This window comes from Zootoca vivipara, chromosome 12 (assembly GCF_965207765.1).
Source record: "Zootoca vivipara chromosome 12, rZooViv2.hap1.1, whole genome shotgun sequence".
Classification (NCBI taxonomy): domain Eukaryota; kingdom Metazoa; phylum Chordata; class Lepidosauria; order Squamata; family Lacertidae; genus Zootoca; species Zootoca vivipara.
Window position 1 is genome coordinate 29,104,903 of NC_142595.1, and position 71,717 is coordinate 29,176,619.

Genomic DNA, 71,717 nt, shown 5'->3' on the forward strand with positions numbered 1-71,717 from the left:
TCCCTGAGGATAGGAAAAATATACTACAATATGCATGCGCGGCAGCTCGTATCTTTATAGCCAAAAATTGGAAAGGGGAGAAAGTACCAACAATTGATGAATGGGAAGAAAAATTAGTGGAGTTTATTAATTTGGCAAAGATGACAGCAGCAATCAGAAATATTTCGGTATAAAAAAGCAAGGCAGAATGGAAATATGTAGAAGAATATTTAAGAAAAAAAGATAGATACATATTTGGTGATATGCTTCGATTGAAATACATCTAGAACAAATAATAATTTTTTAATAAATAGATAATGGCTCAACATAGCAGTTAATTTATGTATAGAGATAAGCATATATAGATATATTGGTATATGGCTATTAGAGAAGTATTAAGGTAGACAAATTAGACTAAAATAAGTAAGAAAAAGAAGAGCAGGATAAGTAATAATTGATAACGGAAAGCGATGTTCAAACAATAGGAAGTCTTTTTTTTAAAATAATAATATATATGTATGGTATTTTTTGCGTCTTCTTTCTTTTCTGTATGAGTTTTTCTTTTTTTCTTTTTTCTTTCTCCTTTTATGGGTAAGCATATGTACATATATGTTATACGTTTTACCTTTTCTTCTTCCCTCCCCCCCTTTTTTTCTCTCTTGTATTTTCTCTGTCTTTATTTATGATTTGGAACTGGTTTTTGTAATTTCAATTCATGAGTTTGTGTTTGTAATTTTAAAATATGAAATAAAGTCTTTTTTTAAAAAAGGTTGTGACTTAAAAAATAATCTGCATGAATGAGTTCTGGCAGCATCAATGATAACAATGTGATGGTATTGAACAGGTGATGCCTTTTTTAAAGTGTTGTGCTTTGCTGAGATATAATGTGGCTCTGTACAGTTATAAAACACAATTGGTGATAATCTTAATCCAAATGCATGTACAACTGGATCAGGTTTACTCTTTTATGTTTTTTTTAGGAATTCATACAAGTCATCAGAAGCATTGGTAGATTATTGACCATGAACAATTATGTCACGATAGACTTGTTAATATGTAGAGAGCTGCCTCATTGACCACGTTTTTGGTCAAAAGTGGGGGAAACACAACACAGATTCTTTATTGCATCCTTTTTTTCTCAACATGACCTGTACTCTAGCAATGTGCATGCACTTGGAGGGATAGGGGATCTACGAAGAAGCTGAAAATGGAACAGAATTGTGTCTACACAGTGCTCATTGAAAATTGAGAAATATGGAAGGAACCATGGGAGAATTCTTGAATTTATTGGTTTTATTTCATGGGGGGAAGCCAGTTAATTTAGAACTCCAAATGATCAGAAGGAATTTGGGATAATTTGGCATAACTTTTACCTGTGGAAAGATTATCCTGATCATAATGGCTTTATCTTACTTCCATTGTCACAGACTGCAATCCTCTTTGTGGAGAGAGCTATTGCATTAATGTCCTGTTTGAGGGTTCCTGTAGGCTTCTGTTTTGCCACGGTGAGAATAGGATTATGCACTAGGTAGGATTATGCACTAGATGGGCCTTTTGGATGCTCCAGATGCCTCTACTATAATTACCTGATTTAATTAATGATCTCTATATGTTGTTTCCTTTTCCACACAGGATATCCATTCTATGGAAAAACTAGGTGAGAACCAGACCAATCTGAACGAGTTTATTCTGGAGGGATTTTCATATCTTGCTGAACTGCAAATATTGCTGTTTTTTGTTTTTCTGGTGACATACATAATCACCTTGCTGGGGAACATGCTCATAATTCTGCTTGTAAAACTCAACCCTTCTCTTCAGACTCCCATGTACTTCTTCTTAGTGAACCTATCATTCTTAGAAATGTGTTACACCACTAGTGTGGTGCCCCAGATGCTGGTACATTTGCTAACAGAGCATAAAAGCATATCCCTAGCAAGATGTGCAGCCCAGATGTATGCCTTCACCATCATGGGGCTGACAGAATGTTGCCTCCTGGCAGCTATGGCATATGACCGCTATGTTGCCATATGCCATCCATTGCACTACACAGTAATCATGAATCACCAAGTCTGTACACAGTTGGCAGCCGCAGCATGGATTATTTGCTTCTTGGTACAAGTTGTCCAAATAACATGGATCTTCAGTTTACCCTTCTGTGGTTCGAAACACATCCAGCACTTCTTTTGTGATATCCTACCAGTGATGAAAATGGCATGCATAGACACCTACAAAAATGAGATTGTTGTCATGGCAGTGTCTATTATTTTCATCATGAGTCCTTTCCTGCTGATCATCCTCTCCTACATTCGTATAATTTCAACCATCCTCAAACTTCCTTCTGCTAAGGGAAGGAGAAAAGCCTTCTCCACTTGCTCCTCACACCTCATGGTGGTGACACTATTTTTTGGGACAACCCTCTTCACCTACTTAATACCTAAGTCCAGCTACACTCCACGGAGTGACCAAATGATTTCTCTTGTATACACAGTTGTCAGTCCGTTTTTGAACCCCATAATATATACCCTAAGAAATAAAGAAGTGAAGGGAGCATTTAAAAATACAGTTTCAAGGGTTTTCTCTGTACAGAACCCAACAAGTTGAAAATCTGAACCATTGAGTATGGCCACAAGAAATATCAATAAACACAGAACATATCATTGGTGAGTAAATGACTGTAAGTATATTGTTAAGGTCCAATTTATAACAGATATTACAGAAATGAACCTGATTCCAACCTTGCAACCTAAATCACCTGTACCACAGCGATAATTTTGGAGTGATTCTTTGGTTTAACCAGAAATCTGTACCTTCTTTGATGATTAGATTTCTTATACTGTTTGCTATACCGGAACCTTTACAGCATGATTAGTTTACTCCTACTTGTAGTGTATTTTTCCCCTTTTAAAAAAACTCACACTCAGATGCTTACTGTATGAAATATTTCTTCAGAAATGGTGGACAACTGGGCGCTGCCCAGAAAGATCTACATCAGTAAAGTACCTCCAATGCTACCAATATCAAGAATGCTTTGATGGTGTTTCCTGCTCGGCAGGGTGTTGGACTGCATGGCCCTTGTGGTCTCTTCCAACTATATGATTCTATGATTCTACTATACAGGGTGGAAATATGGGGATGGAACATGAATGTACTCCAGCGTCTGGAGTCTCTGCAAAATCTCCTAGCAAGAAAGATCTTGGGCCTCCCTAATGGGGCCATGGCCCCCCAATTGAGACTAGAATTGGGATTACCCTCTATAGTAGCTAAAGCCCATACCAGGATAATTATCTACTACAAATCCCTTGCAGAAATTCAAAACTCCCGATTAGTTAAACAAGCCTTTACAGCCCTTACCGGCAGCAGTACCTGGTCTAAGGCCATGGAATTCATCTGTGACCGCTACTCCCTTCCAGACTTTGCTGCCCTGACCTCATGGGGCAACGATAAAATCCGCAGTTGGATCCTAGCTAGGGATGAAGCTTTCGATCTAGCACAATCTAAGGCGGCCAAACTCTCCACGTGGCTTCCCCACGTGAAGGCAGCTAGATCTTTGGCCCACTATCTGAGCGAATTGACAAACCCCACGTTAAGAAGGCCCTTCACACTAGCTCGATTCCACATCATCCCCACAGCATTCTTACATGGCGTTTTTTTCCAACACACCATTGAACCTTCAACTCTGTCCATGCAATGAGAGAAAGATTGAGGACTATATACACTTTTTCTTTTACTGTCCTCAGTAAGATCCAGGCCTCTCTCTTTAATCCCGACGACCATCTCACAGGACATTGACCGCATGAACTACTTATTCGTGGACGCCAACTCCTTGGTTTCACGTGATGTGGCCATCTACATTTTACAGGCCCTGAAACTCGGGGCCACCTTTTTGGCTAACTTGCCCAGCCCCAGTCCTATGTAAATTCCTGCTATACTCACAGTCGACACACCTTGCTTTGCCTTTTACCTTACCAGTCGCACTCAGCTGGATTCTATATTTAATGTTATAATTGTATTTGTTGTATTCTATATTGTTGTGTGACAGTTACCTGTTTGATCTTTTACATGTGCTATGGCTATATGGCTAATGCAATAAACTTTTGATTTGAGATTTGTATGAAATTTAAACAGAAAAGGGATTTAATTCACAACAAGAATAATAAACAGAAATAATATGGGAGTTCAAAATCTTCAAAGAAACAGCAAACTATATACACACTGAACTCATCTGATATCACAGGCTTTTCAATAAGTTGGTAAGTGTACAGCTTTGATTTTCTTCAGTTACTTAAACTTATCACAGACATGGTACAGGTTAGGTTTCAATAACTGGGGATTCTGAAACAGGTTGGTACTTTCTGTCAGATGAGTTCTAATCTGCCAATTATCCTTCCCAACTAGAAATCTCTAGAAGTCTTAGTGGCAAGGCACGTGGGTGGTGCTGTGGTCTAAACCACTGAGCCTCTTGGGCTTGTCAATCGGAAGGTCTGCGGTTTGGACTTGGGATATTCTGTGATATCCCACCATTAGTAAAAATGGTGTGCATAGACACCTCCAAATATGAAATTGCTGTCCATTCTTGCTGAACATTGTCTCCTGCATCCATATGATTTGGGCTACCCTTAAATTTCATTCTGCTCCTCACACTTCATGGTAGTGAAATTATTCTATGGGATAGCCTCAAAGAGGTTTTGAGTCCAGCCCCTTTTACCCACAGGAAATTAGATAGGTGAAATTTAGATTGCATTGAAAAGCTGTATTTTCAATTACTTTAAAAATGTGAGGTTTCTGGAAGGAATTGTAATTTCTTGCATCACCCAAGGATTAAATGCATAATTTTTTTTGTTACCCCCATGGAATAGTTAGCAGAATATTCCCAAACGTATTCCTCCAAAATTCAGTTGCATCAAGAATGAGATCACATATATGAAAATATCTTTGTTTGGTGCATCATTGTGCACAGGTCTGAAGCACGAAACAGCAATTACTTCTTTTGCAAAGTAAGATTTTTGGGGGAGTAAGGTATGATTGTTACATCTAAATCAAAGAACTTTTTATTACGATTGACTGTGTTTTAATTCTGGTGTGTGTGTGTGTGTGTGTGTGTGTGTGTGTGTGTGTGTGTGTGTGTGTGTGTGTGTAAGGAAGAGAGACACTTTTATAGCTAGATACTGTTAGGAGAATCTCAACTGTGAAATATTCCACCATCTATCTACCTATCTATCATCTATCTATCTATCTAATCTATCATCATCATCTTCATTTTTATTTTACAACCAAGAAAATTCAAGCCATGAAAGAAATGAAGAAATAAAGAAATATAAATGATTCAAATCAAACTAGAGTGTGTTTTTCAGTGTACCTTACTCTACCTACAAAGCCACAGTAAAGAAAAGTTACAGTGCTCATACCATTCAAGCAATGGGACTTGAGTTTCATTTTCTGATCACATGTGCCCCCCTCCCACAGTGTGCTCCATAAGAGCAAATTTTGAGGGTATGTGGGTGCTTCTAATTTCCTATGCACAAGTGGAATCTCTTCCGTGAGTGGAACAGTAATGTTGAGTACAACCTATTTCATGGCTAATAGGAGGTTGCAATTTGAAGACTGCTTCACCAAACAGATCAGCTGATGCTGAAGCACACTGTAAAATGGGTGGGAGAGCTGTAGGTAGCTGTGGGAGAGCTTGGGTAAAATCCAAGTTCCATTGTCCCTGGCTGCCATGCGAAAGAGTCCACTAACAGTAAGAAAATCGCAAGTTCTTCATTCCAGCCTTAAAAGCTGTGATGCAAGGGGGCAAAGAAATTAAGTTGTGATTTAAAAAATAATCTGCATGAATGAGTTCTGGCAGCATCAATGATAACAATGTGATGGTATTGATGGTGCCTTTTTTAAAGTGTTATGCTTTGCTGAGATATAATGTGCTTTGCTGAGATATAATGAGATATAATGTGGCTCTGTACAGTGATAAAGCACAACTGGTGATAATCTTAATCCAAATGCATGTGCAACTGGATCAGGTTTACTCTTTTATGTTTTTTTTTAGGAATTCATACAAGTCATCAGAAGCATTGGTAGATTATTGACCATAAACAATTATGTCACGATAGACTTGTTAATATGTAGAGAGCTGCCTCATTGACCACGTTTTTGGTCAAAAGTGGGGGAAACACAACACAGATTCTTTATTGCATCCTTTTTTTCTCAACATGACCTGTACTCTAGAATGTGCATGCAATAGGAGGGATAGGGGATCTACGAAGAAGCTGAAAATGGAACAGAATTGTGTCTACACAGTGCTCATTGAAAATTGAGAAATATGGAAGGAACCATGGGAGAATTCTTGAATTTATTGGTTTTATTTCATGGGGGGAAGCCAGTTAATTTAGAACTCCAAATGATCAGAAGGAATTTGGGATAATTTGGCATAACTTTTACCTGTGGAAAGATTATCCTGATGATAATGGCTTTATCTTACTTCCATTGTCACAGACTGCAATCCTCATTGTGGAGAGAGCTATTGCATTAATGTCCTGTTTGAGGGTGCCTGTAGGCTTCTGTTTTGCCACGGTGAGAATAGGATTATGCACTAGGTAGGATTATGCACTAGATGGGCCTTTTGGATGCTCCAGATGCCTCTACTATAATTACCTGATTAATTAATGATCTGTATATGTTGTTTCCTTTTCCACACAGGATATCCATTCTATGGAAAAACTAGGTGAGAACCAGACCAATCTGAATGAGTTCATTCTGGAGGGGTTTTCATACCTTGCTGAACTGCAAATCTTGCTGTTTTTCGTTTTTCTGGTGACATACATAATCACCTTACTGGGGAACATGCTCATAATTCTGCTTGTAAAACTCAACCCTTCTCTTCACACTCCCATGTACTACTTCTTAGTGAACCTATCATTCTTAGAAATGTGTTACACCACTAGTGTGGTGCCCCAGATGCTGGTACATTTGCTAACAGAGCATAAAAGCATATCCCTAGCAAGATGTGCAGCCCAGATGTATGCCTTCACCATCCTGGGGCTGACAGAATGTTGCCTCCTGGCAGCTATGGCATATGACCGCTATGTTGCCATATGCCATCCATTGCAATACACGGTAATCATGAACCACCGAGTATGTGTACAGCTTGCAGCTGCATCATGGATTACTTGCATCTCAGTAGAAATTGCTCAAACAACATGGATCTTCAGTTTACCCTTCTGTGGTTCTAAACACATCCAGCACTTCTTTTGTGATATCCTACCAGTGGTGAAAATGGCATGCACAGACACCTCCAAAAATGAGATTGTTGTCATGGCAGTGTCTACTATTTTCATCATGAGTCCTTTTCTGCTGATCATCCTCTCCTACATCCGTATAATTTCAACCATCCTCAAACTTCCTTCTGCTAAGGGAAGGAGAAAAGCCTTCTCCACTTGCTCTTCACACCTCATGGTGGTGACCCTATTTTTTGGGACAGCCCTCTTCACCTACTTAATACCCAAGTCCAGCTACACTCCGCGGAGTGACCAAATGATTTCTCTTATGTACACAGTTGTCAGTCCATTCTTGAACCCCATAATATATACCCTAAGAAATAAAGAAGTGAAGGGAGCATTTAAGAAGACAGTTTCAAGGTTGTTCTCTGTACAGAACCCAACAAGTTGAAATTCTGTACCATGGACTATGGCAACAAGAAAAATAAACAAACACAGGACATATCATTGGTGATTATGGAGCTGTAAGGTCTAACTCATAACAGTTATTACAAAATTGAGCTTGATTACAACCTAAATCACCTGTACCTCTGTGATAATTTTGGAGTGATTCTTTGGGTTAACCATAAATCTATACCTGCTTTGATGATTAGTTTTCTTATACTGTTTGCTATACCTTTACAGCATGATTTGTAGACTTCTACTTGTAATGTATTTTCCCCTTTTAAAAAAACTCATACTCATAGACTTACTGTATAAATTTTAAACAGAAAAAGTATTTAATTCACAACAATTAAGAACTGTTCCGCCTGGCCTTTGGGTTGGACTTAGTCTGACCCCTGTGTTTTCCTCCCTCATGGCTTGGATTTATGGACTACTTAAAATGAGGCTGCATTTTAAATTTTAATACTGTATTTTAATCTGTATTTTAATTAATTGCTTTTTATTTTTTGTTGTAATTTTATTGGTGTGAGCCGCCCTGAGCCCGGTTTTGACTGGGGAGGGTGGGGTATAAATACATTATTATTGTTGTTGTTGTTGTTGTTGTTGTTGTTGTTGTTGTTAACAAGAATGTTAAACAGAAATAATATGGGAGTTGGAAATCTTCAAAGAAACTCAAACAACGAACTCATCTGATGTCACAGGCTTTTCAATAAGTTGGTAAGTGTACAGCAGGGGTCCCCAGACTACGGCCCGGGGGCCGGATGCGGCCCAATTAGCCTGCCAATCCGGCCCGCGGCGACCCCCGCCGCCCGCCGCTGCCGCCCGCTCTTACGGTGCGCAGCGCGGCAGCGCTCTTCCGGGTTGGGAAAAAAGCGCCGAAAATCCGTTGTGCGCATGCGTATGGGCCTCTCCCGACCCTGAAGAAGTCATTTCTGGTGCACTTCCGGGTCGGGGGAGGCCCACGCGCATGCACACAACGGATTTTCGGCGCTTTTCCCACCCTGGAAGCGCGCCGCCGCGCCAGTAAAGAAAAATGTGCTGAGTAATGAAATGTTTGTTTTTTCGAAGAGAGAACAATAATGGTATGAACAATAAGATCAAGATTCTATGGATATGCAACAAAGCAGTCAATAATAAGTCCTGGAACACAATCATATCCAAATACAGCCATATTTTGCAGGAACCTGCCAGCTATACGTTTGTCTTTTTATATAATTCATGAACGGCCACCATTTACTTGAAACTCATAAAGTTACCTCGAAACTCATAAACTTCCATAAACTCATAAAGTTACCTCAAAACTCATAAAGAATGGATGAGTTTTTTTCAGATAATGAAATAAATGAAACCTTGTTAAAGCAAGTATCAATTGAGGGGGCTGGCTCCATGCAATGTCTTCACGTCATATGCACACGCCACACAGGTTGCCCACATGGCATGAGCATGTCACTGTGGGATATTCAGGGTGCCTGGCCCCCTCCTTTTTTTGGGGGGGGGAGACCCAAGGTCCCTCGGTCCCCACTAGCTGGCACCCCTGAAAAAGGCTGAGTTAGGCCTCCATCTCTGGCTAATGGCTAGTTGAGTGATGGCAAACAAATACATTATAAGGTGTTTACACATAAGGTCTGGATTGAGAGGAAATGCTAAGCCATTAAAGAGTTTAGCTTAGCATAGTGTTGCAGCAGGCAAAACAGTATCAGAGGAGCAAAGTGTCTGCAATTTCCTCCTTGGAATCCTCCACACTTGCACATTCCTGAAATCTTCCATCTCAAGTATCTTCTCGAAGATTAGTCAAATGATATTACCCTGCCCATGGCAAAAAAAATCTCCGCGGCAATAAGAAATAGAAATCAACATGCTCTGGATAAAACATAGTGACTGCCTTGGTATTTTTTTCTTTGTATCTCTGCTGCATTTTGCTTCCGAAAAGCAGGTTCTCCTTCATGGAGAGCCTGGGTTGCGGTGGGGGCTAACAGGACACCCTCCCCTGGGTGGGATTGACTAGATGACCAGGGATGCAATTGATGGATTCTTGTTGTGGGGTAGATTTGGATGTTGCAATTTGGGGACAGCCCACTGGTTTTATATTCCTTGCTTGCAGCCTGGGCTTTCTCTTTCTCTTGCTGCGAGCTTCGGATCACCTGCCTACCCACCCTCCTCTTTATTTAGGCTGTTGCGTTTGACCTCGTTGTGCCTGTCATGGGGTCATCTGCTCTTGAGGCAGGGGCCTGGTAGGAATTTTTCCATTTGGCTGATTGGCTGGTGCCACTTGGTTTTCGCCTACTGCATAGCAATTCGTCACAACTTGTAAGGTTGTGGTTAGGCATTGGTTCATAAATTGGTTGGTGGAGGCTACGCAAGAGCCCCTGGGAACATTTGGCGGAGAGGCGAAGGGCCAGACTTCTGGCTCCATTCTCTCCCCAAAATGCTTTTCCCGCACTGACTCCAGGAAGCGGGTAAGTCAGTTAGTACTGTCTTAGTGACAGATGTATGTATGTGTATGTACGGAACCAATGCCTAAGCAACCACTCACATTTTTGTATTTAAATAAAGTTGTGGCCAAAATTATGCCAAAAACCTTAAACTTAATTTATGTGTGAAGTATGGATTCTATTGGGGGGTGTCCTGGGGACCTCGACACACAATTGTTTTTGTGGGTCTTGGGACTGTAATAAAGAATGTATGTGAGTAACTATACTGTCCTTATTTGATCTAATTAATGCCCAGTTTCAATCTTTTCCTCTTCCATATAGGTTATCCATTCTATGGAAGATTTTGGAGACAACCATACCAGTCCTAATGAATTCATCCTCATAGGGTTTTCAGACCTAGCTGAACTGCAAATCTTGCTGTTTTTCATTTTTTCTGGCAACATACACGGTCACCTTAGTAGGGAACCTGCTCATAATTCTGCTTGTAAAACTCAACCCTTCTCTTCAGACTCCAATGTATTTCTTCCTGGTTAACCTATCATTCTTGGAAATGTGTTACACCACAAGTGTGGTGCCCCAGATGCTGATACATTTGTTAACAAAGCATAAAAGCATTTCTAAAGCTGGATGTGCAGCCCAGATGTATGCCTTCACCATCCTGGGGCTGACAGAATGTTGCCTTCTGGCAGCCATGGCATATGATCGCTACGTTGCCATATCTCATCCTTTGCATTACACAGTCATCATGAACCACCAAGTATGTATAGAGCTGGCAGCCGCATCATGGATTATTGGCATTTCAGTGGAAGTTGCTCAAACAACATGGATCTTCAGCTTACCATTCTGTGGTTCTAAACGCATCCAGCACTTTTTCTGTGATATCCCACCACTGGTGAAAATGGCATGCACAGACACCACAAAAAATGAGATTGTTGTCATGACAGTGTCTGTGCTTTTCATCATGAGTCCATTCCTGCTTATCATTCTCTCCTACATCCGTATAATTTCAACCATTCTCAGACTTCCTTCTGCAGAGGGAAGGAGGAAAGCCTTTTCCACCTGCTCCTCACACCTCACAGTAGTGACATTATTCTATGGGACAGCCCTTTTTGCCTACTTAAGGCCCAAGTCCAGCTACACACCAGAGAGTGACAAAATGATTTCTCTTATGTACACTGTTGTGACACCTGCTTTAAATCCCATAATATATACCCTAAGAAATAAAGAAGTGAAGGGAGCATTTAAGAAGGCAGCTATAAGAATCTTCTCTGCACAAGACTCAACCAATTGAACATTTGGGTAAACACTTTCCCCATTTGTCACAGAATGCCACTCTGATTTTAAAAAGTTGATTTTTTTAAAAGTTGTAACTTGAAAATAAAATATTTGAAAACTCTTGGTAATAAACATTAAGCCTATATACACTCATGGTCTGTGTGTCTGATCAATTTTAGAGGAGTATTAAACTGTTTCTGGATGGCTTTTTTTTTTCATGAAGAAAGCTTCATGCATATAAATCCACTACTAGAGGTATAGAAGAAGTTTAGTTCAGTTGGCAAATAAGGTGTTGAAAAAAAGCAAAGGACTTGGATGGTTGTACTTTTATTGAAAATACAGTGGTTCCTCAGGTTAATAACTTAATTCGTTCTGGAGGTCCGTTCTTAACCTGAAACTGTTCTTAACCTGAGGTGCCACTTTAGCTAATGGGGCCGCCTGCTGCCGCCGTGCCACTGGAGCACGATTTCTGTTCTCATCCTGAAGCAAAGTTCTTAACCCAAGGTACTATTTCTGAGTTAGCGGAGACTGTAACCTGAAGCATCTGTAACCCGAGGTACCACTGTAAAATATTTGAAAACTTTTATTAATAAATATTGAAGATACATTTACTCATAGGCCTAGTTCTGACAGACAGTGTTGTGTGGTGAGCTATTTCTGAATGGCACCATTTCAGATTGGTATAAAGTTTGATGAGCCATACAAATATTACTTGAACATGGGGGGCATTTTTGCTAGGAGGGTACACACCTAACCTTTTCTCAGACATATTCATTATGGAAGGTTTTTTTGGTTTTTTTTGAAGAAGAAGAACCTGCAATCCGTCATCTCTAGCACCACCAGAAGGTAGAAGTGATACAGTCCAGCTAAAGGTTTACTTCCTAATATTCTCTTTGTGAGAACTTGACTACAATTTATGATACATATTCACAGTTATCTATACCTGCATGTTATGACTTTGCTTTGGAAAGCTGCATTGTCCTTCCTGTGATATAGAGTTACACACACACACACACACACACACACACACACACACACACACACCAACATATTATTTTTTTGGCTTGTTGTTTGCTGCCATGAATTCCTCTGAGGGAAAGGGGGGTATAAATGTAATGATAAATAAAAGAAATACATTGTTCTGTTTACTAACGGATGGATGTGCAGAATATTAGATAATGGCTGTGCAATATTGCTTTATAGTTAATCATTCTGGCCCCATAGGAGAAATCCAATTTTCATACCCAAAGCAACAGTTTCAACTTCTCTGGGGACAATGATTTGCTTCAAATAATGATGCCAATGGAATATCATGTCTGCACACTTTAAACTCATTTAAGATGAGAACCAGTCTTTCTCTCTCTCTCTCTCTCTCTCTCTCTCTCTCTCTCTCTCACACACACACACACACACACACACACACACACACACACACACACACAGAGAGAGACACACACACAGACACACACACAGACACACAGACACACACACACCACTTATGGAATTGGACGGCCCTAGCTATTTCATAGCTGCATAAAATAGGATAGACTGACCATATCCTTTACCTACAATGATCAGAAGTCCTCCAAAAGTAAGAGCTTGTTTCTTTCTTTTTGACACCAGAAAAGGATCAGTAGACAATGTTCTTGTTAGATGGACTTCAAGCCTATTAATGCGACTCAGAACAAAGTCCTGTTAAATTCAGTGAGGCCTATTCCAATGTAAAGTGACTATAGAATTGCATTTTTAGCCTGCAATCCTTTATGCACTTACCAGGGGGGTCATTCAGCAACATGGCTACCAACTTGATTAAATATTGAGGGGGCACTCAATCACAAGACACACACACACCATTTGAATGGCAATGCCCATCAACTTGGGGTGTGCATGTGTGTGATTCCCTCAAATATGTTATGGAGAGGGGGATGAAGGGACCTTGGACCCAGGAGTTGGCTGCTGTGTTCAGCAAACTGAAAACAGTGGGACGTAACATCTGACTAGACATGTATAGGATCGCACCATTAATTCATTAGCTTCTGCATTGCAACCACCTTCTGGTGCAGGAGTAGGCTTCCATATGCAGAAGTTGGGAGGAGAAATATAAAATGTGCTGTTTTAATGTATTTTGATGTGTGTTGGAAGCCGCCCAGAGTGGCGGGGGAGACCCGGCCAGATGGGCGGGGTATAAATAATAGGGACTTCTAGGGAAGTTGCCCTTTTTAAAATGCTGAAATCTCTCCAATCAGGTGTTCAACTATGAGATACAGTTTTATGTGCATATTCTGTAGGGAGAGAAATAGAATGAGAGTTACAGTGGTACCTCTACTTACAAATTTAATGCGTTCCAAACGCACATTTGTAAGTAGAAAAAAATTGTAAGTCGAATCCCATAGGAATGCATTGGGAGAAAAAATTTGTAAGTCGAAGCAACCCTATCTAAAAATTCGTAAGTAGAAAAAATCCTATCTAAACCGCATCCAAGATGGCGGACGGAGCTCCATTCGTAAGTAGAAACATTCGTAAGTAGAGGTACCACTGTACTGTATAACATAAAGGTAAAGGTAAAGGGACCCCTGACTATTAGGTCCAGTCGTGACCGACTCTGGGGTTGCGCGCTCATCTCGCATTATTGGCCGAGGGAGCCGGCGTACAGCTTCCGGGTCATGTGGCCAGCATGACAAAGCCGCTTCTGGCACACCAGAGCAGCACATGGAAACGCCGTTTACCTTCCCGCTGTAGCGGTTCCTATTTATCTACTTGCATTTTGACATGCTTTCGAACTGCTAGGTTGGCAGGAGCTAGGATCAAGCAACGGGAGCTCACCCCGTCACAGGGATTCGAACCGCCGACCTTCTGATCAGCAAGCCCTAGGCTCAGTGGTTTAACCACAGCGCCACCTGGGTCCCTACTGTATAACATAGGGGATAACAAATATGATACCCTCCAGATGTTGTGGACACCTTGCATGACCAAGGATTAGGTATGATGATAGCTGTAGTCCAACAAGATCTGGAGGGCACCACTCCATGTATAGCTGAAGCAAAAACAACAACAAAGTCACTCGAAGAAATATTTTTAATCAAGATCAATCCACAAACATTATCAATTGAAAAATCAATTATTATCAATTGGATAATCAATCAGATCAATTTCTAAGTAAAAACCTGCAGGTTGTCAATCTACACAAATAGGCCACAAGTTAGCTCCCTTTAAGAATATATAAATAGTGCAGCTTTATATGTAACACTAAAAATATCTGTATAGAATAAATTTTTGCTGCATGACATTGGAATGACTGAAATATTCTTGCATTTGTAATATTCAGATTAAATACCATGAGGTCAGCTTCCTCTGAGAATGAAACATGCATCTTGGAATTCATACTCCTGGGATTTGTAAATATCACACAAGGAAAGACCTTCCTGGCCATCCTGTTTCTCACTATGTATACTGTCTGCTTCTTGGGAAACTCACTCATACTCACCATGACTGTGTTAAATCGGTCTCTCCAGACCCCCATGTATTTCTTCCTTGGCAGCCTCTCTTTCCTTGACATCTGCTACATCTCTGTGACAGTACCAAAAATGCTAGCAGATCTCTGGGCTGAATCCCCAGTCATTTCCTTCATGGGTTGTGCTGCACAGTTGTATTTCCTTGTTGCCTTGGTGGGCACCGAAGGATTCCTTCTGGCCTCTATGGCTCTGGACCGCTATTTTGCTATATGCCATCCATTGGGCTATACAAAACTAATGAATAAATATATTTGCCTTCAGATGGCTGCTATATCCTGGACTTGTGGCTTCCTCAATGCATCTCTCCACACAACACTCACATTTCGTCTGTCTTTCTGCCAATCTAATGGAATTAGTCATTTCTTCTGTGACATTCCACCATTGTTGAGTATTTGATGCTCTGACATGTCAGTCAATGAGGCTACCCTTACAGTGGGTGTGTTTGTAGGCCTTAGCCCTTTCTTCTTCACCCTGGTTTCGTATGCATTCATCCTTCATGCCATTTTAAGCAGCCGCCAGAAAGGACAGCGCCACAAAGCCATTTCCACCTGTGCTTCCCATCTCACAGTTGTGATTCTGTTCTATGGCTCCAGCATATTTACATATGTCCGTCCTACCTCCAGCTACTCATTGGAAAGAGATCAGCTTGTGGGGGTTTTGTACAGTCTCTTAATACCAACACTCAACCCAATTATTTACAGCCTACGGAACAAGGAAGTGAAGCTGGCAATGAGGAAGTTTCTGCTGAGAATACCTTCCCTTAGAATTTAGATTCTTTAACTGAAACGTCAAGGACCTGAAGATCAATTGAAGAGATCTAGAATTTGCAGTCTTTGCTGCCTCCAGCTGTGGAGGTGGAGCATAGCCATCATGGTTAATAGCCATTGGTAGCTCTCTTTTTCATGAACTGGTCTAATCCACTTTTAAAGCCATCCAAGTTGGTGGTAAGCAGTGCCTCCTGTGGGAGTGAGTTCCATAGTTTAACACACCTACACTGAAAGATCTGTTTTATGTTTTGATATTTGGCAAAGGACCAAAGTCTGAGAACATGGTATATTTGGGAGGTTGTGGACTCTCCTTCCTTGGAGATTTTAAAGCAGAAGCTGGATTGCCATCTGTCATCGATAGGGGTTGGATTAGATGACCCTTGGGGTATCTTGCAACTCTACAATTACATGATCCTATGAAATCTGAAAAGTAGTTTGCAGCACGATTTGGAAGAGAAAATCAGTGGGCTGAGTTGCAGTGCTTAACCGTTCACCATGAAATTCCTCTCCCTGGGCATTTGTTGTGAAATTCTTTTGCAAGCATGAATTATAGGCCTTCTGCAGATGCAATCTCTTCAGGAGGTTCATTTTCCATGATATAGAATCTTTAGGGTGGCAGCACCCACCCTTTGGAACTCTCTCCCATTACATATCAGACAAGAAGCAAGCTTGTTTCCTCCTGCTCTGGAGGGTAGGACTCAAACCAATAGCTTCAAGTTACAAGAATGGAGATTCCAACTAAACAACAGGAATAGCTTTCTGACAGAGCTGTTCAGCAGTGGAAGAGTTTACTTCGGGAAGCTGTGGACTCTCTTTCATTGGAGGTTTTTAAGCAGAAATTGGATCTATCAAGCATGCTTTAGTTGAGATTCCTGCATTGCAGGAAATTGTTCTAGATGTCTCTCAGGATCCCTTCTAACTCTACAATTCTATGATTCTAAGAACCATCTCTATTGCCTTTCTACCATGTACTGAATACCTTCCTTCCTCAATAAGGCCTTTAAGTAGAAATTCTAATCCCAGTCTGTATCTCTATTGTATCTGAAATAGTTTTCATTTTTGATGTTTTGAATGATTTATATTTACTGTTTTTAATTAGGTTTTTAAATTTTGGATTATGCGGAATGCTTTATCTGAGTGGATGTAGCAACCGAGTAATTTCGTTGTTCCCGCAAGGGGACAATGACAATAAAGATATCTTATCTTATCGTATTTTGATTGGTTCAAAATTGGGAAAGGAATACGACAAGGTTGTATATTGTCTCCCTGCTTATTTAACTTATATGCAGAATTCATCATGCGAAAGGCTGGACTAGATGAATCCCAAGCAGGAATTAAGATTGCCGGAAGAAATATCAACAACCTCAGATATGCAGATGACACAACCTTGATGGCAGAAAGTGAGGAGGAATTAAAGAACCTTTTAATGAGGGTGAAAGAGGAGAGCGCAAAATATGGTCTGAAGCTCAACATCAAAAAAACCAAGATCATGGCCACTGGTCCCATCACCTCCTGGCAAATAGAAGGGGAAGAAATGGAGGCAGTGAGAGATTTTACTTTCTTGGGCTCCTTGATCACTGCAGATGGTGACAGCAGTCACGAAATTATAAGACGCCTGCTTCTTGGGAGAAAAGCAATGACAAACCTAGACAGCATCTTAAAAAGCAGAGACATCACCTTGCTGACAAAGGTCCGTATAGTTAAAGCTATGGTTTTCCCAGTAGTGATGTATGGAAGTGAGAGCTGGACCATAAAGAAGGCTGATCGCCGAAGAATTGATGCTTTTGAATTATGGTGCTGGAGGAGACTCTTGAGAGTCCCATGGACTGCTAGAAGATCAAACCTATCAATTCTTAAGGAAATCAGCCCTGAGTGCTCCCTGGAAGGACAGATCGTGAAGCTGAGGCTCCAATACTTTGGCCACCTCATGAGAAGAGAAGAATCCTTGGAAAAGACTCTGATGTTGGGAAAGATTGAGGGCACTAGGAGAAGGGGACGACAGAGGACGAGATGGTTGGACAGTGTTCTCGAAGCTACGAACATGAGTTTGACCAAACTACGGGAGGCAGTGCAAGACAGGAGTGCCTGGCGTGCTATGGTCCATGGGGTCACGAAGAGTCGGACACGACTAAACGACTAAACAACAACAATCTTATCGTATGATGTTTTAATGACATTTTTATTTTTAATGGCTTTGAGATGCTTCATGGAAAGATGCTTCATAGATGAAATGAAAATAAACAAGCAACATCCATACTATTAGTTCATGGTCACTAATGATGTCTGTTAATATGTGAAATATATAAAGATCTGACTACAGTACAATATTTTAGATTCCACTTCATTAATACAGGAATGTTTCCAATGGGAGAGAATTATTAAAACTTTCATATATACCAATGCTACTCTAAATATTACCAGAGGATGAATAATACTTGCTATGTCAACACCACAGGATTCTCTTCAGTTTATTGTAGCAGAACTCATTCCTGGCCATGTCTGGATGCTTTCCAGGAGCATATCTGAAACCACTCTAAGGCAAATGGACATTGAATGCCATTAGTGGTAGAATTAGATAGATACTTTGCTGCCACATCCCTACAACAACAGCTTAGTATTGGGTTGATATTACATAGAATATGCAAGTGAAAACATATTGACCTAAACTGGGCCACATATATCTCAGTGAACCATATCTCACCAATTCACATAATATACAAAACTGCAGTGGTTTCAATCTCAAACAGGTTATAGCAGGGGTCAGCAAACTTTTTCAGCAGGGGGCCAGTCCATTGTCCCTCAGACCTTGTGGAGGGCCGGACTATATTTTGAAAAAAGAAAGAAAGAACGAATTTCGATGCCCCACAAATAACCCAGAGATGCATTTTAAATAAAAGGACACATTCTACTCATGTAAAAACACCAGGCAGGCCCCACAAATAACCCAGAGATGCATTTTAAAGTGAAATCACACATTCTACTCATGTAAAAACATGCTGAATCCCGGACCGTCTGCGGGCCAGATTTAGAAGGTGATTGGGCCGCATCTGGCCCCCGGGCCTTAGTTTGGGGACCCCTGGGTTATAGGCAACTCCCCACCGATCTTCCACTGAGCATCTATAGCAAAAGAAGGATCTGTAAAGTTGGAGAGGATCTCTGAATGGGAACCAAGATGGTGTGGAGCAGATGAGTAGAATTCCTGGGAGCACTAGGAGCCTTGTGTAAGAGCATGGTAATAACTTTAATGGGGGATGAGTAGTAGCAGTTATAATTTCCATAGCAGTCTGGATTTCTCATCAACAGCATGACTTGTGACCCACCAATCTGAAGGCAGCCCATCAGACACACATTTTGTCTTCAAAGGTGCTGGATGCAAGAACACCCCCCACACCCAATAGCAGAAATGCAGCAAAAACTGGAGGTCTAATCACCCAGTAGGTAGTCCCACATATCAAAGACTTCACAGGCCTTTTAGAGCTTCCTCGACATTATGTGTTATATGACCCCTTTAATTTCCAAAAATGAGCCAATAATTTTAAACAGATTTTTTTATTTGAAAAATTAACATAGAGGAGGAATGCAGTAACTATGAATATAGACCGATTAAGCATATAAATTAACTAACAGAAAGTGCCCAGTGTTGCCTGGGAATTCTAAATAGAGGAGGAAAAGAAAACAAACAAACTCAAGATTTCTAAATGGATAGTTTACTTTCTTATTTTTAAGGATGTACACAGCCTTAGATTGCCCAACCAGAGGGAGATTTTGGGGTATCTTTAGTTAACTTCTATAAATTATTAAATCACATTAAAAGCCAAGCTTCTGTTTCTAAAATGTTTGCCTTCCAGGGCAGAATCTCCTAAGCATCATTTTTTTAAAAGCTTTTTTGACATCTTCATTTCTCAAGCTGTAGATGATTGGGTTGAGCATGGGGGTCACCACACTGTAGATAAATGAGACCACCTTGTTAACTTCCATTGAGTTCTGGCCTGTGGGGTTGACATATATGAAGATAACGGTTCCATAGTAGAGTGAAACTACAGTCAAGTGGGCAGTGCAGGTGGAAAAGGCCTTCTGCCGTCCTTTTGCTGAGGACATCCTTAGGAGAGTTGCCAGGATGCAGACATAAGAAAGCATGGTCAACAGAAAAGTTCCTAAAACTATGACAGCTGAACTGATGAAGATGATGGTTCTGCTGATGTAGGTGTTAGTACATGACAGGCTGAGGAGTGGAGGGACATCACAGAAGAAATGGTCAATGATGTTGCCACAGAAGTGCAATCTGCCAACTAAGATGGTAGATGGGAAAGGATTTAGGAATCCAGTCACCCAGGAAGCTAAAGCTAAGTAGATACACATTCTACTGCACATCAGTGTTGAGTATCTCAGTGGGTTGCATATGGCAAGGTAACGGTCATAAGCCATAACAGCAAGTAGGAAGCACTCTGTGGAACCCAGAAAGAAGAAGAAATATGACTGCACAAGGCATGCTGTTAGAGAGATAGCCTTAGATCTTCCTAAGGATATTGCTAGAAGTTTAGGGAGCGTGACTGAGGTGTAACCAATCTCCAGGATAGCAAGATTGCTCAGGAAGAAGTACATTGGTGTATGGAGACTCGATTCTGTCTTTAGTGTGAGAAGCAGGATGATGTTTCCCCAAAGTGTAAGGAGATATATGAGAAGGAATGTGATGAAATATATAACTTGTAACTTCTTAGCACCTGTGAATCCAGCAATAATGAATGTTGTTACTCCTGTGTAATTTAATTGCTCCAAGACTGTGTCATCTTCCATCTAGAAAACAAATGTGAATAAGCAGTCATGGTGATAGTGAGCAATAAATGTTTGCACTGCATTCTCACATTTTAAAGATATGGACAATGTTAGTCAAGTGACATGCTGAGGTGAACTCAGAGGTTTGGTTGAAACATCTGAGAAATTAGGAGATAAGCAAATCAAAACTTTAATAAATTAATCAACTCTCCTCCACCACCAGTGAAGGGTTCATTCTGTAAATGTAGATCCAATATTTGATTGTGCTATCTGAAAGTTTGGTTAGACATAGACCTGCTGTCTGGGTTAAGCCAAACTGAACAGTTTCAATGTGAACTGGTCTGCATTTGTGATTATTCAGAAGCAGCTTTGTCATGCTGGCCACATGACCCGGAAGCTGTCTGCGGACAAACACTGGCTTCCTCGGCCTATAGAGCGAGATGAGCGCCACAACCCCAGAGTCAGACACAATTTGACCTGATGGTCAGGGGCCCCTTTACCTAACTAAATATAGTCACATAAGTACACCTCCAATGACTCACTTTTCATTGTTGCTGTACTTTATAGACTCATCTTAAAAATGTAGGTATATGTAACTGCATTGCTGTCATTTTTTTATACTTAGTATGCTCTGTGTATGGTTCTGTTATGGTTTACAGTCATTCCTCAGTTTAAGTACGCCTTGGTTTGAGTATTTTCAGTTTAAGTACTCCGTGGACCTGCCTGGAACGGATTAATCCACTTTCCATTACTTTCAATGGGAAAGTTCGCTTCAGGTTAAGTACGCTTTAGGTTAAGCAGAGACTTCCGGAACCAATTGTGTTTTTAAACCGAGGTACCACTGTATATGGTTATGTGTTACTTTGTGCATATGTTTATGATAAATCAATAAACATTTAAAAATATTTGGTTATATCAAAATGTAATCTTTTCTCACTGATACAATATTGGCCATATCTGATTTCTTTACATGAAATATTTCAAGTGGCACAATAAGAAATAAATGTTGGCAATGATATCAGACAATGATGAGATCCTTTGAGGTATTGTTAACACCTGGAAATGAGGTGGTTTTTTCCCAAGACTGTGCCATGGCAAAAAAGGAAGCTTCATTTGCTTTCATTTCCTTGTGTTATTTTTATTTAAAAGTAAAATCTACAAGCAAGTTAGCCTGGAACCGATTAATTGAAAACGGCAACTGTTTTATTTTTCCTCCCTGATATTTGGTACAATGTTACTTAAGCTGCCTTTGCATGTGGAAGTTCAGGCTTATTTCTTTTCTCTGTGTGCTCAAGATGCGTAAGCAGGAATTTCTCTCTGTGTGTTCCCCTCCTCCTCCTCCTCCTCCTCCTCCTCCTCCTCCTCCTCCTCCTCCTCCTTTTTTAAATAGCACCCCTCCTTAAACCATGTTGATTAACAATATCCCTAGCAGAAAAATCACCTTAGCCTTTTTCTTTTTACTATCCTATTTCTCCGAAAATAAGACACAGCCATAAAATAAGCCGTAGCAGGATTTTTAAGCATTCAAGGAATATAAGCCATAACCCGAAAATAAGACATAGTGATAGGCGCAGCAGCAATGCCGGCCGCGGCAGGAGAAGGAGGAGGAGGGGGGGGGAATAAGACATCCCCTGAAAATAAGCCATAGTGTGTTTTTTGAGGGAAAAATAAATATAAGACGGTGTCTTATTTTAAGAGAAACACAGGTATGTGGTAGGATGTCACCTGTTGTATGACATCTTGACTTTAACATAGGCTCAGTTAAAGAATATTGACACTAGTTCGGTAATCTCCCAACAACATTGGTCATCCTCAACCCATCTTCCACCTCTTTTGAAAGTCCCAGATTCAGTCTCCAATAGTCAGCATAGACAATACTGAGCTAGCTTGACCAATGGTCTGACATAGCATGCTTCAAAAGAGTGCTCCAAATAATTCACTCCGTTTCCAAAAGGAAACCCAGACAGATGGAAGGGGTATAAACAACAACAACAACAACAACAACAACAACAACAACAACAACAATGAAACAATATATATGTTTGCATTAGGCAAAAGCATAATGTTGACCATTCATACTTTGATATTCAATTTACAGAAGGGAGGCGCAATCCAGAACGGTTATGTTTCCAAAACTGTCTAGATCTCCAGGTTCAAATTTCAGGTCTGAGAGAAAGAAGACTAGTCAATATCATTCAGCCTTCTACCTGTAACAAGATAGAGATACAGCCACTTTGATACTCTGTGAGCATTAATCAAAAAAGTTTCAAAATAGGCAGTGCTGGCTCTAGGATCTGGGGACATGTTAGGTAAAGGTATCTCAGTGAAGCCCATTTACCTAAAAAGGTGGGCCATGCAAGGTAGGAATTTTCACTGTTGCTGGCCCTCTTGGATTAAATGTGAAATGCCACAATTGCAGTGGTGTTGGGGTGATTGACCCTTTGGCACTGTTGGGGCCCTGACAAATTCCAGATCTTTCTGCTGTCTGCAGCCAGACCTGAAATGAGGCAAGATGCTATACATAACAGGGGTCACTTTTGTAGCACTGGTATTAGGTAGTTTTGGATGGGAAATGCCACTGGACCACTATAGATGAAAAGCAGAACATACCTTTTTGGACTGGTTTGCTTAGGAACCCAAAAACCAAATATAACAGCAATCGCAGCCTTCTCATTTAGCTGTCTTTTCTATACTTCTTGACCTTCTTGCTGAAGTTGTGATTTGCATGAGTTGAAGATAAAATCACCAGGAACAGATAAAGGAAATGTATTCAGTGATTCTAAAAACATTGTTTAAAAAGTATTGTGGGAGGAGAAATGATTTGAAAATAGACCTAGTAAATTAATATGAAGTGAGCCCAATATTCTCTGCACTTTCTTTCAGTCTGATGTGGTGATTTCTTGAAGTTTACAAAAATATCATGGTGTTTTGTGTGTGTGTGTGTGTGTGTGTGTGTGTGTGTGTGTGTGTGTGTCTCATGAGAGCCAATCAATTTAAGAGTTTGGGGAATAAAAAAGAAACAAGGTAAATGAGCCAAGGTGGAGTAGTGGCTGAGGGCCAAAACTAGACTTAACAATGTCTACTCCATTTACAGAGGAACAATCCATTGAACAAGAAGAAGGTGTAATGCAAGCCAGTGTAAGCTGATTAGGTGTAAAGTAGCATACCCTGTTCAGCCGGTTGTGTGACAATACCCAAATCCCTCCAGGAGTAAATAAAGACACAGGACACGTTGAATAAGGTTAATGGGCATAAAAAGCCACAACTTTATTGATTACGGGTGTAGAGAGGTATTGGCTTAGGCATTGGAACTAACCAACTATATCCGACTCCAGCCCGTTGTGCTGGCAGTCTGTGAAGGGTTAACCACCGTTGGGTGAGCCCTGCGCCGCAGATCAGCTACGAACTCACCCTGGGGCCACCGAAAGGGGGCGTGCCTTAGGCCCTCACCTTCCACAGCTTCAGAAATGGCCAGGCCCCCAGACTCCTTAAGGGAGTACCCTTCAGCATTTTGGGGGAGGTGATGGCAGCAACCTCCCTCCCACCGTAACCTTTCAGAGATAATCCAATGCCTAACCACCAGAACCAAAGTTGTGACGAGTTGCTATGAGGTAGGCGAAAACCACTCGGCCAGAGCCAATTTGCCAAGTGGAAAAATTCCTACCAGGCCAACTAAGGTCAGCAGCAATGTCAAAAGGAAAGCCCTGCCTAAAGGGAGGGTGGGCGGGAAAACCGAAGCTGCTGGGGGCAGGAACCAAGAGACTGAGCCCCAGCTGTGTGCTCACTTAAGTCAGTGAGCCACGCCCCCCAGGGTGTCTACCGTGCCCAGGGCACAGACAATGGCTGGGGGGATGAAAGCCATCCCCCCAGCGCATGAAGGGCTTGTGGGTGCCCGCAACCTCCCCTCCTGCTATCCCGGAAGGGACTTTGGGCTACTGTTGCTCTCCCTGAGCCTAGCAAAGGGAAAAACAAGGCTTTGAAATAGTGTTCTATGCCAGGTTTCCATGTCATCTGGCTGAGCTCAATGGGCTTAGGACCTAGTCTAATTCACCCTTCTCCGGTCTCACCCCAATAATGCCTCTTCTAGGGACTTACAATGGCTTCATCTCAGCCAACTTCACCCAAGCCCCTGCTGTATCAGAACGAGCAAGTTACACTGGCATGTATTCAGCTGAGTTTGGCTTGGGACATAAGACCAGCTGAGCCCCCCCTGAGCTGGGAATCAGCCCCCTGAGGTAGAGATATGTTGCATCTGAAGCTGCACATCCTGGCAGATCTTACCATAGGCTTGACTCCTGTTTCTTTACTGGAGAATCTCTGCTGCCTTGCAGGATATCCTTGGGAGAAGAAATGACTAAGGAGTAAACCCTACATTAATCTGGACTGGAGTCCCTAAAATGCTTGGATGGTGCCTTGGACACCTCCTTCTGGCAACTCCTGCAGCCAAGCTGGTGCCAAATATATTGTTGTGCTTTCTTTTGGACCACATTAGTCTTATCATCTGGGCAGCCCAAGACCCCCCCCACACACACACACTGCTCAGGCTTGTGCCTTGGGGTGGTCACTGTTAGCACAACAGTTTCACTTCACTCTTGGAAGCACAGTTCATTGTCTCTTGAGACAGATGGATGCCAACAACTCTCATATCTAATGTAGTCCTGACAAGAACAAATTGGGTCAATCATTGGCCACCCGATTTGCCTCTTTTCCAACTTCCAAAGCCGTCCCCTATACCTTGATTCCATGGCCGCTGATTAGAAGACAATACTCCATGGTCTGCTACAGTACTTATCATGGGTTATGTCAGTGACCCCGAGGGGCTGAGGTAGAAGATCTTCCAGATGTTTTGGGACTACAACTCCCAATATCCCTGACCACTGGTCCTGTTAGCTAGGGATGCCGAGAGCTGTAGTCCCAAAACATCTGGAGGGCTGAGTTTGCCTATGCCTGCTTTAGAACAATGGTGGAGTACCTGTGTTCTCTAGAGGTTGTAGGATTCCAGGTCCCAGCATCCATGAATTATGGCCAGTGAATGTGGTCCTATGAAATGGGGAATGACCACAAATAGTAGAGGTCCTGTTGCACCTCCTTTCAGAGGGCCAGGGACCACCAATTGTGGAAAGGATCCCAAAGAGGTTTTATTCCTTTATTTAGATTTATAAATCTGCCTTTCATCACATGGAGATTTCAACAGAATGCGAACATAAACATAAAAAACCACTAATTACATCAACCAATTACCAGTATTTTTTGTTTTAATTTTTTTTAAAAAAACCCATTAAAATGCACAATAATAGTTTCAAATATAACAGGTAACTCTCAAATGCCTACTGGCCACAATGCCTATCCTTCTCTAAAAGCCAGAAGTAAAAGGATAAAAACCCATTAAAAATGCACAATAATAGTTTCAAATATAACAGGTAACTCTCAAATGCCTACTGGCCACAATGCCTATCCTTCTCTGAAAGCCAGAAGTAAAAGGAGCATATTTAACTAACATCAGAAATCAGTGTCAGATGCATTTTCAAGGAGAGGACAATCCAGAAAGTAATACACAACCACAAAGAAGGCCCTTTCTTGCGTCTCTCCACCATACAGTGGAATCAAAAGAAGGTCTCTCCCGACAGTTTTAAAGTCTTTTTGTGATATTGTCCTTTATATCATTGGATTTTATTTTTACTTGTAAGCCACATACTGTATAGAACAATTTGTATTGCTAAAAGTGAGGGATCATAAAGGAGTTACAAATAAATGAATAAATAGTGTTGGAAGGCTTTGATGCTGCAGTTCCCAACTTCAACTCAAGTTGCTTCATAGTTAATTGCTCATTGGGGACCAGCATCTGTCCAACAACTCAATTAGTTGTTGTTTTTTCCTGGGAGGAATTCAAATGTTCTTAAATGTCTTCCATGCTGAAACTATTTTCTTTCTCCAAAAGGGTTGCACACCTGTGAAGGTAAGAAGTGGTGGGAGGAATGAGATGGGATTCAACTGAGAGAACTTTATTCTTCTTACTTTTTTAAATAGTTGCTGCTTCCTTTCTAGTTCTAACTGGAATAATATCTGAAAACCTTTTATTACTGTGCATTTTACACACATACATAGTATGTTCTCAAACTGCAGTGGGTTATTCCAGTAGTAACCAGTCAAAAAGCATTCTGTGGACACCGAACATGCTTAGTCTTCACTGGGCAGTTTTACACACACACACACACACACACACACACACACACACACACACACAAACACACACACACACACACACACACACACACACACACCTTTTGATACTTTCTGATAGATAGAAAGATGATAGATAGATAGGTGATAGATAGATAGATAGATAGATAATGATATAGATAGATTATAGATAGATGATAGATAGTGTCCACCCTTCCATTTCTTGGCAATGCAGAAGCCCACATTTGCACCTCCTGCCCCACCCCCACACACCCAAAAATGCTGAAAAGAGAAGGTGTTTTTTTTTAAAGTGGTTCCTGTAGATGTATGTTTGTGAGTGAGTGACTGAATGACTGAGTGAGTGGGATAGACAGATACAAAGAGTTTGGAAAACACACAGCACTACTGTGGCCCATACAATATACTGCCACCAGTATTTTAGAACACTGTTGCCATCAAAACCAGGCACCAACAATTTTGACATTGTGCCCTGAAAATGTTTTTGTTTCACAAAACGTTTTTTAGAGAATTAATTCTATTTGTTATTAGTAACTCAGATCTGAATTTTTTTGCTGTTTTGTTTAAACTATTTTATTATATTTTATTCTATTATTGGTGTAAACTAGAACAATATTTTACCTATTAGTTGGAGGCTTATAAATACTGTCATAAAGGTAAAACATTATCCTCGGTCCTAACGTTCCTATTGTAAATCATCTCATGCTTGCCATATAACTTATGTTTCAGACTTTTTCCCGTATTGTATGTATATGCTCCAAGGGATGTCCATTTATTTTTACCTGGTCAACATTATTATTTTTTAACAGCACAACAAATCCTCCAATGGGGACTGGGTGATGATAGCCTTGCATTGTTATGTATTGAGGAAAATACTAAAGTTGTGGCAGTGCTTTTTCTCAGCTAGAGAGTGCCAGAGTGCACTTCTGGCACCTCTCAGGTACTGGTGCAACTGCAGGCCGGTACTCCTCCCTCCCACTTTGTGCTGTTATGTACTTCTGAGAAACCCCAAACAAACATTTCAACTCAAAACAGAAGTTGGCCAGCGTGTGCGAGTCTACGCTTCTTCTTCTAGATCTATGACTCTACCTAGCTCTTAACCACTCCTAGCCATGCTTGGTCAAGCTTTGGGACTGCACCAATTTGTATTTCCTTTTCTTCAGTCTGTCTCCTGTGTAGCAGCAGCAGGCTTTAAGCTTTCCAGCCAGGCCTCTTCCATTGCAGGTATGTGTGTTTGTGCAAGGGCCCTTCCAAGCTGCTCTAGCCATCTGCCTGAATCGAATAGAACAATGGAGGCCGGGGCACATCTATTTATTCTGTCCCATAAGCAGAAGTGACCCACATACCAGCTAGGGAGAGAACTTGCTATAGTTTTAAGCACCTATGCGGGTGGTGAATTCAGCTGCTGTCAAACCAGCATCTGTTCAGGACTGCCTCATGTTGCCCCATTTCGTGGTTAGTTCCGGAACCTATTTTTCTTTTTAAAAAACCTCTGAGTGTTGGTAAACTGGCTCTAGGAATTGGGGAGAGAGAAGGATGAGTTATTAGTCTCATGAATGCTAAGCGATAAATACTACCTTTCCTAACTTGCAAAATTACTTTTCAAATATTTTTATTGATTTTCTTCCTAAAGGTTAAATAATAATACATATACAAGAGCAAAGGAAACCATCCTGTTTTCTATTTTTTCTTTCTTTTTAGAGTCCACACTGAACTTTTCACACTGCGACTCTGTTCTCATTCTCTTCGCACAAAAACATATCTCCATGATGGGACAACACAATCAAACAAATGTCAAAGAGTTTGTTTTTGTGGGATTCTCCAGGGAGCAAAACATAAATTTGTGTCTCTTCGTAGTGTTTCTCTCCATGTACCTTGTCACCCTGACAGGCAACACACTCATCATTGTGGCTATCCGTATTGACCCACGGCTCAGCACACCCATGTACTTTTTCCTGAGCAATTTGTCTTTCCTGGACATCTGTTATACGACTAGTGTGGTGCCCCAGCTGTTGGTCCATTCCCTGACTAGTCACAAGGTCATCTCTTTCAGCCGTTGCATGGCGCAGCTCTACATCTCTTTGTCCCTGGGTGGTATTGAGTTTATCCTGCTAGCAGCCATGGCCTATGACAGATATGTGGCTATCTGCTATCCCTTGCATTACATGACGATCATGAGCAGACAAGTGTATATCCAGATGGCAATGGCTTCGTGGATGGGCGGCTTCCTCAATGCTCTGGTGCAGACGGTATTTACTATGCATCTTCAGTTCTGTAGCTTCAACACCATCAACCATTTTGCCTGTGAACTCCTGGCTGTTATAAAAGTGGCTTGTTCCAACACGTTTGTCAACGAGATTGTGATTGTAGTGGCAGGAGTCATTGTCCTGTTGATTCCCTGTGTTGTTGTGCTGCTCTCCTATGTCTATATAATCCGTGCCATCTTGCGAATTCGCTCTTCAGAAGGTCGGCAGAGAGCCTTCTCTACATGTACCTCTCATCTGACTGTGGTCACTCTCTGCTATGGCACAGCAATCTTTGCTTACATGAGTCCCAAAGCCAACACTTCACCCAACCAAGACAAGATGGTATCAATATTCTATGCAGTGGTTACTCCCATGCTCAACCCTATCATATACAGTCTGAGGAACAAGGAAGTAAAAGGGGCCCTATCTAAAGCAGTAAGGAAAGGTATCACCACTTAAAGGCATTGACTCATTATTGGATTGTAATGGGGTCTTAAAGTGCACAGTAGTGCTTGATTTGGGGGCTGTGGGTTGATTGCCTTATGCATTCCTATCACTAAGGCTGCAATTGTATCCACACTTATTACTAAGCAAATCTTATTCAAATCAGTGTGTCTTACTTCTGAGTAAATATGCATAGGATTGAGGTGTGGCAGGAGTCATTCAGTACTTGATGACGCAGGTGGCACTGTGGGTTAAACCACAGAGCCTAGGGCTTGCTGATCAGAAGGTCAGCAGTTCGAATCCCTGCGACAGGGTGAGCTCCTGTTGCTTGGTCCCAGCTCCTGCCAACCTAGCAGTCAAAGTGCAAGTAGATAAATAGGTACCACTCCAAGCGGGAAGGTAAACGGTGTTTCCGTGTGCTGCTCTGGTTCGCCAGAAGCAGCTTTGTCATGCTGCCCACATGACCTGGAAGCTGTATGCTGGCTCCCTCGGCCAATAACGCGATATGAGCGCCGCAACCCCAGAGTCACTCATGACTGGACCTAATGGTCAGGGGTCCCTTACTTGATGATAAATAGCTGGATGTGTTCACTGAATCCACAAGAAAAGGATTGAATCCTGATTTTTTTAACAACCAAAAAACCCCATAGATTCCCTCCACCTTTCCCTGCTACCATGCTCATACCATAAGTTTGGTTGGGGTGCCCCTGTGCAATGTGAGATGGGATGAGTGGAGCTGCTGAAGTGGAACTTTGGTTAACTTCCTTAAGTAAACTTATTTTATGATTCAGGTCTTTGTGTTTTGTGGTGATATGTGGTTATATCTGTGGTGTCTTATTCACATATGCAACCTATCACTTACTTTCTACTCAAGTGAGAAACTTGCAAGTTTGAACCTGATCCTAGATCCAGCCCACTGCATAGCCTGGACACAGATTGGGTAGTGTCTTGGTTGCCAATATCTCTCAGCCAAACTTACCTTAATGTATTTTTATGATAAGAAAGCAGTGTACAGAAGGAGAAGAAGGGACTTACAAGTGGGCATACACAACAAATGAGTGCATTGTAATTTAGCAAATCTGTTCCTATTCTATTTAGCCCGGAACAGTTTGTTTGGGCCTCGCTGGGGGAGAGGGGGTTGCAGGTGGAGAGAGAAAAAGGAATATATCTGTTAATGTATTTCCAACCATCCTAAAACTTTCTACTCTTGCACAAAAAAGACTTGTGGTTTGGGACTGACTGTACCCTTGTTATAAATTGTCTGTTGGGTTTTAAAGAGTGGGAAAGGAGGAAACTATATTTTTACCTTTCATCCCTCCCGGAATCAACTTGCACAGTGCAGGGATTGCACTGAGTGTGCCCAGCTGCCCCAATCCACCTTCCAGTGAATAGAAAAACAAAGACATTACTAAAAACTTAAGATGGGTTGGGAAACTAATGCACTCCAGAGACTGATGGATTCCAGTCCCCACAAACTATTGCATGTTTTATAGCTGGGAATTTTGCTGAGTATACAGTACATAAATCATTGTCCTGTTTCTTTTTTCAAACTATGAGGTCTAGAACCACCCAAATTTTGTAACAGATGATCAACATGGCAATAATATTCCACTTATTTACACTTGGTAAGCAGGAAAAGGTTGAAGGGAGGTATGCAATATCCCATCACAATCACAACACTTGAGATCGGTTTTGTGGTCGCATTGTAATTTCCTCAACATGTTTTAAATATATATATTTTCCTTATGTTGAAGAATCATTTTTTAAAAATGCCATATGCTGAGAAAGTGTATTAAAAATATGGGGTAACAGTGAAACTCTCTCCCCCCCTCTCCCCCCCCTCACTCTCTGTGTGTGTAAGCAGAGGACAGCATGGCAGGCACCTTAAATATGTGGGGAGAGGAACAATTAGACAAAAATATGAAAAAGGAAAGTCAGGCATAGGCTACGTAAACTGCAAATGAATGAATGAATGAATGAATGAATGTTTATAATGGTACATAAATACTGTAAAGAAATACGTAATAAATAAACACATTTATAACTGGAATATAACGCTTGATCACCTAACTTTCCTGCAAACAAATCAGAATAAATAGGGAATAAATAACAGATTTAATCTAGTTACAGGTAGGTAGCCGTGTTGGTCTGACGTAGTTGAAACAAAATAAAAATAAATCCTTCCAGCAGCACCTTAAAGACCAACTAAGTTTTTATTTTGGTATGAGCTTTCGTGTGCATGCACTCTTCTTCAGAAGTTGATGGACTTCCATTTCATGCGGCTCAATGTGGTGCCTTCCATAGTTCTAGTTACAGGTAGGTAGCCATGTTGGTCTGACATAGTCGAAACAAAATAAAAAAAAAATTCCTTCCAGCAGCACCTTAAAGACCAACTAAGTATTTATTTTGGTATGAGCTTTCATACCATAATAAAAACTTAGTTGGTCTTTAAAGTGCTGCTGGAAGAGATTTAATCTAATCTGCCTCTAAACAAATCAGCATGATTGCTAAGTACTGAGGCTGTCTGGAAGTGACCTAAGTGTTGGAAGAACACATTCCTTGGCATGTGACGTGGCATTGCCACCAAACAGGGCTTCCTACCTGTTTGTGTGCTTAGATACACATTTCTTTTCTTTGGAGTTATCTGTAGGAACACACTCTTGCGTATGCGATTGTCACAAATAGTGTGAGGTGGCCTTGAACAAGTCATGGAAGATGTAGACATAAAAAGGTGTTATGCATGAGGTGCTGGGAGTTTATATTCTTAATTTTAACCCCCCCTACCATTGGATCCTAAGAAACATTGCATTGAAGCATAAAGTTGCAGATGGGGAGAGTGCTGTTGCAGTCAGTTTCTGTTTGAAGGCTCCCCAAGGATATCTGGCTGGCCACTAGGTGGGTCTTTGGTCTAATTCAACAGCACTCTTATTTTGTTCAATTGTTTGTTTTTTGATAAGAAACACTTCAAGTCATCATTTTGGAACACAATTCCCCACACATGTACACTTAACGTAACACCATAAGAAGAGTCTTCTATTGGCTAATCTTGTCCAGCAATTTGTTCTTACAGTGACCAGCAAAATGCCTTTGGAAAACCCCAAAATGGGCCTGAGTACAATAGCACTCTCCCCAAAACAACTGATACTCAGAGACATACTGCCTCCATCAGTGGGGGTAAAACAGAACCATGTGGTCCCTGAATTTGTCTAATCCTCCATTAAATCCACTTCAGGGGGAACAATCCCCCTGAAAGCCTCTGACACAAGCCCCATGGGAACGGTACAAGTGCCATAGCTGCCAAGTTATCCCTTTTTTAAAGGGATTTTCCCTTATGCTGAATAGGCTTCCTCGCGAGAAAAGGGAAAACTTGGCAGCTATGACAAGTGCATTACTGAAGAGTGAACTACCGCTGGATTGTATTATGGATGGGAAAAGGTAAAGGGACCCCTGACCATTAGGTCCAGTCGTGACCGACTCTGGGGTTGCGGTGCTCATCTTGCGTTATTGGCTGAGGGAGCTTCCAGGTCATGTGGCCAGCATGACAAAGCCGCTTCTGGCAAACCAGAGCAGCACACGGAAACACCGTTTACCTTCCCATCGGAGCGGTACCTATTTATCTACTGGCACTTTGATGTGCTTTCAAACTGCTAGGTTGGCAGGAGCTGGGACTGAGCAACGGGAGCTCACCCCGTTGCAGGGATTCAAACTGCCGACCTTCTGATCGGCAAGCCCTAGGCACTGTGGTTTAACCCACAGTGCCACCTGCGTCCCTGTATTATGGAAATGTTCATCCAATAAGAAATTCAAATCATCATCATCATCATCCACCCCTCTGACTGGGGCTGGATCTAGACACATGAAAGAAGAATTTTAGCTTAAAGTGTTGTAAATTTAAACAGGGAAAACAGGTAGAGAAAAATGGGACTCCACATACAATGTTATATCAGGCATGTCCAACTCCCAAGGGACTGTGATCTACTCACAGTATAAAAAGACCGGCTGTGATCTACCCACTAGCATTGCTAAGAGTTGCTGAGCTTTTTTTAGGGAAGACTTGACCAAAGTTGTTGAGATATACATATATACATATAATAATAATAAACACACAAAGGCAATCACTATCTTGATAATGCGATCAACCAAAGACACCTCCGCGATCGACCTGTTAGACATGCCTGGCAAATACAACACATATTAATCATTTTTTCTTTACCAGTCTAGCTGAGTTCTGCATTTCCCAAACAGATTATGAAACCACAGTGAAACACCACGAATTTAAAACTTCCCCATATAGGGCTGCCTGTATATAATAGTTAAAGTATCAGGAAAGACAGATTTGGGTAACACATAAAATGCTATTTGTTGTTTCAACACCATGCACTACTTGGGCCCAACAGTTCCTGTAAGTATCTTCTGTGACATTTATTAGCAATGGATTCAAGATGGTGTCAATGAAGTGGCTTTAGATACCAAATCTACACACACAACCCTTCCAAAGGTGAGATTCAGCTGACTTTCCCCATCACTTTGAACAAGGCCCCTTTAACATCCTTGTTCCTCAGGCTATAGATGACAGGGTTCAGCATAGGGGAGAAAAGAATATAGAAAATGGAAGCTTTCTTCTCCTGCTCCGCAGCACGTTCAGACTGAGGCTGCAAGTAAGTGAAGCTGATGGTGCTGTAGTACAATGTGACAACAGTGAGGTGGGTAGCACAGGTGGAGAAAGCTCGTTGTCGTCCCGTTGCTGAGTGCATGCTGAACACCACCCTGGCAATGTGGATGTAGGAGATCACTATAAAAGTGAAAGGCAACATGAGCACAATGACACTCAGGGCAAATATAAGGACTTTTACTATATAGGTGTCCATGCAAGCCAGCTGCAACACGGCAGGCTCCTCGCAAAAGAAATGGTTGATTCGGTTGGGCCCACAGAAGGGGAAATTTATGGTGACAACTGTCAGTGCTGCAGCATTGAAGAATCCTCCTAGCCAACAGGCTCCTGCCATCTGGATACACACTTGCATCCGCATGATGGTTGGGTACCGCAGTGGTTGACATATGGCCACATAGCGGTCATATGCCATGAGAGCCAGGATGAAGCACTCAGTCATCCCACAGGACAGCATCAGGTTGAGCTGAGCCATGCATCTGTTGAAAGAGATATTACTGGTTCTGGAGGCCATATGGAACAGCATCTGGGGGAAGATGATTTGTGTGCCAAATATGTCCAGGAAAGAAAGGTTAGCAATGAAAAAGTACATTCCTGTATGAAGGCGGGAGTCAACCCAGACCAAGAAGATGATGAGGCTGTTGCCAAATAAAGTGATGAGATATATGGCTAGGCACAGTGTCAACAAGATACGTTGCAATGTTGGATGACTGGTGAAGCCAAGAAGAATGAATTCATTCACGGAGGTCTCATTATGAATCCACATATCACCCCAAAGACTCCACCTGCAATGATAAGTGCATCTATAATTGGTGTACTGATTGAAATGTCACATCACTAAGCAATCACTCAAACATGCAGATGCCACCTAGCTTCAATATCACGTGGTATGGTTCACTGTCCATACAGTTTTGTTCTTTTTCTGCTCTATTTGGAGTCAGCTTGTTTGTTCTCCCCATCTCTGTTATTTCTCCTTGTCAAAACTGCTTTTTAAAACAAAACACAAACACAGTATTTGTTCATCCCACCATCAATCAAACTTCTTATGTTGTTTAAAACTGTGCCACTTTCCTCCCTGGATCCCCCCACAGTCACTTTATTCAAACTTTTTGCCATTGTTAAAAACAGCCACTTCCCCCCTTTCATTATTCCCACACCCTTGCTTTACTCAAACATCTACCGGTACCTTGGTTTTGTTTGCCTCACCTCCCTCAACTCAGAGAGATAATGTATATGGAGTCCTCAAATATTTTGTGGTAGCTTTCCACAATTTATTTCTGATCTGGTAACATTCAGCATTATAGTGTTCAGTAGGGGTCAGCAACCTTTTTCAGCCGTGGGCCGGTCCACTGTCCCTCAGACCATGTGGTGGGCCGGAGTATATTTTGGTGAAAAAAATGAACGAATTCCTATGCCCCACAAATAACCCAGAGATGCATTTTAGATAAAAGCACACATTATACTAATGTAAAAACACCAGGCAGGCCCCACAAATTACCCACAGATGCATTTTAAATAAAAGGATACATTCTACTCATGTAAAAACATGCTGATTCCTGGACCGTCCATGGGCCGGATTAACAAGGAATTGGGCCGCATCTGGCCCATGGGCCTTAGGTTGCTTACCCCTGGTGTTCAGTGTAGAAATTTAAAGGATTGATCAGTTTGTGTATACTAATGAAGACTCTAGTACCAAGTGCATATTTTGAAGGATTTACATAATAAGTGAGTCACAGTGTCATATCGTTCTGACATCGTTTTTTGTGAGGCAATAGTAATGGCAACAAAATGTAAAATAAAATAAAATGTCGCAGCACAATTAATATGTGCTCCCTTTTTCTACATTAAATGCATAGAATCATAATTTTATGTTGTTAATTATTATAAGCATTTGCTCTTAAATGAATAGGTTTTTTTTTTTTTTACTGACTTACTGATTCATGAGTTTTCACATCCACTCCTTCATGGAAATTTTTTTCACATCTGTTGGCAATCTTATTTTCTTAATAATAAATGCACTGACCTAGTAATTTTTCAAAGCATCACCTTTTGAGATTGCCTGCAAATATTCTATTGCATTTGAATTGGTTCAGAGCTCACTCATTTGCTGATTTACAGGCTACAAGCAATAGTTTTGTCTTTTTAAAGCTACCTTGCAATCCATGTATATTCATTTTACCTAAAGATGCCTCCAATAACCTTTTAAATCCACAAATTGAACTTCAAGATAGAAATCAAATTATGAGGGATAATGTGCAAGCACATTTGTAGATTATGTAATTTTGTTTCACTACATCTTTCTCACTGTATGCAACAGGTAACTCTTGGGAAGATTGACACTGGGACCTTCTGCATGCTGAGCTATGTCTCTTCCTTATATGCACCAGTTAGCATGATCAGAGATGATGGAAATTACCTGGTTTTTTTCCATCTATAAGACACCCCCATGTAGAAGATATTTTTGGGGACTCAGATTTAAGAAAATGGGGGAGACACTATCCATGTATAAGATGTCTCCTAATTTTGGACATTATTTTTAGGGGGAAAAAACCTATTCTTATACATGGAAGAATACGGTATGTTAAAAATTATCTGAAGGACATTGTTGAGGAATGCTTCTGAAAAGTACTTCTGAAATGCCTACAGCATTTAATATATTTACTCCCTGTGGAACGTGCCACCCCCCTTCAGATGTCAGGGAGATAAAGAACTTTTAGAAGACATCTGAAGGCAGTCGTGTATTGGGAAGTTTTTAATGTTTGATGTTTTACTATGTTTCATATATGCTGTAGGTTGCCCAGAGTGGCTGGAGAAACGCAGCCACATGGGTGGGGTATAAATAATAACAGTTATTATTATTATTATTATTATTATTATTATTATTATTTTAAAAAGTCTTCTCTTCAGCCCTGCATCAGATACACACAAGAAATATGATTAAGCACACACAAAGTAATACCACATCTATTGCCTCATACATGTACATACCGGTAGTTATGGAAAGGAAACTGATGCTTTAACCTCATAAAACTATTATTAATCATTTACTTGCTGGTTACATGAAATCCATTCCAGGTGCTATCGGTTTCAGGTGAGGCAAATCTTTCCCAAAGTGGTACAGAATAATTGGCAGTGGTTGTATAAATTGCAATGATTGTACATCATCCAGGGATCTCTTTGTCTTAAAAGTTAGAGGTCTGAGTCAGTGGGTGTGAGAGAAAGAGAACCGAAGCCCAAAATAGGATGGTTATGGATGCCTTCATAGGCATCAAAATGCTCTTCATAGGAGTACAGTTGATTAAAATATACATCCATATTGGAACTTGCAAAAACTCATGCTTTCCCTGAAGCATTTGAGACAACACAAACCCCTTCAGTTCTGAACTTGTTAACTTTTTCATTCCCTAAAGACAGTGGCACAGAGACATAGTTAACTCGAGCTATTTCCTGGGTTTATTCTCAGAGTTTGCCAAAGAGAATCTGTCCCCAAGAGCCAGAAACTGGGAAAGAGAACAGCAGTAGGCTGGTTAAGGAAGGCCTGCATTGTGGGGGCAAGGGGTTGGTTGGTTGAGGGGGTTACGGCTGCAGTCCTGGGCAGTACTGTGAACCTCCCCCGTTTTTGCAGGAAATTCCCTTATTCCAGCCTTTATTTGCAAATCCGAAGGGTTGACAGCTATGACCTGGGCACAATTACTATCTAGAAGATTCTATTAAAACCAGTGTGTCTCACTTCCGAGTAAACTTGCATTGGATTGTGGTTTTAAGTGTTCAGCACTTGATTATTACTTTAATTGACTCCTCTTAAAAAAAATCAAATATAAAAAAATCAAAGGCTGGAATCCTGATTTCAATTAACATAAATTAATGGATTACTACCTGCAGTGTCCTGTAACACCCCCTTGTCCAAAAGAGTCCACACAAAAGGTTCAAGAGAGGTGCTACTTTGCAATATGAGATGGGGGTGGGGGTGGCCTTGATGCTGCCTTGTCCTGACTGCTCTACTTCCAGGTAAGCAGCAGTGACACAGTTGTCTCGAGGTCATGTAAGTGTCACCATTTTCTAGGGCATCTACTGCTGTGAGTGAACACTACCTGATATTTGTTGGTTTTGTTGTATCAGCGTTTTACCCAACAATTTTTTAAAAACATTTTTATTGAAAGTTCAAAAAGTACATAATTATATGTGCACTAAACATAGTGAGACATAAATAAAAGAGAGAGAAAGGAAACAGAACCCATGTAGAAGGGAAAATAAAGGGGGAGGGGAAAACCCAAAACCGTATACTTTACAAGGTTGTTGTTGCATATTCACCAGATCTTAACCTATTAAAGTATTTGTAAGATTGGATTCCAAATATCATTGAATTCGTCCATGGCAAGTCTGTGTTTGTTTGCAAGTTGTTCATGTGTTGCAAGTTTATATAAGTCTTCAATCCAATCGTATAAGAGAGCCGCATTTTTATTTTTTCCAATTCATCAGGATCAATCTTTTTGCTGTGGTAATGAAGGAAGGAGCAAACAAAATTTATTATGAACCTCGACTTTGTGTAGAAAACTAACAAGCCTGTGTGCAAAATGAGCCCCAAGCCTGAAGCCTGTAAAAAGGAAAGTGGGATCCTCCTTATTGAGGGTCCTGGTTGTGCAAGGGTCCCTAGAACGCCCCCACAGGGTTAAATCTATTAAGGGTGTAGCCCAAGCCTTAGCTTTGGCCTCGGAATCATGCCAGGCTGTTTGGACCAATTGCTGTTGGGACAAAACCCATGAGGTGGGTTGATAAATACGGCAGCGTGATGCAATTTGGGGCACTAGCTTTGTGTTGCCGAACACCCTCCCTCCCTATCATTAGGCAGTGCTGCTCTGGCCTTGCTTTGGATTGGGTCACCTGTTTTGGAACAGGGGCTGGGTAGGATTTTTATCCCATTTGGCAGATTGGCTATAGCCACTTGGTTTTCGCCTACCCCCTCAGCAATCGTTACAACTTGTAATGTTTGGCAGATAGGCATCGGCTTATTGAAATGTGGGGGAGGGGAGGTGTGGCCATCACCTGCCCCTCCAGGAACAGGGTATTCCGCTAAAGGAATCTTGGAGTCCTGGATCTCATCCGAAGCCCTCTTGAGGGGCTAGGGCCATGCCAGTACCACAGGAACCCTTTGGTTGGTCCTCACCGATGTTGCTCCCTCGTTTGGTGTTTATCCTTTCAGACTACCAGCCAGAGAGGTGTGGAGTCAGTTATAGTCTGTTGCCAATGCCTAACCCAATACCACTCACTTTGCTGTATTCAATAAAGTTGTGGACTAAATTTTTCCCAATAACTTAAACCAAAATAAGTGTCGGTGTGAAGTTATTTCAAGGGGGGTGGTCTTGGGGGCCTTGAAGTACAAAACTTTCTTTCTGCAAAGTTTGCAGTTCACTGGGGGGGGGGGGGTTGACAGTTTACTTTGACCAGACTCTGACTGGCTGAAAAGTCAGCAGTTGGCAAGGTTTAGCTGTAAAGAAGCCACAAGCGACATTATCTTTAAAATTTGGAATCTGCTAAAGCTTGCTAATGTGGAAAATTGTATGATCTTCTACGGTACCTTGAATGCAAAAATAGCTTATCTAGATTTTGGAATGCTTCATTAGAACAATTGGTGACATATATCCAGCTGTGTTTCTAGCTTGTTAGTAGCAGCACAACAGAATGCATTGCTTTGAAGTTTGTAAGTTTGCTATAGGAAGAGAGCCTAAGCAGGATATACAATGTACCTCAAGAAGTACCCCAAAACTGAGTAGAATGCCTGTCTGAGTACAAATGCCAACAAATGCCTGCCTGAGTAGAAAGCAATCAAGGCAGCTATGAACCCCAATACTATGAATAGAAAGTCCTGCAAGCTTGAAACTTATAATGACTGAACTATGAGTGAACTACTTCTTAGGAAGGTAGCCATACCAGACCAGCTGGGCACTGTAAGAAGTTGGCAGACTTAGGAGATGAGGAAATATGCTATCTAAGGAAAGTTGAAAGACTTGTTTGAAGATCATAAGCCTGTAGGGAGAAAGCGGTACTGCTTGCTTGCCAGACTATATCCTGTATGTTCTATCTGTATTATGTCAAATGTCTCATACATTATGTCAGTTTTTTGGCTAACAGAATGTCCTGCTTCATAAATCATGTCAGAGTTCTGGACTGCAATACAATATGTTCATACATCATGTAAACTTGCTTTCTGAAAACCTATTTAAGTCTGCTCTAAACTAAGGGCGATATTCCAGTCTGTTTGGGACTGGGATCTAGCTGAAGCTATATCAATAAAGACGTTTCCTCGAACCCAAGGGTCTGTTGGTTGACTGGGAAAACACCTGCTACAGTAAGAGCACAGAGCATCCATTCGTATTGTCCTTTTGTAAGGTTCCATGTGCTGGGTATTGCGAGTTCACCATCATGGTGAGCACAATTTGCGGTGGGGGCTTAACAAACCACTCCTAAGTTCCAAAGGTGGGGGCATGAGTGGTCACTGTTGGATAGGTCCCTGGCTGTTGTTGGGCAAATTTGTATGTTGCAAGTTGATGGGTCAGCCCCTTGGGTATAAAAGCCAAAGAGAAAGGTTTCTCTTTCTTTTTGGCTGCATTTTCGGATCCCCACCCTCCCTCCGCTGTTTTTTAGGCCTCTGTGTTGACATTGCTGTGCCTCTCATGGGGTCGCCTGTATTCGGGGGCCTGGTAGGATTTTTTCCATTTGGCTGATTGGCTGGTGCCATCTGGTTTTTGCCTACTGCATAGCAAATAGTCACAACTTGTAAGGTTGGCGGTTGGGCATTGGTTATTGGTTGTATATGGGGTCTGTTGACTGTGTTGGCCCCTTGAGTTAATGCCTGAGTTAGGGCAGATTCCGGTCAGGAATACAGGGGCTCTATGCAGTGTTCATAACCCCGTCGGGGACCAGCAACACGCATGAGCCCCTGGGAGCCTGAGGGGAGAGGGGACCCAACTCCCTGTCTCTCCCTGTAGGGTTTCCCCTTGTTGACAAGCGAGTTTATTTCTGTCCTTAGGTGACAGTTGGAGAACCAATGCCTACGCAACCACTCACTTATTTTATATTTGTGTTTCAATAAAAGTTGTGGGCAAATTCATGCCAAAAACCATTAAACAAAAATTCTGTCTATGGTGTGAGTTATTTGAGGGGTGGTTTTGGGGACCTCCACACACAAATAATTCAAGAGGATATTTTGATCTGTAAATGTAAGGTTGTTCCGTACAGTTCTGTTGATAGTTTCAGTTACCTTCTGCCAAAAATATTTCAATATAAGACAATGGAAAAAACACACACATATGTTTAAATAAAAGGAGGAGGATTTGGGATCTCAGACTTAGAATTGTATCATGAAGCATTTTGACTGTCAGGTACACAATTCTGGAAACCCATAACTGACAACAACTGTCCAAATTGGGCTGCTTTGGAATATTCCTATGTAGCATACTCAAGACATTATTGAAACAATAACATCAGTTCGAATCATAAGGCACCATATGTCCAAAAAATATAAAATTGACATTTTTCCCCACGACAAAAGGGCTTTGTGGGGAAACCCATCTTTAAATTCGGAAAAGAAATGGCCATATGGAAGAGGTGGGTGAATTTGGGTATATTAACATTAGACCAGTTGATTAATGAAGAGAATGAATTTTATACATATTCCATTTTAAGAGACAAATACAGAATTACCTAAAAATGCTGAATGGCAGTATCCCCAGATAAAACACTTGCTAACCAGCATCTACAGACCAGCGGCTTTTACAGCATCAGAGACCCCAGAGATATTGAAGCAGTTGATTAATTCTTACGCAACAACAACAACAAAAATGACCAACAACATATATAAATCTTTGTTATAAGAAAACCAATTTGATATACTGTTACTGAGGGAGTATAGAATAAAGAATTTGAGATCTCAGTTTTGGCCACACAGTGGAAAACTGTTTTAACTCCTCTAACAAGGGTGTCTCTGTACCTTAAATTGGGGCTCATACAACAAAAAATAATATTTAGAATATACTGGACCCCATTACGTTTGTTAAAAAAAGGACTATCTAAGGTATCTAACTGTGGAGATGCAATTGGGATAATGCTTCTCCCCAACAAGTTTTAAATACATGCTTTTCCTTATCCTGGAGAAGGATTTGTTTAAATGTCAAGTGCTGATCAAATTATTTTTTAAAAAGTATATCATTCTGGGTATCATTGATACAGCTGATACAAGATGTATCCCCAGAGGACAGCATGGTAGCCTCTCTAAACATCTCTCTTTATGTGTGAATTAGACAAAAGTGTGAGAAGCAAAGATGGACATGGGCTACATTTATTGTAAGTAAGTAAGTAAGTAAACATTTGTATTATATAAAATATATAAATAAATATACATTTTAAATACCTGTAGCAAATCCCATTAAGCAAATGATGCTCTTTGTGTTTTGTGATGTCACTTTCTTCACAACAAAATTGCTTGTGGGTCATTTCATGGTTTGGGTTCAAGGTCAGGTGCAAAGAGAAAAGTGAGAGAGTGAAAGGTTCCATTTGTCCCCCAAAGTTGGGCTTTTTCAAATAAGAAAGGTGATGGGGAAAGGCCCTGAAAAGTGTAGTGTAGCTTTTGCCTGATGCAACACACCATCTATCTGCCTTGTAAACTAATCAGAATGAACTATCAGTAGATAACAGACGTAATCCAATTTCCCACAAACAAATCAGGATGAATGCTCAAAAATAGGTTTTCTGAAAGTGAGGTTTGGGCTTAAATCAACACTGTGTGAGAAGCCCATTGCAGCTGTTTTTCCCTTGGCTATACTGCTGTCTTCTGCTGTGTACATAAAGTATGTGGAAGAGCAAACTTCCATGGATATGTGAGAGGTAGATACTGCCAAACTGTGCTTTCCACACAGGTGCTTTCCAGATGTCTAATTCTTTATTCCATTCCTGCTTCAGTACCTATATATCAAATTATTTGGAAATAACAAAGATTTATATATGTTGATGGCCGTTTTTTTTTTTTTTTTGGTGTGTAATAATAATCAATTGCTTCAATATCTCTGGGGGTTTCTGAGGCTGTAAAAACTGCTGGTCCATAGACGGAGATGTTGCCATTGAGCATTTGTCGGTATTTGTCTCTTAAGATGGAATATGTATAAAATTCATGCTCTTCATTTATCAGCTGGTCTAATGTTCATATACCCAAATTCATCCACTTTTCCATACAACCATTTCCTTCCCAATTTTTAAAGATGGGAAACCGTTTCCAAAGGTGAGACTCAGCTTACTTTCCCCATCACTTTGAACAAGGCTCCTTTAACATCCTTGTTCCTCAGGCTGTAAATGACAGGGTTCAGCATCGGGGAGAAAAAAGCATAGAAAACAGAAGCTTTCTTCTCCTGGTCTGCAGCTTGTTCAGACCGGGGCTGCAAGTAAGTGAAGCTGATGGTGGTGTAGAACAATGTGACAACAGTAAGGTGGGTAGCACAAGTGGAGAAAGCTCGTTGCCGTCCCTCTGCTGAGCGTATGCTGAACACCACCCTGGCAATGTGCATGTAGGAGATCACTATGAAAATGAAAGGCAACATGAGCACAATGACACTCAGGGCAAAGATGAGGATTCTTACTGTATAGGTGTCCATGCATGCCAGCTCCAACACGGCAGGCTCCTCGCAAAAGAAATGGTTGATTCGGTTGGGCCCACAGAAGGGGAAATTTATAGTGACAACTGTCAGTGCTGCAGCATTGAAGAATCCTCCTAGCCAACATGCTCCTGCCATCTGGATACACACTTGCATCCGCATGATGGTTGGGTACCGCAGTGGTTGACATATGGCCACATAGCGGTCATATGCCATGAGAGCAAGGATGAAGCACTCAGTCATCCCACAGAACAGCATCAGGATGAGCTGAGCCATGCATCTGTTGAAAGAGATATTATTGGTTCTGGAGGCCATATGGAACAGCATCTGAGGGAAAGTGACCTGTGTGCCAAATATGTCCAGGAAAGAAAGGTTAGCAATGAAAAAGTACATGCCTGTATGAAGGCGGGAGTCAACCCAGACCAAGAAGATGATGAGGCTGTTGCCAAATAAAGTGATGAGATATATGGCTAAGCACAGTGTCAACAAGATATGTTGCAATGTTGGATGACTGGTGAAGCCAAGAAGAATGAATTCATTCACGGAGGTCTCATTCTGAATCCACATATCACCCCAAAGACTCCACCTGCAACGATAAGTGCATCTATAACTGGTGTACTGATTGAAATGTCATATCACTAAGCAATCACTCAAACATGTTGATGCCACCTAGCTTCAATATGATGTGGTATGGTTCACTGCCCATATAATTTTGTTCTTTTTTTTGCTCTCTTTGGAGTCAGCTTCTGTTTTCTACCCTTCTCTGTTATTTCTCGTTGTCAAAACTGCTTTTTAAAACAAAACACACACCCAGTATTTGTTCATCTCACCATCAGTCAAACTTCTTATGTTGTTTAAAACTGTGCCACTTTCTTCCCTGGATCCCTCCACACCCACTTTATTCAAACTTTTGCCATTGTTTAAAACAGCCACTCCCCCACCCTTTAGTATTCCCACACTCTTGCTTTACTCAAACATCTACCTTTTTCATACCTCAGCTGCAATAATTCAGAGAGAGAAAAGATGAGATGTCCGCAGATATTCTGTATTCACACATTGTATTACACTTCTGGTAATGAGCCTCGTATAACTGAGATTCTTAAATCTATTTTTATTCTGTTTTTATCTGTTTTATGGTTCTCTTTTGTAAATCTAGATTAATAAAAATTTGTTTTTTAAAAAGTCCTATTCATGCATAAAGACGTTAAACCATGGAGTAAGCTTTCATGTCAGGCTTAGCTCACCTTGGGAGAGACTCGGTAATCAAGCCGATATCTGAGCTGTTTACTGCAACACAAACCTAATGGCTCTTACAGACCACTATTGAGTTCCAAAACCAATAATACAGGAACTTTCACCACTGTAACCCAGCCAAGTTATACTGCCTGTACAATTCTTTCTGAACGCTGTACATGAATATCTCCTATGGATAGTTTGTAAATAAATCATTTTTAACTTACCAAACATGTGGTCTTTTTATGGTGGGGTAGAGGAGAACCTTGGCAGGAGCTTAGAATGATATATTTTAAAGATCTTATGGCCTATATGTCTATGCTTTACTTTGCTGCATGTTTTGTGATTTTTAATCCAGCTGGGATTCTCTCACCAAAGAGTACTTGCCCTGGGAATGCTTTTTTGTGCCTATTTTTTTTCGTTGCCAACAATAGTTATAACATCATAAACCTGTTATTAATAGTTACAGGTAGGTAGCCGTGTTGGTCTGAGTCGAAGCAAAATAAAAAAAATTCCTTCAGTAGCACCTTAAAGACCAACTAAGTTTATATTTTGGTATGAGCTTTATTAATAATTCACCTGCTTTTTACATGTAACACATTCCAGCTGCTATCTGTTTCAGATGTTGTTTAAAATGTGGAGTAGAATTGGAAGCAACAACTGTGTATTCCCCAGGAATCTCTGGCTTTTAAAAAGTTTGGTGAGTTTGTGTGTGTGAAAACTGGAGCAGAAAATAGGAAGTTTGTGGGTGACTGGACAATCTAGCATTTTCACAGGCATCAAAATAATATTCACAGGGGTACATTTGATTGAAATATAAATCCATATCTGACCTAGCACAAACTCCTCATTTCCCTGAAGTATTTGAAACAACACAACTCCCTTCAGTTCCAACCTTGTTAACTTTTACATTCCCTAAGGACAGTGAGCACAGAGATTCAATTAACTTGAGTTTATTTCAAGGGTTTATTTTCAGGGTATGCAAAAAAGAATCTGCCCCCAAGAACCAGAAAGTGGGAAAGAGAGCAGCACTAGGCTGGGCGAAGAAGCCCCATGCTGTGAAGGACTGTGTGATTTGGCTATCTTGACAATGATTTCTAGGTCAAGAGTTAGCTCTTCTTCTAAGACTCTTCCATGCAACCAATTTATTAAATAGTATTGTGATTTTCACAAAGCTTCTTGAAGATTATATGACTCATAGCTGCCAAGTTATCCCTTTTTTACAGGGATTTTCCCTTATGCTGAATAGGCTTCCTCGCGAGAAAAGGGAAAACTTGGCAGCTATGATATGACTTCTGCTGTCTATTGAACATCCGTTCTGATTTGTTTGCACAGGGGTTACACAGCTTCACATCAAGCAATTGTTCTCCTACACTCCTCAGGGCATTTTCCTATCACTTTCCTTAACAACAACAACAACAAAATTCCTACAGTCATACCTCGGTTTAAGTACACCTCAGTTTGAGTATTTTCAGTTTAAGTACTCCGCGGACCTGTCTGGAACAGATTAATCCACTTTCCATTACTTTCAATGGGAAAGTTCGCTCCAGGTTAAGTACGCTTCAGGTTAAGTATGGACTTCCGGAACCGATTACACTCATACCCTGGGGTTAAGCACGCTTCAGGTTGAGTACTCCGCCGACCCATCTGGAACAGATTAATCCACTTTCCATTACTTTCAATGGGAAAGTTCATTTCAGGTTAAGTACGCTTCAGTTTAAGTACTCCACAGACCGTCTGGAATGGATTATTCCACTTTCCATTACTTTCAATGGGAAAGTTCGCTTCAGGTTAAGTACGCTTCAGGTTAAGTATAAACTTCCGGAACCAATTGTGTTTGTAAACCGAAGTACCACTGTATAAGACATGCTATGGCCTATAGATTCAACAGCAGAGTGGCTCATAGAATAAGGAGGGAAGTATAGACTCCTTTGCTTTCCAATTTCATACTGTAACTATTGAATCTGTTGCTGTGACTCAGGAACTGTAGCAGACAGCACTGATAGTATACGTTACGAACCCACTGAGGGGATGTAACATATGTGTTCCATTTTGTTTTAAATATAGTGCAATACACATTGATAACCTTGAATACTGGGCATGCATTAGTCAGTCAGAGATTTCCCTCTAAATTAAATTGGGTGCTCCCTCACAAGAGGGCACGTGTTGTGGTGGGATCTGGCAACCAAACCCTGTGTTGTGGGTGGGAACATTGGAGCTGTCACAACACCCTATTGGTGGTCCCTCGATCTTGGGAGCAATTGGACTTGAGGGATGCCAGTCAAAGCGATCAAGGGACCACTATTTAACTGCTGCATGTGTCCCTGAGCTTCCTCTTTCGGGCTCAGTGCCTCGGGACACCTACCCAGCTCTCCCTATATTTAGGACTTGCGCTTGATCTTGCTATGCCGTCGTGTGTCACCTGTTGTTGGGACAGGGGCACGGCAGAAATTTTCCCCATTTGGCTGGATGGCTGGTGCCACTTGGGTTTCGCCTGCTGCGTAGCAAATCATCACAACTTGCAAGGTTGCGGACAGGCTCTGGTTCAGGTGGATAGGGGTGGCAGGATGCCTAGCCATTCCTATGTGTCGGTATTCCTTTAAGAAGGAATCCATGGACTCATGGTTGGTCTTCCCTGTGCAGGGTTGTGCCCTGAGCCTGAGTTCAGGGCTCATCTGGGTGGAGGTGTGGCAGACACCCCTGCTTGCCATCTGTCTCAGGTGTTCACCCAAGTCTGACTTATGGTTGGTACCCAGAGTCAGCGCTGCCACTGAGAAAACTCTGTTCTGCCACACAACAGATAGCTAGTTGAACCAGAGCCTATGCAACCACTCACTTGATTGTAATCAATAAAGTTGTGACCTAAATTCTGCCAAAAACCAAACCAAAAATTTGAGTCCTGTCTGAATTTATTTCTGGGGGTGGTTAAAAGGTCTCCACACACAAATGTCAGCTTTAGAAAAGGAGTGCAGCAGGGAGGAAAGTCTTCAATTCCATCCCTCCATCTATTTCAGTCCTGATAACTACCAGTTCCTTCCCATAGGTGATGGTATTTGCACATCTAAAAACCTTGCATGCTAAATGCAAACATACATTTAATCCCGTGTCTAATTTGCTCTTAGATGGCTCTTAACAAGACACATTCATTGAAAGTAAGTCCAGCAGCAGCTGCCAGTCATCAGTGGTGCCTAGTCATGTTGACTCTATGGAACCTCCAGTTTCAGAGATGGTGTAACTTTGAATGTCAGTTGCTGTAGGGAAGGGCTATTGCCTGTGTTTGAGCTTTCCACTCATCTTGTGGCCCAATGTGAGAAACAGGATACTTGATTTCTTAGTGTGATATAGCAGTGATCAAAAGACATTTATAGAATTGCACTGTAGCAGTGCTGCACTGTGATTAAGAGTCTCCAAGCAGGCACTGGTAGGATTAAATAAAAAGTGGTAAATTCCTTTTTGTTACCAGAGAGGTAGCCAACCTGTTTTCCTCCAGTTATTTTGCATTTTAGGTGCCATCAGCCCCAAACAACAATTTCACTTTGTCTGAGATAATGGGGATTATCTTCCACAATGTTTGAAGGCTGCCACATTGCCAACACTTACCATAATTTCTTTTGAGTAAACTCTGTTCTGCCACACAACAGATTTATTTTAGCAGTTCATTCTTATGTGTCTTTAAACATACAGAGCCTCATCCATCATGGTACATAATCTGTTTTGAATACATACGACACACACACATATATACACACACAAATTGAATAGCAGGACTGTGCAAGAAATATGTGGAGTTTATATTCGTAACAAGCATTTCATGTAAGGTATTTGCACAGTAACATAGAATACACAATTGAATGTGACTGGCATTTCAAAACATTTCAGACAATCTTGTCAACAAGGAATGGTGCATATTGACTTAAGAAAATAGGTGAGAGACCAGCTGGTACCAGTTGTGATTACTTTAATCCACAACTGGCTCAATGTGTGACTATGATATTCTAAAGGCAAACATAAATTTAAAAAATGAGTATAGGTCTATAATATGTGAATGTGTGTTAGATATGTCTGTCTGTCTATCTATCTATCATCTATCATCCATCTATCTATCTATCATCTATCTATCTATCTATCTATCTATCTATCTATCTATCTATCTAATCATCTATCTATTCATCATCTATGTCTATCCATCCATCCATCCATCCATCCATCTAATCTATCATCTATCTATCCATCTATTCTCCTCATATTTATTTATGTCTAATAATGCTTCTCCAGGCATTCTTTACATCCTTGTTGCGTAAAGTGTATATGATAGGATTTAAGAGTGGTGTCAAGACACTGTATATCACTGGGATAAGCTTGGCCTGATTTGAGGAGTAACTGCTGTTTGAAGTCGAGTAACTGAAGAGGGCGCTGCCATAGTACAAAAGGACCACAGTGAGGTGAGAGGAACAGGTGGAGAAAGCCTTTTGTCTCCCTTCTGAAGACCTTATTTTTAAGACTGTTGAAATGATGTAAGTATATGATAGGAGGATACAAAGTAATGGGGTCCAAGCTATGAAAAGGCCAATAGATAGCAAGAGGATATGGTTAAGGGAAGTATCACCACATGATAGCTTCAGCAGGGGGGGGAATATCACAGTAGAAAGCATCAAGGCGGTTCTTCCCACAAAACGGTATTTGGAAAGCAAAGGTGGTGTGCACAGCTGAGTTGAGGAAACCCCCAGTCCAGCAGGCCATGGCCAGTTGGAGACAAATGGTTTTGCCTATAATCAGTGTGTAGCGCAAAGGGTTGCATATGGCAACATAGCGGTCAAATGCCATTACTGCAAGAAGGAGGCATTCGGTGCCTACAAAGGAGAAGAAAAAATACACCTGGAGCACACAACCCATGTAAGAAATGTTGCTTCTCTCAGAGAGAAGGTGAGCCAACATCTGGGGTATCGTGGTAGTAGTGTAGCAAATGTCAAGAAAGGAGAGATTCCCAAGGAAGAAATACATGGGCGTTCTGAGCCTCTGATCCACCAAAGTCATTACTACAATGAAGGTATTCCACAGCACAGTGAAAAGATAGATGATTAATAATGCACTGAAGAGAAAAATACTTTCCTCCTGCAGATTTTTAAAACCTAGGATGATGAACTCAGACAGGCCAGTTTCATTTTGTGTCTCCATACCTTGACAAATAAACAACTGGTTTTCTGTAGAGAAGAGGGAAATGAATTGTGATCATGTTAATAAAGAGTGTGTCACATTGACATTATATACACTATAAAGTGCAGAAGATGACAGAGGTATGTTTCTGATGGGCCTTTCTTTGAGAAGAGATAATCCTTCTGTCTGCAGGATAACTCTGTGACCTTTCCTGCAAGAACACTGCAGATTTATCACTACAAGAAGAAATCCTAGCATACCGTAATCAGCTCTTATCCCCATAGAACCAATATGGATGGTGATCTATGTAGAGTGCTGTGAATCCAACTGATATTTCAAGTCCATATGGGTCCTTACCACCAAATACTAGCAAGAAGCTGTCAATATGATGTGTGTTGGGGACATTTTTATGGTTAGAGGAGTGAGACAGACTATTGAGAAATAACTGGCAGCTGCTAATATGGAACTCACCATTTCTACGCAGTGTTTGGACTGAAATTATTGACATTCCTGAAATAAACTCATGTATCTGTGGTATAGTAGTCTCCCTCTTGGGAATCATCCTAAAATGCTTAGTAAAAATGAATTTATATAGATTTTCTTTCCCACATATGCCCAAACATAAAGCTCTTATAACATGATTTTAACAACACAGCAATACCCTGAGCCTGAATCAGCTGATAAATCATTTCTCTCCCTTTCCTCCCCCATTTACCAAAGTGGGTAGGAAGCAATTTGAACTTGGTCCTGTGTTATGCAATCCCCACGCTTGATCCTTTGCACATAATGAACAGAAGTTTGAAATGATTTTTTCTTAAAGGAAAACTGTACATATCTACAATACCTTGGGAACCCTGATCCAAAATAATTTTCAGTATGATCTCCAGTTGTAATATCCATGAAACATTCTCCAGTGGATCACTCATGTTAGAAAACTGCATACACAGACAATTGCTAGCACATCTATGCTATCTCGTTCCAAAGCTCTAGAGTTGACACTAATTTTTGAAATGGGTTGTGGAGTTTCTGCTCTGCGATACAGTGAAGGGTAGCAAATTATGTTCCAGCAAAATTACTGAAATCTGTCAGGATTGTTCCTCATATCTCAGCAGAAGAACAACAGGAAACATTACAGCAGGTTCTTACTACAGCTAACAGATGTCACCTGCCTTTCAACTTTCTTGGGCATCCTATTCGAAGTCAAGCTGAAGAAACTCTTCACCTGAGATGACCCTTGGTAAGATCTTGAATTTGTGCTGTCACCGTAGTTCACACAACACATTGTTTTGAAGCAAATTGGAAGAAACATCTGAGGAATTTCACGGAATGAAATAGAATTTGTCGAAGGCCAATATCACACTAGTGAGGATGGTTAAAGCTCTCCACAGCTGAAGTTCTCTTCTACCCCCCAAGTCACTTCTTGAAGACTAAATCCAAAATGATAAAATCACTGTGGCTTCTGATTCACCTCTTCTCTATCAGCATCACCTAATTTAAAATGATGCCATTCTTGACAGTGCAATTTTCTTTCTAATATTCTATAAAACAAGCAAAATGACTGATATGTTATCAATATGAATAAGCTACTTAAGGTCCAATGAACTATTTCACCAGGTTTTACAGGAAAGTCTGCTTTTGTTGCCTGTGTGATTTTTAAACCTAGAAGGATTTATTAATTTCAGTGAAGCAACTGTTGCTTATATAGGCACAAATATGAAGGAGGCCTTTGAGGACTTTCTGCCCAAGAGAATTCCATTCTGTTTTCCAAAGAAAAAACAGCAAATATTCAGATCAATTGTGAAAGTTAATTGGCATGCCTTGAAATAGAACGGAATAATCTTTTAATAAATGTACCTGATGATAAACATGGTTGATCTCAGATATTAGCCTGCATTGGCTGTGACTGGGGATAGATAACAGAAAGGAAAATAACAACCATATAAAATCAATGAATTGGAAGTAAAACTGGATTTTCATCAAATTATCCAGAAACAGTCTCATACTAGAATAAGAACAAAATCCTAATTTTGTCTGGTCAGAAGAATTTCTGGTTGAAATAGGGTTTACTCCCAGGTAAGAGTGACTTGGTTTGCAGTCTTATTGAATTGACAATGTATTTGTGACATTCCTGCTGCCACAGTGACCAAAGCAGAGAGTAGAGAGGCCTGGGGTGGCGGTGGACACCTGGCTATTTATGATCCTCTCACCTTTCTCTCAGGGTTTTGTGACAGTCATCCTTTATTCATAAACATTATACCTCCCACCACCACCACTTCCCACAGACACATTTAAAAGGCTGGAGAATATTTATCAGCCAAAGACCTGTTTAAAAGGAACATTTTTGGCTGGCACCTAAAAAGGTATAATGAAGGTACCAGGTGAACATCCCTGGGGCAAGCATTTCACAAACAGGGAGTCACTACAGAAAAAGTCTGTTCTCATGTTGCCGCCCTCCAGGCCTCATGTGGAGGAGGCACATGAAGAAGGCTCTCAGATAATTGACGCAGAGACTGGGACAGCTTATATGGGGAGAGGCAGTCTTTGACGTATTGAGGTCCTGAGCCATTAAAGGCTTTATAGGACAAAGCCAGCACATTAAATTGGACCCGGAAACTATTTGGCAGCCATTGCAGTCCAGCCAAGTGTCAGGCTTTAGGTAATCAGCTTCTTCCCCTGTGGCAGTAAATAAGAAGATCAAACGAAAGGAACGTCTTACCAGTTAGATTCTTTAATAATCACAGTGAGAGAGAAAAAGAACATATCTTCCTAGAAATGGTGATGCTCCCAATTAAGGCTCACTCCCCCCCATCCCTTTTAATCTATGTCACTCCTACGTCTTGTAATCTGATTTTGTACCCTCTGCACTTTCTGTTTTACCACTTTCTGAGCTCTCTGTGTTTTTGGGGACATGTTTTGTTAAACTCTAAGTAGTGATGGGTGAATCTGTCAGTGTTGGTTTCTCTCAGTTTCTCCCGTGCCCCCCATTTCAATTCAATTATTCAGATTTCCACATTATATTAAAGTCTTCTTCTTTTAATCCTCATGAATATTCCTCAGTATTTTATTGTAAATGTTCCCAAATATACACATTTTTGATGAATTTTAGATATGAACACTGCAACCCAGTAAATGCATGCATTACTTGGCAGGGAAGCCATGTTACAAAATTTTGAGAAGCATGAATTATGAAGATTAACTGTGTTTCAGTCTCACATTTCCCCCCATAGTAGAACAAAAAAACCCCCACAAATGTTCATGTGAAAATATGAGGTATTTGGTGGCAGTTGGGATCTCCAAGCTACCCAGCTTCAACTCTTTTTCATACCCTGGTAGTAAGGCAAGTTGCAACAGATTGCTGCGAATCTTATTTCCTGACACAAAACACCAATGTGCCGGGGCCCTGTCCAAATCAAGCCTAGGGGTCTGGTGTGCAGGCTTTATGCTTTTCACAAGTGGACCACAGACAACACTAGTTTCTGAAGGAAATCATGTGATGCTAAAGGTGGCATTTCAAAATTGCAGTTAACACCTTATATGATTGAAGAATAACACAAGGGCAGGAAACTGTGGCCCTCAGGTGTACTGTGGACTCCCACTCCCTCCAGCCCCAGGCAACATGGCTGATGGTCGTGTAATGGGATCTGTACTTAAGCAACATCTGAAAGACCAGAGGCGTATGAAAATGAACATACTTTTAATGGAATCAGTGTCTCTTTATGTAACCACTTAAGAACTCCATTTTTAAAGACCATGTCAATACCATACCAATAATGTAAGCACATGATTGTATCTGACAAATTAAAACTCTGAGTACAGGCAGCTTCCATATGCACAATATTAAGAACCTAAATAGCTGGTGGTATTTGCACATCTAGAAACCTTGCATGCTAAATGCAAACATGCATTTAATCCCGTGTCTAATTTGCTTTTAGATGACACTTAACAAGACACATATATTGAAAGTAAGTCCAGCAGCAGCTACCAGTCATCTGTGGTGCCTAGTCATGTTGTCTCTATGGAACCTCCAGTTGTGTGTCGAGGCTTACCAGAAATTACCTTAAAATAACTCACAACTGACACAAGAATTATGGTTTGGTTTTTGGCAATTAATTTAGGCCACAACTTTATTTAATTACACAATTTTAATCTGAGTGTTGGCTTAGGCTTTTGGTTAACCACTTGTCCTTCCCTAAGATGGACTATCTCCATCTGTCCACTGAGGACAGGACTCAACTCATCTGTCCACTTGGGACAGGACTCAATCATCTGTCCCCTTCGGACAGAACTCACATCATCTGCTCACTTGGGGCAGGACTCACTTCAGCTGTCCGCATGGAACAGGACTCACCACTGTCCGCTTGGACCGAACCCGCTCGGACTTCCTGAAGGGAAGTCAAGTGAACATCCCTGGGAGAGGAGGTGGCTGAGCCCAGGCATTCCCTCCTCTCTTTTTCCAAGAATGTTCCCCAAGGCTTGTACTCTTATAATTGGGCCCTCCATCCCTGCCAATGGCAGGGAGCAAAAGGTGGGGGGTAGGCATCTGGATGCCACACCCCTCTTCCAACCGATTAACCAACCAAAAGCCAAACCGCCAACCTAACAAGTTGTGACAATTTGCTAAGCAGTAGGCGAAAACCAAGAGGCAAAGCCAATCAGCCAATTGGAAAAATTCCTACTGGCCCCTGAATACAGGCGGCCCCAAAGGCATAGCAATGTCAGGCTAACCTGCAAAAGAAAAGGGGGCGGCTGGGAGGGGATTCCAAAGCAAAGGCAAAAGTGAATTCTAAAATGGAGGGCTGAAGCTTAAAAGGGGGCCCCTCCACCAATCACGGATCTAAGATTTGCATGACCACACCCCCATTACTCAGCATGACCTGTGGCCTAGGCTACAGCCCCAAACCCTATACTAAATTTCTTAGCAGCCCTACCACAATCCACTTCATATTAGATTATATAAAGCGCTTTTCAGAGACGGTGTAGCCTTTGAATATCAGTTGCTGTAGGTAAGGACTATTGCCTGTGTTTGAGATTTCCACTCATCTTGTGGCCCATGGTGAGAAACAGGATGCTTGATATTTTAGTCTGATATAGCAGTGATCAGTAGACATTTATAGGATTGCACTATAGCAATGCTGCCCTGTGATTAAGAGTCTCTAAGCAGACACCTGTAAGATTAAATAAAAAGTGGTATGTCTCCTTTTTATTGCCGGAGAGATAGCCAACCTGTTTCCTTCTAGTTATTTTGCATTTTAGGTGCCATCAGCCCCAAACAACAATTTCACTTGTCTGAGATAATGGGGATTATCTTCCACAATGTTTGAAGGCTGCCACATTGCCAACACCTATCATAATCCGTTTTGAGTAAAAACTGTTCTGCCACACAACAGATTTATTTTAGCAGTTCATTCTTATGTGTCTTTAAACACACTCATATACACACACAAAAATTAATAGGAGGACTGTGCAAGAAATATGTGGAGTTTGCGTGGCGATACCCTGACCCTCCCCAGAATAAATAAAGACACAAGACACTGTGAGCAAGGTTAATGGGCATAAAAGGCCACAACTTTATTGATTACGGATGTAGAGAGGCATTGGCTTAGGCATTGGATCTAACCGACTACACCCGACAACCATCCCCCCAGCACGTGAAGGGCTCGTGGGGTGCCCACAACCTCCCTTCCTGCTATGCCGGAAGGGACTTTATATTCATAGCAAGCATTTCAAGTAAAGTATTTACACAGTAATATAGAATTCACAATTGAATGTGACTGGCATTTCAAAACATTTCAGACAATTTTCTCAACAAGGAATGGTGCATATCGACATAAGAAAATAGGTCAGAAACTAGCTGGCACTTTTAAGAGATTGTGACTACTTTAATCCACAACTGGCTCAATGTGTGACTATGATATTCTAAAGGCAAAGATAATTTTTTTTTAAAAAAATGAGTATAGGTCTATAATCTGTGAATGTGTGTTAGATCTGTCTGTCTGTCTGTCTGTCTACCAACTATCTCTTTCTATCATCTATCTATCATTGATCAACCATCTATCATCTATTGATCTATCATCTATCATCCATCTACCATCTATCTATCTACCATCTATCTATCTATTCTCCTCATATTTATTTATGTCCAATCATGCTTCTCCAGGCATTCTTTACATCCTTGTTGCGTAAAGTGTATATGATAGGATTTAAGAGTGGTGTCAAGACACTGTATATCACTGGGATAAGCCTAGCCTGATTTGAGGAGTGACTGCTATTGGAAGACAGGTAAGTGAAGATGGAGCTGCCATAGTACAAAAGGACGACAGTGAGGTGAGAGGAACAGGTGGAGAAAGCCTTTTGTTTCCCTTCTGAAGACCTTATTTTTAAGACTGTTGAAATGATGTAAGTATATGATAGGAGGATACAAAGTAATGGAGTCCAAGCTATGAAAAGGCCAATAGATAGCAAGAGGATATGGTTAAGGGTAGTATCACCACATGATAGCTTCAGCAGGGGGGGGAATATCACAGTAGAAAGCATCAAGGCGGTTCTTCCCACAAAACGGTATTTGGAAAGCAAAGGTGGTGTGCACAGCTGAGTTGAGGAAACCCCCAGTCCAGCAGGCCATGGCCAGTTGGAGACAAATGGTTTTGCCTATAATCAGTGTGTAGCGCAAAGGGTTGCATATGGCAACATAGCGGTCAAATGCCATTACTGCAAGAAGGAGGCATTCGGTGCCTACAAAGGAGAAGAAAAAATACACCTGGAGCACACAACCCATGTAAGAAATGTTGCTTCTCTCAGAGAGAAGGTGAGCCAACATCTGGGGTATCGTGGTAGTAGTGTAGCAAATGTCAAGAAAGGAGAGATTCCCAAGGAAGAAATACATGGGCGTTCTGAGCCTCTGATCCACCAAAGTCATTACTACAATGAAGGTATTCCACAGCACAGTGAAAAGATAGATGATTAATAATGCACTGAAGAGAAAAATACTTTCCTCCTGCAGATTTTTAAAACCTAGGATGATGAACTCAGACAGGCCAGTTTCATTTTGTGTCTCCATACCTTGACAAATAAACAACTGGTTTTCTGTAGAGAAGAGGGAAATGAATTGTGATCATGTTAATAAAGAGTGTGTCACATTGACATTATATACACTATAAAGTGCAGAAGATGACAGAGGTATGTTTCTGATGGGCCTTTCTTTGAGAAGAGATAATCCTTCTGTCTGCAGGATAACTCTGTGACCTTTCCTGCAAGAACACTGCAGATTTATCACTACAAGAAGAAATCCTAGCATACCGTAATCAGCTCTTATCCCCATAGAACCAATATGGATGGTGATCTATGTAGAGTGCTGTGAATCCAACTGATATTTCAAGTCCATATGGGTCCTTACCACCAAATACTAGCAAGAAGCTGTCAATATGATGTGTGTTGGGGACATTTTTATGGTTAGAGGAGTGAGACAGACTATTGAGAAATAACTGGCAGCTGCTAATATGGAACTCACCATTTCTACGCAGTGTTTGGACTGAAATTATTGACATTCCTGAAATAAACTCATGTATCTGTGGTATAGTAGTCTCCCTCTTGGGAATCATCCTAAAATGCTTAGTAAAAATGAATTTATATAGATTTTCTTTCCCACATATGCCCAAACATAAAGCTGTTATAATAACAACAACAACAACAACAACAACAACAACAACAACAACAACAACAACAACAACAAATGTAGTTAATTTTAGCAGCACAGCTATACAGTGAGCCAGAATCAGCTGATAAATCATGACTTCACCCATTTCTCTCCCTTTCCTCCCCCATTTACCAAAGTGGGTAGGAAGCAATTTGAACTTGGTCCTGTGTTATGCAATTCCCACACTTGATCCTTTGGACATAATGAACAGAAGTTTGAAATGATTTTTTCTTAAAGGAAAACTGTACAGATCTACATTACCTTGAGAACCCTGATCCAAAATAATTTTCAGTATGATCTCCAGTTGTAATATCCATGAAACATTCTCCAGTAGATCACTCATGTTAGAAAACTGCATACACAGACAATTGCTAGCACATCTATGCTATCTCGTTCCAAAGCTCTGGAGTTGACATTAATTTTTGAAATGGGTTGTGAAGTTTCTGCTCTGCGATACAGTGAAGGGAAGCAAATTATGTTCCAGCAAAATTACTGAAATTTGTCTGGATTGTTCCTCATATCTCAGCAGAGGAACAGCAGGAAACATTACAGCAGGTTGTTCGTACAGCTAACAGATGTCACCTGCCTTTCAACTTTCTTGGGCATCCTATTTGAAGTCAAGCTGAAGAAACTCTTCACCTGAGATGACCCTTGGTAAGATATTGATTTTATGTTGTCACCATAATTCATACGAAACATTGTTTTGAAGCAAATTGGAAGAAACATATGAGGAATTTCAAGGAATGAAATAGAATTTGTCGAAGGCCAATATCACAGTAGTGAGGATGGTTAAAGCTCTCCACAGCTGAAGTTCTCTTCTAGCTCCCAAGTCACTTCTTGAAGACTTAGTCCAAAATGATAAAATCACTGTGGCTTCTGATTCACCTCTTCTCTATCAGCATCACCTAATTTAAGATGATGCCATTCTTAATGGTGCAATTTTCTTTCTAATATTCTATAAAACGAGCAAAATGACTGATATATTATCAATATGAATAAGCTGCCTATGGTCCAATGAACTATTTCACCAGGTTTTACAGGAAAGTCTGCTTTTGTTGCCTGTGTGACTTTTCAACCTAGAAGGATTTTAACCTAGAAGGATTTATTAATTTCAGTGAAGCAACTGTTGCTTATATAGGCACAAATATGAAGGAGGCCTTTGAGGACTTTCTGCCCTAGAGAATTCCATCCTGTTTTCCAAAGAAAAAACAGCAAATATTCCGATCAATTGTGAAAGTTAATTCGCATGCCTTGAAATAGAACGGAATAATCTTTTAATAAACCTACCTGATGATAAACATGGTTGATCTCAGATATTAGCCTGCTTTGGCTGTGACTGGGGATAGATAACAGAAAGGAAAATAACCATATAAAATCAATGAATTGGAAGTAAAACTGGATTTTCATCAAATTATCCAGAAACAGTCTCATACTAGAATAAAAACAAAATCCTATTTTTTTCTAGTCAGAAGAATGTCTGGTTGAAATAGGGTTTACTCCCAGGTGAGAGTGACTTGGTTTGCAGTCTTATTGAATTGACAGTGTATTTGTGACATTCCTGCTGCCACTGTGACCAAAGCAGAGAGAGGAGAGGCCTGGGGTGGTGGTGGACACCTGGCTATTTATGATCCTCTCACCTTTCTCTCAGGGTTTTGCAACAGTCATCCTTTATTCATAAACATTACACCCCACCACCACCACTTCCCACAGATCCACTTTCTGAGCTCTCCCTGTCTTTGGGGAAGGTGAATGCTGTCCAGAGACTTTGAATCTGTTAAGCCTTTCTCTTCCACTGCTTCCTCTCCTGGCTGTCCCCCATCCAGTATTTCCCAGCTTCTGCTTTCTGAACTATGCCCCTCTACAAACCACTGTTCCAAATCTATACTATCCACTTGCTCTTGGGAAGATTCAGGATCAGGAAGAGGGGGTGGCTCCCACCATTCTTCCTCAGTGCAGCCCTCCTCAGCACAGCCCCTGAGACCATGATTGGTGTAATATGCCCCAACTGTCTTGTCCTGGTGAGCAACCTGACCTCTGAATTCCGTACCAGCTGAAGCTTCTGAATTGTCTTCAAAGACAGCCATACATATAATGTGTTGCAGTAATCCAGCCTAGAGGTCACCAGAGCATAGACAAGTTATGTCAGGCTATTCCTGTTCAGGTAGGGACATAGCTGCGCCACCAGCCTAAACTGATGTAAGACACTCCATGTCACTGAGGCCACCTGAGCCTCCACTGACAGCAGAGGATCTAGGAGTACCCCCAAACTACATACCCTCTCCTTCAGAGGGAGTGTACCACTTGCTTAGAATTAGCTAAGCTTTTCTTCTTTTTTTGTAATGTTCTATCTGAAATAATTGCTATAAGTAGTAGTATGTTTATCATTTGAGTTCATTGAAATGACTAATGAGTGCAAAACACTTGATCCTTGAAAGAGAAGCAAGTTAAAGCAATACTTTAGACCAGAGACAGGAAATTTCATATCTGGTGACTCGAGCACACACAACCTAATGATGACAAACAGCTGGTAGTTTATTTCTTTATTGACAAAGCACAAAGCATAGTAGCTCCTGAGGTGTACTAAACACACACACACACACACACACACACACACACACACATTTCTGGTGGGTAGGCAGCTGGCACCCCTCCCCAGGCTTACACTCTGAGTTGGATTGCTGGAGCAAAGTGTGGCCACGCCCAAAAGCTAACCTAAGTATACGTACCTAACAGCACAAGGGCAAGCACCCTGTGATTTATCCTACATGGAATTTGTTGCTGTGCTTGCCTCTTCAAATCCTTCCTGTTCCTGGAAGACAGAAGGACAGCCCTGCCTGGAGCTCCTCTCCATGAGCACTGATTCATCTGATGCCGGGAGAGGAGCGCTGGACTGGGCCACACTAGGAGTGCCTGTCAGGGGCAACTGCTTCATGCCCCCTCAAAAATATACACCCAGGGCCATGGCCCCACTGACACCACCACCCCACTACACCCCTGATTCCTCATAAGTCTTGGTTGAATGCTTGTTTACCCTCCTCTGCACACATTCCAAGTTTTGATTCTTTTTCAGAGTTCATATGTCAGGAATGTGGCCCCCAAGGGTGCAGCAGAAGGGTCAGCCTTGGAAATTGAGCAATGTGATGACTCTTCAGCTGAGAGCTGTCTGTCTGAGTTTAATAATAATAATAATAATAATAATAATAATAATAATAATAATAATTTATTTGTGTCCCACCCATCCAGCTGGGTTTCCCCAGCCACTCTGGGCGGCTTCCAACAAAGATTAAAATACATTAAAATGTCACACATTAAAAACTTCCTTAAACAGGGCTGCCTTCATATGTTTTCTAAAGGTCAGGTAGTTGTTTATCTCTTTGACATCTGATGGGAGGGCATTCCACAGGGCGGACACCACTACCGAGAAGGCCCTCTGCCTGGTTCCCTGTAGCTTTGCTTCTCGCAGTGAGGGAACCGCCAGAAGGCCCTCGGCACTGGATCTCAGTGTCTGGGCAGAATGATGGGGTTGGAGACGCTCCTTCAGGTATACTGGCTGTTTAGGGATTTAAAGGTTAGCACCAACACTTTGAATTGTGCTCGGAAACGTACTGGGAGCCAATGTAGGTCTTTCAGGTGTTACGTGTAGGTGTTACGTGGTCTCGGCGGCTGCTCCCAGTCACCAGTCTAGCTGCCGCATTCTGGATTAGTTGTAGTTTCCAGGTAACCTTCAAAGGTAGCCCCTACATAGAGCACATTGCAATAGTCCAAGCGGGAGATAACTAGAGCATGCACCACTCTGGCTAGACAGTCCGCGGGCAGGTAGGGTCTCAGCCTGCGTACCACATGGAGCTGGTAGACAGCTGCCCTGGATACAGAACTGACCTGCACCTCCATGGACAGCTGTGAGTCCAAAATGACTCCCAGGCTGCATACCTGGTCCTTCAGGGGCAGAGTTACCCCTCCTTCCCAAGGAAGACACTGTTAGCTCTCAAGGTGAAGGAGAGTTGAAAGACAGCCAGAGCAAAGCCGGCCTGCCAGTAGATAAGCGAGAGACAGAGACAGTGTCCACTGGGAGTGGGGAGGGGGAAGGCCAGCTCTTCAGTCCCCGTAATAGGAGGTTGGAGAGGCTCAGAGAACTGCGGAAGGGGAGGAGGAGAAAGGAACGGTTCTGGCGTCTTTCCTGCTGGGGGAGGGATTCTGAGTCAGATTGAGCAACTCCTTTGCCAAGAGAAGGAGGAAAGCTTTGCTGTGGGTGTATTTTTTCTTTGTAAATAAATGGACATGAAGCTGACTCATTACTGCCTATCAGACTGGTTGTATGCCAGGGATCATTAGAGGATAGTTGTCCCTAACTGCTTATGCTCTCTTTTAATACAGGTATTTAAGTTCCTTTTGAACTTCACTTAAAGAAATAACTGAGCCCTCCAGGACCTCATGCATTTTTCTCTGCACCAAAATATGGTCTTTTGTCTTGGAGGAAGGAGGGGTGACTTGAAGGGTCAGGGGAGGAATAGCAGAGGCAGGGGAAAATCCTAGTTTGAGTCAGGGACAGATTAAAGTTGGTTACAATTGACTCACAGTGGAACCAGACTATTTCAATGTGCTTGAGAGGAACCCATAAATAATGAAGGGTGTGAAAAGGTTAACATAGTTTAAATAAATATATAATGAACCCATCACAATAATATCACTGTATTCCACACTGCTTCAGGAGAATGGGCCCAACCAAGTATCTGTCTAACATATACATACATGCATACAGAGAAAAGAAACATCAAAATCACTGGAATGGAGGAGAATACAGATAAATTTGACAACTATTTATTTGATATTTGTCTTAAGAAATGTGCTATGATAAAAAAGTAAAGTACATCGAAAAGCTTGTGGCTGAAAAATAATATAAATGAATATATCAGTATCTTATGAATTAAATCTCATTTCTGACTCTGTTAAGGTACAGCTTGTAACACTATGTTGTGTACAATATTCACATCTTCCCCATTATGCTTAGCCAAGCTTTCTTCACATCCTTGTTGCGCAATGTATATATAATGGGATTCAACAAGGGAGTCAATATGCTATACATCAATGGGATTAGCTTTGTATTCACCGATGACTGTGTGGGAACAGGTCTCAAATAGGTGAAGATGCAACTACCATAGAACAGAAGAACCACTGTAAGATGAGAAGAGCAGGTAGAGAAAGCCTTTTGCCTCCCTTCTGTTGATCGTATTTTCAAAACACTTGAAATTATGTACACATATGAGAGAAGGATACAGAACATTGGTGTCCAGGCTATGAACAACCCAATGGTTAACAAGAGCCTTTGATTGAGGGAGATGTCTCCACATGACAATTTCAGCAATGGTGGAATGTCACAATAGAAAGCATCTAGGCGGTTGTCTCCACAGAAGGGTAACTGAAAGGCAAAATAGGTGTGTACAGTAGAGTTGAGAAAACCACCCACCCAGGAGGCAGTAGCCAGCTGGAGGCAAACATTCCTTTTGATAACCAGTGAATAGCGCAGTGGGTTGCAGATGGCTACATAGCGGTCAAAAGCCATTACTGCCAAAAGAAGGCATTCAATGCCAACAAAGGAGAAGAAGAAAAACAGCTGGAGCACACAGCCTGTGTAGGAGATGGTGCTACTTTCTGTCAGAAGGAGATCCAGCATTTGGGGGATGGTGGTGGTGATGTAGCAGATGTCAAGACAGGAGAGGTTTCCAAGGAAGAAATACATGGGCGTTCTGAGCCTCTGGTCCACTATGGCCATGATGATGATGAAGGTATTCCACAGCACGGTGAATAAATAGATGATCAAGAATCCACTGAACAGCAAGAAGTGTACCTCCTGCAGATTTTTAAAGCCAAGGATGATGAATTCTGAAAGCTCTGATTGGTTTTTTGCCTCCATATCTGATTCCAAGAGACTGGCATTCAGAGGCATACAGCTTCGAACGGTGGAAGGAGAACTAGGGCCAACTGATAGTCTTTGTCTAAAACTCTTTGAAAGTCATTCAAGGGTCCCTCCCAACTCCATAATGCTATGATTCTACATTTAAGTAGCTGACAATACCACTGTCTCTTTTGACAATGGATTCCGTGGTTTGCCTTTGAAGGAGTACTAGCATTTGTCTCTTCTACACCTTGTAGCTTGCAGCTTCATTGCATGTCCCCACACAGTTCTACTATTAGGTGAGAGAGAGAGAGAAACTTTTCCCTATCCACTTTCTCTTTTTCTTCCAGGCTTGAGTTCAGTTCACCACAATTGTGCATCTGCTTGCATTAAAAATAAAAAAAATAAAAACCACATGAAAATTCAAAGTTGTTTACCTGCATATTCCTCCTAATTTCTGCAAGCAACATTCCCTAATATAATACATTTGCATATGCTGTTTTCATTAATATATGCATTTCTATGCACATTTTCCCCTAATATACATTTCTTTATTCATATTATCTTTTGATGGGCTGTGGTGTGGAAAACCATATTACAGAATTGGGAGGAACCCTGAGGATCATCTAGACCAACCCCCTCCTCTGCAAGTCAGGAATGTGCAGCTGTCCCATACAGGGATCAAACCTGCAACCAGGGTGCTATCCGCACCAGACTCTAACCAATTGAGCTAACCAGGTGTTTTCTCTGTCAAGTGTTCAAAACATGGACAACATACCCAAATATTTAGACACTTGAGTCTTCACACCTGGGAAATCCTAATTAGGCTTGGGCTCCCTGACAAATGTATATTGATGTTTAATAAATACACCTGCATTTAACATGGCCTCTTCTGAAAACTATAAACAAAACCATCGGTGTAATCTGGTAGCCATTGAGTCAATTAATTAAACTCACTATGTCATTTAGAATCTCTTATACACAATGGCTTTTAAAGGATGAAATTCAAGAAGTGCTTAGTCAAGTATTACATGTTAACTCTTCTTAGGGGATTCCTAATCTGATTTTTCATATTTCTTTTCAATCTACCTGCCTCAAACCTCTGGTTATCTTATAATTAAGCAATCATGTAAGGACATATAGAATACATGGACAAATACATTTGCAGCACACAAAAACTAATTCTAATAAATTGTGCAAATATCTGCTTTCCCATGTGTGGAAATCCAAACACAAAGAAGATGATACACATGTGCAACATACATAACAACAACAACAACAACAACAACAACAACAACAACAAATAATAATAATAATAATAATAATAATAATAATAATAATAATAATACCATAATAATAATATGGACAAAAGTTCAGAATGTGAGGTCCCATGGGTTACCACTAATGTGTGACATTTTATTAAATAATTGTTCTTCATTGTCCTTTAAAATGCTTTGTGTCAGAGCCACACTATGGCTGCAATCCTGTAGAAAGTTGTCTCAGAGTGAGCATTACTAAACTCATTGAGATAGACTTCTAAGTAGTTATCTGTAAGGTTGCACTTTCTATGTCAATTGAAACCACTGGATCAAGTTATTCATGACTTAAATAATATAAATATCAATAGGTATTAAGTGCAACTAACTTCAGTTGAGCTGTTAGATCCTATTGAGTTCTCATTCACTTACATGCAGATGAAAATTCATAGTATGTTAGAGGTCAGTAGAGAGTCATTCTATATTTGACTATATCACAACTGGTGGCATGCATTTATTAATTTTGATTGAATTTATTTTTTTCCACCCATCCATAACACATTCATTTCCTTACCTGTGAGATGAGCCTTCTCGCTGTTGGTAGCATTCCTTGTGGGTTGCTTGTGGATTTCACAGTTTCCTTTCATATGTTTGCAATAATGCCTTTGGGGATTTCTACCCCAAGTGCTTTTCCAGGAAGGCAAGATTGCCAGAAGTTTTTCAAAGTCATTTAGCTAGTCAATTGCATCTTAAATCATACAGAAAGGTCATGTATGTTTCAAATTAAACATTCTTGAATTGTATAGCCACAGTTGTACCTAATGTTGCATTTCTTTGTAAGGAATACTTGATGTTTGTGTTCATTGTATGTTCCTCTAAGATTATAAACACACACACACAGAGAGAGAGAGAGAGACACACACAAAGAGAAAGGAAACAAGGCATTTCCTTGAGAGAACTCTCTGTGTTAGTAAGAGTAGCTGTCTTTTCATAAATCAAGAACAATGCTGACCTCAATCAAAATATGGCAAGACCTTGAAGGACCAGTCTCTGGGGCAATCAACAAAGGATTGGGAGGCTCCACAAATGTAACACTCATGTCTAAGGAGGCAAGGATTCATTGAGGTGGTCCTTCCACTCCAAGTTTGACCCTTGCCCCAAACACAGGGCTGAGAATGGATATACGTCCAATGCTTCAGCCAAAGCCTACCTACATCTGGAATGAACAAAGTTGGGGCCTATTTTTAAATCCCATAATGTTGTTCTGTGCAGTTTTTATACCCATCCTACACTAGGCCTTTCTTCCGTGGGGGTGGAGGTCACTGTGATAGGGTCCCTAATGCCAAGGGGATGAATTTGGATGGAGCAGTTTCATTACTGACATTCATTTTATTAGCTTCATGAAATGTTATTATATCTGTGGACAGAGGGGGGAAATGAATTAGTTGAGGTATTTGTGTGTTGGAGAAACTTATGTCAAAAAGAAAGAAGTATTTTAATTTTACTCTTGCATTGTAGTTTCAACTTTTTTCTTTTTAAACAACTACAGGTGAGGAAACTCGGAAAATTAGAATATCGTCGAAAAGTGCATTTATTTCAGTAATGCAACTTAAAAGGTGAAACCAATATGTGAGATAGATGCATGACATGCAAAGCAAGATATATCAAGCCTTTATTTGTTGTAACTGTAATTATTTGTCGTTAGGTGGGTCGATTATAAATGAAATGTAATTAATGAAATGTAATAACGATGTTTATTTTTATTTTTATATTATTGTAACTATTTGCTTTATTACTGTGGAATTTCCAAAAGAAAGCATTTGTAAAAATTTAAAAAAAATAAGTTGCATTACTGAAATAAATGCACTTTTCGACGATATTCTAATTTTCCGAGTTTCACCTGTATATATTAATGTTGCAACTTGTCAGGAGTCTGGGTGGATGGCCTACAGGGTCCTTCCTAATTCATGCTTACAAATTCTTAGTATTACTAAACAGATTCCACTTACTCTTTCATTTATCTGTATGCATATAATAATGTAAGCTTTGGGGCGAGGGGAGTTGGACTGCATGGCCTCTAGAGTGCTTTTCAACACTTGATCCCATGAGCACACAGGCTAAGCATAGGTAGTAATATGACTTAAAGATTCTGACAGCCAAGCTCACGACTCCTGCATCAGATCTCCAGGGAGACAGCAAGCACCCTGAGATCTTGTTAGTCTTCAGACTTGAAAGCTCCAAGATGCTATCTGACTCAAGCTGCTGTCACCCCACCAATCATTCTTTTCACCAGAAATAATTTCATAAACCTTAGAGTGGCATGGGGTTAATATCTATGCATCTCTGAAGGTCCTGTGCCATGAAGGGTAGGGTTAGTTCCTATAGCAGCTTAACACCTTCTTTTAAAAAGTGATATTTGCCTGACCATTTCAAAGATAATCAATTCGTGATGGGTGAATATGTCAGTGTTGGTTTCTCTCAGTTTCTCCCGTGCCCCCCATTTCAATTCAATTATTCAGAATTCCACATTATATTAAAGTCTTCTTCTTTTAATACTCATGAATATCTCTCAGCATTTTATTGTAAATGTTCCCAAATATACACTTTTTTCATTGATTTTAGGCATGAGCACTACAACCCAGTAAACGCATGCATTATTTTGGCAGGGGAGCCATGTTACAAAATTTCCAGAAGCATGAATTGTGAAGATTAACTGTGTTTCAGTTCTCACATTTCCCCCCATAGTAGCACAACCCCCCCCCCCCAAATGTTCATGCGAAAATATGAGGTATTTGATGGCACTTTGGGTCTCCACGCTACCCAGCTTCATCTCTTTCTCCTACCCTGGTTGATCTCAACCTGTAGTAAGGGAAGTTGCAACGAATTGCTGTGAATCTTGTTTCCTGAAGCAAAACACCAATGTGCAGGGCCCCCATCCAGATCAAGCCTAGGGTTCTGGTGTGCAGGCTTTATGCTTTTCACAAGTGGACCACAGACAACACTAGTTTCTGAAAGAAATCAAGTGATGCTAAAGGTGGCATTTCAAAATTGCAGTTAACATCTTACATGGTTGAAGAATAACACAAAGGCAGGAAACTGTAGCCCTCAGATATACTGTGGACTCCCACTCCCTCCAGCCCCAGGCAACATGGCTGATGGTCAGGTGTAATGGGATCTGTACTCAAGCAACATCTGAAAGATCAGAGGCTTCTGAAAATGAACATATTTTTAATGAAATCAGTGTCTCTTTATGTAACCACCAGTGGCATAGCAAGGGGTGCATAGGGGGTGGACCACCCTGGGTGCCACCCTGGAGGGGGAAAACACTCGGCGACACCCCCCCCCCATGAGCGAGCAGCCAGCCACCACCCAGTAAAAAGCCTTGCTCGGTGGCTGGCTGCTTGCTCATTTGCTCGGCCGGTGCGCTTTGTTTCCTCCTGCTGGGAGAAAGGTGATGGGCGGGCCAGAGATGGGCATCATTGGCGGCCACTGGCACCCCTCCCTGGCCTGCCCCTTGCCTCTGCTCCAGCAGGAAGAAGCAAAGCTCGCCGAGCAGGTGAGCGAGCAAGCTGCAGAGGGAAGCCTTTAAAGAAACCTTGCTTGCGGTTTACCGGTGGCACCGCTCTAGCATTGGGATCCTCAAGGATCCATCCCAGCGGCACCACGTTAGCATCAGGATTCTCGAGGATCCATTCTGGCAAGGATCCATCCCGACACATACGTCGGTACGTAGCGACATTACATAGTGATATTGTGTGTGTGCACTACGGAACAGGTCGCCACCCCGGGTGACCAAGCAGCACCATACACTATTGGTAACCACTTAAGAACACCATTTTTAAAGACCATATCAATATCATACCAATAATGTAAGCACATGATTGTACAGTGGTACCTCAGTTTAAGTACACAATTGGTTCTGGAAGTCTGAAGCGGACTTAACCTGAAGCAAACTTTCCCATTGAAAGTAATGGAAAGTGGAGTAATCCATTCCAGACGGGTCCGCGGAGTACTCAACCTGAAGCGTACTTAACCCAAAGTATGAGTGTAATTGGTTCCGGAAGTCTGTACTTAACCTGAAGCGTACTTAACCTGAAGTGACCTTTCCCATTGAAAAGTAATGGAAAGTGGATTAATCGATTCCAGACGGGTCCGTGGAGTACTTAAACTGAAAGTGCTCTAACCGAAGCATCCTTAAACTGAGGTATGACAAGGGATGAAAACCGGGGAAGGGGGGGGGAGGGGAAGCCCACAAAATATGGTTTTACAACTATGAATGCAAGAAATTTTTTTTGTTTTGTATTGTTTTTTCTTTTTTCTTTTTTCGCTCTTTCTTTTTTTTTCCCCCCTTTTTTCTATTTCTATTTTTCTCTTTTTTTTTTTGGTATGACAATAGATGGTTGGATGGATGTCCTCCTGCGTACTGCCCTGGTTTGCTGGAGCTCCCTGGTGGCAGGGGGGGGCTTTGGGGTCAGGGGAGGGGGGGGAGGACAGAAACCCAAGCATAAAATGGACCATCTCTGACTGTTCACATACATGGGATACTTCTGTGGCAGGGGAGGACCCATGTGGGTGGGTAGGAAGGAGGTGGAAAAGGGGTTTAAGTATGTACCTTTTTTTTTTGCTTTTTTGTATTTTGTAAAATTAATAAAAAGTATGTTCAAAAATAAACTGAGGTATGACAAATCTGGCAAATGAAAACTCCGAGTACAGGCAGGTCCCTGTTTCCGCATGCACAATATTAACAACCTAAAAACTGTAGTCACTTTGCTGCTCCTAATGCAGTGGTTTGATTTCATTGTGGAGGCACATTCTATTGTTTCTTGAAACAGACAGGTGCCAACAACTGTCAAGATGGAAAGACATTATTTTATTGGTTATGATAAAAGAAAAGAAAAAGACAATATGTAATAATAATTACATTACAGATGTATTAACCACAGATTAAGCAGAGCAAAAGAAAAGCAGCCAACATATTTTGTGTGTGTGTGTGTGTGTGTGTGTGTGTGTGAGAGAGAGAGAGAGAGAGAGAGAGAGAGAGAGAGAGAGAGAGAGAGAGAGAGGCAGATGGGGCTCATCAACCTGGGAAGGTAGTCCTTTCAAAAGTGGAATGCTTATTCCTTGCCTACATTTCTATCCTTCTAGACTGATTTATATAGGCTTTCCATAAGCATGACCAAATTTGGATCCAGCTCTATAATTTTGAATGTTCAAGTGGTATATTTGGAAACAGTGGTATTTCATAAAAAATGACACATACTGGAGGTATAGAAAGAGAATAGCTGATGGCTTATATTTCACGTATATTCTCCAAAGTTTTAGTCCTTTCAGGAAAAATAAAAGGTTAATACAGATAGCATGGCAACATCTTCCAATTAAACAGAATCTCCACTATAATATTTTGGAATGATATGATATATTGCTATGCGAAAGAAAGAATTCTCCATCATTTTTTTAAATGTATTGTTGTTTTTTAAGGGCAGAGAAAAAAATCAGTAAAATACACATATTCAGATATGCAGGGTTTCTGATGTGCTTACTTTACGTTTGAAACAGTTGAAGTGGCTATTTGAATTTTGAGTTCTATGTACATTCTACATGGCATTTTACCACTGGTCTGCACCCTTCATCCTTGCAAATTGCCAGGAATACCCTTCATGCGGTAAAGCCTCATGCTGAAATGATGAACAAATTCTCAGGTGCCCTGAATATCAAACAAAAAAAATGTAACTATATTTTGTTTTTGTTTTGTGTTGTTTGGGAAGAGAGGGTTCAATAAACTAGAGGAAAGTTTTTGGCATACTACTAAACTGAATATATGGAACACCCCACAGGCTTTAAAACAAAACCTGAAACCTCAAGTCCTAGCTATAGTGTTCCAAGCCCCCACATTCAATTTCCCAGCACTACTACAAGATAAATCCAAGGATTTGTTGGTATCAGTCTATTTCAGGACAACATTTTCTTCATCATTCTCTTCTGTAACGCCCCCTTCACATCTTTGTTTCTGAGGGTGTAAATCAGTGGGTTCAACATAGGGGAGAGAATGTTATTAAAGAGGGCAATCATTCTATCCTTGTTAAGTGAGTAGCTGGAGAAGGGCCTGACATAGGTAAAAAGACAGCTGCTATAAAATAGCAAGACAACAGTGAGATGAGAAGCACAAGTTGAAAAGGCTTTCCTCATCCCATCTGAAGAATGCATTTTCAGAACCCTCAAGATGATGTGGCTATAGGAAAGGAGGACACACATGCCTGGCCCAAAGCCCATTACGGGACTAGTAGCCAGCATGGCAATAATACTGCTAGAGATGTCCCCACAGGAGATAGCTACAAGAGGAGGGATGTCACAGTAGAAGTAGTTGATCTTATTCATACCACAAAGGGGCAGGCGGAATGTGATAAATGTGTGAATGGTGGTGTTGAGTGAACTTGTGAACCAAGAAGCTGACACCAGTTGGGCACAGAGTTTGTAATTCATGACCACATTATAGCGGAGAGGATTGCAGATGGCAACATAACGATCATAAGCCATGGCAGCCAACAGGAGGGTCTCAGTACCAATGAATAAAATGAAGAAAAAGAGTTGCACCTTGCACCTTTCATATGAGATGGCATTTCTTCCTGAAATCAGGTGCACAATTATCTGTGGAATGGTGGTTGTAGTCTGGCAGATGTCCAGGAGGGATAGGTTACAGAGGAAGAAGTACATGGGAGTTTGAAGGCTTGGTTCTATGGAGACAAGTGTGATGATGAGAATATTCCCCATCAGTGTGAAGAGATAAGTGATGAGGAGAAATCCAGAAAGGAGGAAACACCATTCATAACGGTTTGAAAATGTCAGAAGGATGAATTCAGATGGAGCAGTTTCATTACTGACATCCATTTTATTAGCTTCGTA

The 71,717-nt window shown here is 41.1% G+C and overlaps 9 protein-coding genes and 2 pseudogenes across 9 annotated transcripts; 4 read left to right on the forward strand and 7 right to left on the reverse strand.

The window, feature by feature from the left end:
- Positions 1-1,623: 1,623 nt before the first annotated feature.
- LOC118077980 (olfactory receptor 10A4-like) lies at positions 1,624-2,580 on the forward strand. The gene has a single exon (XM_035101697.2). It carries the CDS (start codon positions 1,624-1,626, stop codon positions 2,578-2,580), a length of 957 nt encoding a protein of 318 aa, XP_034957588.2.
- Positions 2,581-6,681: 4,101 nt separating this feature from the next.
- LOC118077965 (olfactory receptor 10C1-like) lies at positions 6,682-7,638 on the forward strand. The gene has a single exon (XM_035101683.3). The coding sequence runs from the start codon at positions 6,682-6,684 to the stop codon at positions 7,636-7,638; it is 957 nt and encodes a 318-aa protein (XP_034957574.3).
- Positions 7,639-10,417: 2,779 nt separating this feature from the next.
- Positions 10,418-11,354, forward strand: LOC118077966 (olfactory receptor 10A4-like). Its single transcript, XM_088654619.1, has one exon. The coding sequence runs from the start codon at positions 10,578-10,580 to the stop codon at positions 11,352-11,354; it is 777 nt and encodes a 258-aa protein (XP_088510745.1). The 5' UTR covers positions 10,418-10,577.
- A 3,904-nt stretch (positions 11,355-15,258) lies between these two features.
- LOC118077968 (olfactory receptor 5AR1-like) lies at positions 15,259-20,411 on the reverse strand. The gene is made up of 2 exons (XM_035101685.3): positions 19,476-20,411; positions 15,259-15,348 (listed from the first exon to the last, which is right to left on the reverse strand). Exons 1-2 carry the CDS (start codon positions 20,409-20,411, stop codon positions 15,259-15,261), a joined length of 1,026 nt encoding a protein of 341 aa, XP_034957576.3.
- A 7,943-nt stretch (positions 20,412-28,354) lies between these two features.
- LOC118077969 (olfactory receptor-like protein OLF3) lies at positions 28,355-29,293 on the forward strand. Its single transcript, XM_035101686.2, has one exon. The coding sequence runs from the start codon at positions 28,355-28,357 to the stop codon at positions 29,291-29,293; it is 939 nt and encodes a 312-aa protein (XP_034957577.2).
- Positions 29,294-33,783: 4,490 nt separating this feature from the next.
- LOC118077970 (olfactory receptor 2D2-like) lies at positions 33,784-34,713 on the reverse strand. Its single transcript, XM_035101687.3, has one exon. It carries the CDS (start codon positions 34,711-34,713, stop codon positions 33,784-33,786), a length of 930 nt encoding a protein of 309 aa, XP_034957578.3.
- Positions 34,714-43,225: 8,512 nt separating this feature from the next.
- On the reverse strand, positions 43,226-44,155 carry LOC118077971 (olfactory receptor 2D2-like). Its single transcript, XM_035101688.3, has one exon. It carries the CDS (start codon positions 44,153-44,155, stop codon positions 43,226-43,228), a length of 930 nt encoding a protein of 309 aa, XP_034957579.3.
- Positions 44,156-49,068: 4,913 nt separating this feature from the next.
- On the reverse strand, positions 49,069-50,008 carry LOC118077972 (olfactory receptor 5V1-like; annotated as a pseudogene).
- Positions 50,009-56,104: 6,096 nt separating this feature from the next.
- On the reverse strand, positions 56,105-57,056 carry LOC118077973 (olfactory receptor 5V1-like; annotated as a pseudogene).
- Positions 57,057-62,652: 5,596 nt separating this feature from the next.
- LOC118077974 (olfactory receptor 5V1-like) lies at positions 62,653-63,579 on the reverse strand. The gene has a single exon (XM_035101691.3). The coding sequence runs from the start codon at positions 63,577-63,579 to the stop codon at positions 62,653-62,655; it is 927 nt and encodes a 308-aa protein (XP_034957582.2).
- A 7,187-nt stretch (positions 63,580-70,766) lies between these two features.
- On the reverse strand, positions 70,767-71,702 carry LOC118077976 (olfactory receptor 5V1-like). The gene has a single exon (XM_035101692.3). It carries the CDS (start codon positions 71,700-71,702, stop codon positions 70,767-70,769), a length of 936 nt encoding a protein of 311 aa, XP_034957583.2.
- Positions 71,703-71,717: the final 15 nt, after the last annotated feature.

Coding starts and splice junctions, on each gene's coding strand:
- LOC118077965 (XM_035101683.3), top strand. CDS start 6,682: ATGGAAAAACTAGGTGAGAACCAGACCAATCTGAATGAGTTCATTCTG.
- LOC118077970 (XM_035101687.3), bottom strand. CDS start 34,713: ATGTGGATTCATAATGAGACCTCCGTGAATGAATTCATTCTTCTTGGC.
- LOC118077971 (XM_035101688.3), bottom strand. CDS start 44,155: ATGTGGATTCAGAATGAGACCTCCGTGAATGAATTCATTCTTCTTGGC.
- LOC118077968 (XM_035101685.3), bottom strand. CDS start 20,411: ATGGAAGATGACACAGTCTTGGAGCAATTAAATTACACAGGAGTAACA. Junction 15,349..19,475: donor TTAAAAAAATGATGCTTAGG/AGATTCTGCCCT, acceptor GCTTAAAATGGC/ATGAAGGATGAATGCATACG.
- LOC118077966 (XM_088654619.1), top strand. CDS start 10,578: ATGTATTTCTTCCTGGTTAACCTATCATTCTTGGAAATGTGTTACACC.
- LOC118077969 (XM_035101686.2), top strand. CDS start 28,355: ATGATGGGACAACACAATCAAACAAATGTCAAAGAGTTTGTTTTTGTG.
- LOC118077980 (XM_035101697.2), top strand. CDS start 1,624: ATGGAAAAACTAGGTGAGAACCAGACCAATCTGAACGAGTTTATTCTG.
- LOC118077976 (XM_035101692.3), bottom strand. CDS start 71,702: ATGGATGTCAGTAATGAAACTGCTCCATCTGAATTCATCCTTCTGACA.
- LOC118077974 (XM_035101691.3), bottom strand. CDS start 63,579: ATGGAGGCAAAAAACCAATCAGAGCTTTCAGAATTCATCATCCTTGGC.